Genomic DNA, 60,948 nt, shown 5'->3' on the forward strand with positions numbered 1-60,948 from the left:
CTCTGTCCCCTGGTCATATCCTCATTTACAAACTCACCCTTTGTTCTTTATACAACAATATACTGTACATTTCCCAACTACGGGGATTATTTTGAGTTGTTTCTACAAGCCGTGCTAAGACGATGGTGGTGGACCAAGGCACGTAACATCCATATGAGTAAAACAAACTGAGCTATAGGTGTCAACCATATCCTGACATAAAATAAAATACCTACAAGAACACATCAGTTCTGATATAAAAATATATTGTCAGGGTTCGAGGAAGAAAACTTTACAAAAGACTTGAGATCAAAATCTGAGGAAAGTAGATCAATATTATAAATGGACAAAGTGTATGAAGTAATAGTATTATGATTATTATTATTTTTGAACGTGGTAAAACTCTAGTGGTCACCATGACAGTGTGCCTGCCATTTGTGATACTTCAAGTGACAAAGTTGTGAAAACCTTTTTTTCTCTAAGCACTGTTACAGTTCAAGTGTTTTCCTCAATGAATCAGTCTGGATTTAAATTTCTTCTCTCAAATAGTCAAGTGATACTCATACTTTATATATTTTATTAGTACGTACAACAATCAAGCAGTGCTGATGAGGGTTTTGTGGGAACCCAGCCATAATCTATTTTATCTATACAAAGCAATGAAAAGGGATAATTTTATGCAAAACAGAAGTAATATTATATATAGTTGAGTCTTAGATGGTGAGCTGGCCAAAGATTGATGAGTGATAGACAGACATCATTGTGAGCCACCATGTTGACACAGTCACAACTGACTGCAATTCCTCATACAATTCATAAAGTGGCATTAACAAATGACTGTTTTTGCCATTTCAAGAAATGTGGCTGAATGGTTATATCTGTATGATGAAGCTTTACTCACCAGTAACAATATAACATTGACAACAACACATTTGGGACAAATTAAAGAAAAACGTTTGCATTGAGAAAAAAAGTATTTGGTGAGACACAAATCACACAAGTCTAAACCAGTCACTAAACACACATTTCCTTTTCAAAGTCCAAACCATTGAACACAATCTCTCTCATGTCCACGTCTGTCAAATGGTATCCCTCAGAGCACCAGTGAGAGAGAATCGAGTTCAGCAAGGGAGGAGTTAAAGACATGAATGTGAAGTATAATGAAAAGCTTAAAATGAATCGAAAATATTATCAGCTTTATGGTAAAACAAAGAAAATCACAGTAATGTTGTGTTATTTGTAAAAATGTTAAATTTGGTAGACTGCAGAAACAGGCTTAAAAGGATGATGACCGTAACGGCTACCTGCAGTGCACTCGGAAAAAAAGAAGAATGCGCCCCCACTCTGAGCCTCCATCTTTCACATAGCGAAGGCTTCTCCTTTGGTCAGCTTGGAGAAAATGAAGAGAAAATCCTCCCTGCAGTTTGTGATAAAAGGCCTGACTCAAAATAACACCAGGAGAGTTTTTAGCTCACTATGCACTTCAGCAACAGTAGCCTTTCTTGCTCCTGGTTCACATCCCGCAGTGGAATGAATAGCAAATGACATTACATTCGATCATGTGACTTGGATTTGACATACGCATGACACTTCCACCCCTTCATGAGATTTTATTTCACTTTTCAAAGGATTTATCATTGGCGGTGAAGATTTGCGAAAACCACCTGCAGGAGTGTTTTACGATTTCCATGAAGTGCTCCAAAGAAGCTGGATTGCTCTGGAGCAACTCGGTATATAAACCACAAAGTCATATTAACACACTTTTGGTTTAGTTTGTCAAAATAATCATCACCAATGTTGAAATAACACTGTGTACTAATAAAACGAAAGAAATGCGGCTTTAATAGTATACTAAGGGGGACCCCCTACCTGGAAGCGGCTGGATCCACGACCCCCGCTGATTGCGTTTTGTCGAACCATGGCATTCCATTGACAACATCCCATAGACTGTTAATTTTCCGTTGGTGGTCTTGGATTTCGGCTGCCCTTTCTTGGAATAGTGCAACCGGAATAGGTGCGTCCTGCGCTGTTCACGCTGCGGTGGTAGTTTCACGATCTGATTGGACAACGTTAAGCGAGACTTCATCAGCAGAACATCCTTGTCGTCATGACAACTTGCCAATATCCCAACAGGGGTGTGTTTGTGGGAGGCTGGACTGGCGAACCATACTTGCTCTCTCGCCTCTAAACTAAATTACGAATTGTTTTGTATGACTATTTGTTCACCGCTTGCTTCCCCCCTCTCGTTCGTAGAATGCTACGCGAATCTTTTCAGTGTGCCTTTGCGGGGAATTTATGAACTATGATCCTAGTCAGCGACCAGCTGGCCCACCACAGTTTAATCGCTCAGTGTCTTACACCAAGGGATAAATATGCTTAAAACTATTCAGGATGGTAACAGAAGATTTAAAAAATGGAATAAATAAAGAAATTAACAAATAACCAAATAAATCAACAGATGAACAAACAAATACATAAAGGCTTTGTCCGAAAATTTGATACGTTTATATTTCACTTCCGTTAAAAGGCCTTTGTTAGAACTCATCATCAACTCACAACCACGGGAATATCTCAAAACAACTTAGGTACAATGCAACGCGATAAACTGATTCCATTCTTTTCCTCATTGGCCTACAGTTTACATCAAATACCGAAAAAGTAATCTGACAGACTGGAACGGAGGCAAAGTGCAAGGCTGGCAAAAGGCATTATCATGTTGTCAGCCATTCTAACTGTGGTGCGAACAATGAATGTTTGTTGGTTCAGACACCTGCTGTGCTACTATCCTGCTAGCACATGATTAGCCAAGCACAGACGGACAGTTCCCAGACTCTTTCCCAATTACCTCCTGCCGAGCGGTAGACTGTGACCTTGGCCGCTCCTGGAGCACTTCTCACAAGCGAGAATAGATTGGCCGCCTGAGACATAAGGCCCTAGACTCTCCACGTCTTTGATTGCTAATCCCTTAAACATTGTGCACCCCTCGGCTCCCTACCTGGCCTTCAAGCCGGAGGCGGCTTGGTAGTCACCATTGAAAGTAGGTGATGAATGGAGTTTAGCTGCTGGAAGCCAGCCTCACTGTGTAGGCAGTAAGTTCAGTCGGGCCTCAAAGCTGTTTACAACAGTCCGATGGGGTTAGCATCACTTTTGGCGGATTTTAAAAGAAATACGTCATTTTAATTCATGTGCAGTTTAGTGCAATTTAGTTCATGTTCATGTGTGTTCAGTTACAATTGGTTGGCCACAATAAAGGCACCGCACACTAAAAATGTCAACAAAATATATATGATTCTGCCTGAAAATGTATATATTAATAGAGAATGATATGACAAAACTGTGTATTGTATCTTACTTAATATGGCAAACAGAAGGTGTGGTAAAACAATGGCCATGAGTGGTGATTCGGCCCATGTAGATATTTACCGCATGACATGGAATTCTGAAACGCTTCCAGATACATTCATGTTGTGGTTGCAAGACAAAATGAAAGGAGAAAAAAAACAGTGTGGTGATTGCCATTTATTTTGGGGGGAAAAACAATACAAACCTTTGGGCATGTCAGCAGCAGACGAAGTGTACTGGTGCCCATTTTTAAGAACAAGGAAGATGTGCGAGTTGTAGGACCAACAGAGGAATAATGTTGATGATCCATACAATGAAAGTATGGGAAATAGTCATTGAAGTTAGACCAAGATCAGAAATGAACATTTGTGAGCAGCAGTATGGCTTCATGCCAAAAAGGATGACGACAGATGCAGTGTTTGCTTTAAGAATGCTGACAGAGAAGGTCAGAAGGATTTGCATTGTGTCTTTGTAGATCTGGAGAAAGTGTATGACAGGGTACCCAGAGAAGAGCCGTAGTATTGCATAACGAAGTCTGGAGTGACAGAAAAGTATGTCAGAGCGGTGCAAGACATGTCTCATGACTGTAAGACAGCTGTGAAGTGTGCAATCGGTGGGACGGAGGAATTCAAGGTGGTGGTGGGACTCCACCAGGGGTCAGCTCTGAGCCCCTTCTTATTCGCTATGGTGATGGACAAGCTGACAGATGATGTTAGCCAAGAATCTCCTTGGACGATTATATTTGCGGATAACATTCTGATCTGTAGCGAGAGCAGAGAACTGGTGGGAGAGAATCTCGAGAGGTGAAGGTATGCCCTGGAAAGGAGAGGAATGAAGATCAGTCACAGCAAAAAAAATACAGGTGTGATGTGTGATAGAAGGGTTTCAGCTAGGAAGAAAGGAAAGGTGTATGAAACGGTGGTGAGACCAGCCATAATGTTTGGACTGGAGACAGGATAAGACAGGAAGCAGAGCTGGACGTAGATGTTGAGGTTTTCTTTGGGAGTGACCAGGTTGGATAGGATCAGGAATTAATATATCAGAGGGACAACTCATATTCAGAGAGGCCAGCCTGAGATGGATGGGTCATGTCCAGAGGAGAGAGAGGGACTGTAGCGGAAGAAGGATGCTTAGCCTTGAACTGCCAGGCAGGAGACCGAAAGGAAGACCTAAGAGGAGGTTTATGGATGTTGTCAAAGAGGACAAGAAACATAGCTGGTGTGAGAGAAGAGGATGCACAAAACCGGGTTAGATGGAGGACACTGATTCGCTGTGGCGCCCTCTGAAGTGAAAAGCTGAAAGGAAAAGAAGAAGAGAGCATGTCAGCAGCATGTTAAGAAGAGGCAGCTGGATGCCAAACCCGAAAGTGGACCGGAGCGGAATTCAATGCCTCTTGTCAGCGGAGCTTGATGTGATTATTTCCCCCTGCTACGGCAGTGATAGTGAAGTTCACGCTCCAACAGCACTGCGGGATGCTCCTTTCACCGTCCCAATTCTCGGAACACCGCTCTGGAAGCAACATTAGGGTGGAAGTTATCTACCAGTTTTACCAGAGAAGTCTGGTTGTATGTATGAGCACGTGTGTGAGTGTTGCACTCCCTCAGCATCCATTCTGCTGATGCTATAGAAACAAATGAGAGGGTCGATTTTCAAGACAAAAGCAGATTAGACTTCGGCCATCCACATAGCCGTAAAGAAATTGCAGACGACCAGGCTAATTCTTTTTTTTTCCATTGCCGTATTGTATATCACAGTGAAAGTTGCTGTTTGTTGTTGCAGTTGTGCATGTGTGCAAATATTTGTCTTTGCCTCTCAGTGAGTAGAAAGGATTGTTTGATCTGCTTAAGAAATTTCCCCTCCCCCATACATCCAGTGAGGAGGTCTTTGCTCAAGGCTCATATCGACAGACTCACTGCTGACTATTGATTGGACAATATAAGAATAACAATGCCCTTTTCGCTGAGATGGTGAGATGTTTTGATTCATCTCTTTTTCTTATCTGTTAAAGTGAACAATTTTACAAGGAGAAAACAAAAAACACAAAAGGGAACTCTTAAAATGATTGCATCACATTGGATAATTATACATGTAGAACGAAATAGTTTTCTACATTAAAAAAAAATATTTGTCCAACACCGGCATGCCTATGCAATTATCAGTAAAGTCAAATGCATATCAAATCTAATGCGGTTTTTACCTTGACCACCCAAGGACAATATTAGGAGAGCAGAGAAGATTTCCTTTTGGGAAATGAGGTTAGATTTCCCCAAATCGTACCACGTAACCTCTCAAATGACCCCTATTCACTAATTCGCCCCCACCCCAACCCCCCCCTCCCCGGCAAACGGGGTAAAATAAGACTTCAAAGAATCTCCAAAATAGTCCTGACATAAACTCATTTCCTCATGTTACATGGAGGAGTCCGCCAAGCTCACTGGACTGCTCCAACAGTGACGGCTTTCAATCTAGAATTCTCTGTCCTATCTTTTGCTGTTTATAGCGGTGAGGTGATGCCAGTTTGAGCCCTAATTTACATTCTGACAAAGATACAAGAAACCCAAAAATGGGTGTATTTACAAGGACCTATCCGTGGCACATACCGTGCTTAATTGAAACAAGAATATCAGATCCAATTTAAGAGGATGCTATTAGCAGTAAGAAACCACAAATGAGTTAGTGTGCACATTCAGTTGTTTTGGTGCACAGACAAAAAAGGTGCATAATATCCCTCAATATCGCCTTGCTTACGAGGCCCACTAAAATAAAATATATATCAAAACCAAATGTTTCCCTTCATTGGCACGCAGATGTGCAAGAAGATTTAGTTTAGAGTGCATGGCGATTTGAGATTGATAATTCCCAGCAAAACGCAAGCAGGTGGGATTTTATTTGTACTTTGAGAGGTGGTTTCACTTCAGCTGTTAACAGTCTGCATTTTTGATTTGCAAGAATTCACTGAGCTGGTTAGATCACTGCTCTAACCAGTACAAATAAATTCAAGAAGATCGCACACAGGATTACACATTCTAGACCACAGCAGACGACCAGCACCACAGTAAAATGGATTAGGATGCTTTACGTCTAATTTTTCAAAAACAGATCTCCATATCATTTGTGCATGTCATAAATCCCTGGAGGTCATGGAGCATGTTTTACTCCAATGTTGGGACTTCGGTATTTTTTAAAGTTAAAATCAAGACAACTTGGTTGCTAAGTGTTTGTACACGGGAATTTATTTTCCAGATTTATTTGATAAAAAATGGCCCTATCCAATGACCACAAGCATGTTGAATAATCTTCAAAATGTAGCTTTATTACCTTTCTGACAAAAGCCTTTCAGAATCAGAATCAGAAAGCCTTTAATCGTCCCACATTTTGGGGATATATAAATAGGGCCGATACGACCAGTCAGACTTTAGTGCGCTGACGAAGCCTCTTGGATAGGAGGCGAAACGTCCGAATCCTTCACATTTGTACAGATGACGGCTGAAGAAACCTTCTCATCGATGGACCACTCCTGTACGACTGAGAGCTTACACAGACGAATCTCAATTATTATATTTTTCTTGTTATCATGCAAATATGAAAATCCCGTGAGGAAAAGATGTGGAGTGAGAACTGGCATTCCTGTGAATATCCCAAATAAAGCCCATTGCTGAAGGAGAACTGGTTTAAATTCATGGACATTCCCAATCTTGGCTCTCTTGATGCATCTTGAAAGACTTTCTGATAGAAAACAGCATGCAGCAGGAAATTGAATGCAGCTGCATCACTCTTTGTTTTGGTGGATTTTCAACACAGTGCTTTTTCCTCCCACACAATTTAAACGGAGTCAAGGTCAAAGCATCGACTGGATGTCCACAAAGTCTCATGTACAGCTTCTCTGGGGTTTTATGGCATCATCTTCTCTGACTTGAGGAATGCCTTGCTCAGTCATTGCTGGGAAAGAATGATTTCCACTGTGGAAGTGGACAGTAGTTCCTGGAAGTATATCAGTGGTTTCTTTTTTATTTATTTTTTTTTTTTGCGGAAGTGCGAGTGCAGGGTCACTTTTGGGTTTTTTTTTTTTTTTTTTTTTTTTTTTTTTTAATTCAAATGGCATGCAAACATACAAAGCAACAGAACCAAACAAACAGACAAACACACTGCAAACAAAACACAACAGAAGTAAACAAAACCATTGGTTTTGAATAGCTTGTGGAGCTTCTAAAAGTACATCTGAGGTGTGTCTCAGCAAATCTTTCTGCATACTTGATATTTTCCAAATAGTTGGCAACATACATTAGGTGACATAATCGCGTATGAGACAGTACCTGATCGCACAGGAAATAGAAGTTCCTGACAGATAATCATTTTACAAGAAGAAAGAAGAGGTGAGAAGAACAAAATAGAAGAGAGAGAGAGCGGGGGAAGGGGGGTGCCAGGGGTTTTAACATTCCATCGAGTCTGCACAACATAGTGAAATTGACAAAAAAAAGAGAGGGGGGGGGGAACCCAGATGATTTCGGCAAGCATATCATCCTATGCCATATTTCATCAACAAATCATGTGTTTTGATAGCATTTGGGTCGGCAGATGGTTGAATTGTTTTCTGATATAGTTTCATTTCATTTTGAAATATTACAAATAGGGGTTTCCTCCCACAAAATTTAGATTTATGAATATGATGTTTGGCAAGAAAAACTAATAAATTAATAATAAAATATTTATCGTTGGTCTTGTTGTAATATCCAAACAGCATGTCTTTGTAATGAAATATGAACAGAGAAGTGACTTTACATTGAACGTATTTGACAAAGTGTTTCCAGAAGCGAGTAGTTTCGGGACAAGCCCAGAAGAGGTGAGTTGCAGTTTCAGGCTCAGCTTCACAAAATGTACATGATATATCCTGTAAGGACCGTATCTTATGTTTAACAGGATAGCAACGGTGCAAAAGTTTGTATGTTATTTCTCTTTGTTTGTTTGTGATGAAAAATTTATATGGGAGGGTCCAAACCTTTTCCCATGGGATATTTGGGACATACGTTCTCCAGTGATGAACAACGTAGGGAACCGTCACAAAAGATTTTTGAAACAAATGTCGAATTGCACGGTTCCGATTTCGAGCAATTGATGAGAAACAGAGTTTCCCCAGGGCAGTTTCTGTCACTGGAATTGGCGGTGGTCTGTCGGGAGTAGCGGAGTGACCCTTGAACAGGCTTATGCCACTTGGGATGGCATCCATAACGATGGCAAAGTCCTTAGGGGTCACAGGGATTTGATGCGTATTGAGAAACTCAGCATAGTTCATTAAAACATTGTTTGTGTTAAAAAGTTGCTTTACATAAATGATACCCCAGTCAATCCATCTCGACAAAAACAGTGATTTGTTTTTGTACAAAATATGACAGTTATTCCAGATCATACATGAATGCGGAGAGAAAGAATGGTTATACATTAGGCACCAGGCTAATAAAACTTGTTTATGAAATTTTGATAGGTTAACAGGCAATTTTTCAACCTTATAATTACATTTCAGCAAGAAAGACAGACCACCAAGTCGGGAAAACATGGATTTTGGAATGAAATTCCAGATTGCATCAGGGCTACACAGATAATTACGCAGCCAGTTAATCTTAAACGTATAGTTTAGAGAAGTAAAGTCCAAAATATATAATAATATCAGTGGTTTCTTGGTGTGACACTTTGAGCCAGTTTACAGGGATGCATCTCATTCTTCCCATCCTTTGATTCCCTCCCCTTTTGTCTTCAACCGTTTCAAACAAAGTGCACAATGGAATAGTGACACGGGTTTTGTCAATGATTTTACATTAAGTGTTGTTAGTATCAGCTGCAGCTGTTGTGAAAGATACAGTAAATAAAAATACACTATCTTGCATTGCATTGTCATTTATTACATCCTAATATGTTTTACTTGTCTTCGATTACAAAACATTTATATAATCTTTGATATTATAAGATTAAATTAGATAGAATAACATGCATTATCTCCATCCTGGGAACATTTTCAATTATGCCACAAATAGACACACACAAACACACGCACACACTCAATAACGCACACACGCACGCACGCACATACATACATATTCATACACACAATGTAATTATAATTGTGCTGAGTTGTAATGGATTGAAGTAAAAACCGTGTATCTATAAACTATGGCCCCATTGCTCGTTTATTGCGTAACATGTGTGATAGTAGGGAAAATGTTGATACAGTAAAGTCTCGTTATATCGATATCGGATATATCGATAGTCCCGGTTATATCGATACTATTTCTATGCACGCACGGAGAAAATTACATGCAAACAGGGTCGGATATATCGATAGTCCCGGTTATATCGATATTTTTTCGGACTCCCTTGAATATCGATATAACGAGACTTTACTGTAATTGTTTTCCAGTAAGTAATTGCAGATGGAAATTTCCCCATTGTGGGACGAATAAAGGTTTTCTGATTCTGATGTCTTACTATGATAAAAAACAAAACATGTCTGCTTCCAGTGAGGATGACGGAAAGCTGTAAATACTTACTTTTGTGAGGCTGAAATAAGACGACATGAATTTTCAGGGAAAATGGCTACAAGAGATTACTCACTTGTCAAAATAATCAATCGATGAGATGATTAATGAACTCTTGATTAAATGAGCCAAGGTGATACCTCTGTTGCTTCCCCTTTGCACTTATCAATAGGAAACATGTCAGTCTCCATTTAAAAAAGTTTGCTGACCCTTGATCTATAGAGTACAAGTCAAGATACACTGAATTTAATTTATTTTGGACGTCTGTGTAAGCTCTCACTCACACAGGAGTGGTCCATCGATGAAAAGGTTTCTTCAGCCGTCATCTGTACTTCTATGAAGGTGTCGCACGTTTCGCTTCTTCTCCAAGAGGCTTCGTCAGCGAACTAAAATTTGCTGGTAGCTGGCCCAATATATATCCCTACTGTCCTTAGGTGGTAGTTCCAGACATCTGCTATGATAGGTCTCTGCTCTAAGGTTGGGGGGAGCAGAGGACCATTTCCTGAGGCTACACTAATTGCCTTTATTGTCCTGACTGATTATGGTCTACGACTGGCCTGATTACCCCATTTGCTCTGGTATCACTCATCAGCATAACTAAGCCTGTGTGATCACGATCTCAGGAGTGTGTTGTAAGAACGATCCAAATTAAACCTCACACCACCATGGCGATTTAGTGAATGGTTTTACTGTTTTGTGAAAATAGCTTCTTTTACTCCCCTTTCAAACCATCTATTTTCATTCGCAAAGCTTTTAATGTCATTGTCCTCAAATAAGTGGTGTCTAGCTTTTAGGTGCATATATACTGCAGATTGAGGCCCACGAGTATTATCCCTGCGATATTGATAAAGTCTTTATTTGAGAATTTGTTTAGTCTCCCCAATTTATTACTCTATACAATATTCATTTTTACATTGTATTGAATAGGCTGCATTACTTTGTTTTTCATTTGGCAGCCTATATTTTGGATGCACTAATTTTTGTCTTAAAATGTTTATCGGTTTCAAATAAGTAGGAATTTTGTGTTGCCAAAGGACCCTTTGTAGTTTTTCAAAAACCCCTGCCATGTAAAGTACTGCTACTCCTCTCCATTTAGGATTTTTGGTTTTGTTTCCTATTCTTTTCTTTTGACATTTGTTAAAAGATCACTGAGGGTAACCACAGTTTGTGAGTGCTCTGCTCTCCTGACATGTTTGGACTCCTTTTCTCTACCTTCGACGCTTGTTGGTATTAGTTTAGCCCTATGCTGGAGGGTTCTGATAACTCCTAATTTGTGTAGCGGGTGGTTATATTAAGTTAACCAATAAGTTAATAAGTAAGTATTGGTTAGTGTGCGTGGCATTCCTCAAGAATTCTGTTTTTAGCGCTCTGTCCTCTTTTGTAGTTACTTTACAATCCAAATTTAAACAGCTTCTTCCCCCAAGCCATTAACTCTTTGAACTCTTTCAACAGTAGCCAAAATGGAACTGTATAGTGCCACTTAGCAGTTTTTTTGACAACGATACTAGTGCAGCGTGTTCTACCGGAAACAAATTCCTTGTGTGTTCTACATACTTGGCAATAAAGATGATTCTGATTCTGAAAAAGGGTAATTGGTTCTTGTTTTTTAATTATTTAATTATGATGAAGTGTCGTCCACATATCTGAACCAGTGCCTAGGTTTTGTGCCCGGGAAGGATGTGAGCTCCTGTTTCTCCATCTCTTCCATTTACAGATTACCCACTATGGGTGAAACTGGTCAGCCCATAGCACAACCATGAATTTGTTTTTCAATTTTTTTGGGGGGGCGGGAAAGAGAAAATCTTTCCAGACATGAGAAAGAGAAAATCTATTCAGACATTTGACTGTTGGTCCATCCTTTGCAACATTTTCCATCAGTCAGCAGAAGAACAGAAGCTGCCAATGCCATGCTGTTAGAAATCATATCTCTGTATGTCATATTGAACTGTAACTGTCGGATCCTGAAACTCTTCCTTCCTGTCTCAGCTTCGTCGGCAGAAGACGTACACCGAGCGGTTTTTTATGTGGTGAGTGGGCCGCAGGGACTCTCTGCAAGAAAACATTGACATGGGTGTCATCGTCTTATCTGTCTGCTCCAGCTGTCAGGTACAGATCCAACACGATGACAGCTCAATTTGTGACCGGGTGAGCCAGTGTTGCGCAACCTCCGGTTACTCACACGAAGGTCAGGGGAAGATTGATAACTATGTTGATGTGTTTACGTCTGTGATTTTTTTCATTGGTTTAATTAAGACATACAGAACTTTAATACACATCACAACGGATAAAATATTTTGTCAATCTGCAATAATTTTACCATGCAAATTCTTATTTTTCTGCCTAGTGTACACGTTGCAGTGAGGATCATTTTTGGATGTTTTTTTTGTGTTAATAATCAACAAGAAGCGTCCATTGTCGCAATCACAAATATGCTACAACACAATACATTTCTACACATTATTGCAGTATTGTGTTTGTAAGTTTGGCCTGAAAATAAGGAATTATTCAACAATGGTTCGGGCTTTTTAGCTTTCTCCATTCTTCAGTCTAGGCCAGGGATGGGAAAACTACGGCCTGCGGGCCACATACGCCCGTTTGGCTTTTTAATCCGGCCTGCCGAACTTGTCCAAATTATAGTAAAAACAGTGTCTGAAACTCGTGACAAAAAGGTAGCGGACAGACTCTGAAAAGTTGTCTGCCCCGTTTTTCACAACTTGAAGCACTATAAGACCAGCAATCGCAAAAAATACATTGTCACAAAGTATTAAGTTTTTTATATTAATTAAGGTTGTACCTACCACAAATGTTACCTTGCTTAATTTACGGTAAATGCCCAAGGCTGCAGATTGCACTGCAGTAGTCATTTGTCACAATGGGGCACAATGCAATGTTTGCATTGCTAGCTACAAGCCACTAAGCCCCTTTCATAAATCTCACGTACAATTTACAGTCACGGTTTGATATAAATTTACGTTTTTTAGTGTCACACATGTTGTTAGCTTCTTTTGAATCTTTCTTCTGGGCTGAGGTTCTGTGCATCTATTTTGGAAAATGATATGCAAATAACCTTATAACGCTTGCGAAAGTCCGGAAGAAAGATGCAGACTTCTGATTGGCTGCCGTGCCGAGTATGCAAATGTCAACTGCAGATAGCCTATGTCTGTGTGCTTGGCGATGGCACACGTGTACTGTTTGCGCGTGAAGGCGAGGGCGTCCGTGGCGAGTTTGTAGAGCGCGCAGTCAGGACAATCCATCCATGATTTAGCGGAGTTTAACACAAGTAGGTATGATTGAGCTTGAATATTTCGTTGTGGAATATGTTTTGAATGTTGAAAGTGATTCAATTTTTCAATATATGTTGATTTCTTAACTTTGCACTGTCGATTGAAACTTATTAAAAACAGACGCAATCTTGATAAATCACAGTGCGTATGTTATTTTAATCTATTTCCATTTCCTCCTCCCAATATCTGCGAAATAGTCTGTAAATGCCATATCTTCCATATTCCTTGAGACAAATTTATTAATTGATCAGGGATATGTTTCACATTTGAAAGACAGTTAATAAATTGGGTTGTAGTGTTCTTACTGTGCTATGAGGTTTGTACACACTACGTTTAAAGGACAACCAGCACCATTTTTTTTGTTTCCCACTGACATCAGAAAAACGTTTTATAGCATCTAAAATACCCAAAACACGCAGGCTGATATTTTTAGTCAAATGAAAAACACCAATAAAAATGACTTCAAAATGAATCCGGAAATGGCCAGTTTCAGAAGGTCCCACCCCCTTGTTTGTGACGTCACGCCAAGATGTCTTGCCTTGCTCGAGAATCAAAACAATGGCTTCATATTCAGAGAAGATGCTTTCTTGTTACTCATCCAGTTATGAATATGATTCAAATAGTTCTGAAGAGAAAAGCATACATGTTTGCAATTGATTCAAGGAGTCCTCCAATTTCAATTTGAGCCGTCAATGACAGCAATGGAGCACCCAGAAAATGCAGAAGATGGTGCCCAAGCGCCGTTGGAAATGGGCTGATTTGTCTGCTGGGAATTTTTGTCAACTAGTATCAAATAGTAGTCTTGGTGCAACACACAACGATTCACCATCACATTATGTGTTTTCCTTCTAATTTTGCCATCAACACGGATCAACACGAAGTTTTCAGACCAAACAAAGTACCGCAAAATGCATTGTGTCGCTTTCTCGGTCAGGGGCGGTCCAAACGTGACGTCACATGGGGATCGTCATCAACTCGAAAACAAGACTTTATGAATATTCAGCGCAAGTCTTAAAACGTAAACTATAGCGATATGCTGTGGAATCTTTGTAAAATACGCCCAGTCGAAGTCATTTGAAGTGATTTTATAAATTATGGACATAACTTGTTCGGAAGCGTCGGTTGTCCTTTAATTCTTTAGGTTTAGTATTTCCGGCCCAAACACTCCCTCCAAATGCTCCTGGCCCGGCCCCTCTGTCAAATTTTAGAACCTGTGAGTCAAAAAGTTTGCCCACCCCTGATCTAGGCCCTTGACCTTAGGGTCTCTGCTGTTGTATTTTTCAACAAATGGCTGGTCCTGACCATTTGCAGGCCAGTCTGGTATGGACACTTTTATTGTCAAGCTACAGATGCTGGCTTTTGAACTTAACATGATATGAGAAGAGTCCTTTGGTCATCTTGTCTTCAATGGGCACGTACAGTATATGATATAAAAAAACAATTTGAAAAACAAACTAGTTAGACTAAACCTCACTTTGCATGGATCCATTTCAGGTGAGTTTTAGCTCAGCAAACTAAATTGTATTTCTGCATGGGTGTTGTTGATAGATGTGTCTTTTTACTTTGTTTGGTTGATTTTTGACTTGCATTTCTCGAAATTGTGACACAATGGAACCATTTCACTATTTTTTACACATCTTTGACATAGCGCATAAGTCTTGGAGGAATCCAATCAGTCATTTCTGTTAGTGTAAATCATTGTATGTCACGAGCGAGTTGACAGCTGGGCGGGGCCTCTGCTCCCGACGTCCGCCAGCTGCTGTCGATTCCCTCATTACTGACTATTGGACATGTAAACCAGACGCTGGCACTCACCCAGCGTTGGAAGACAGTACACCTCGTGCCTTGAACGACGATTCGGTACAAAAGTTGCTTCGCCCAAGGTATTTATTAGCTACGACCGCGTCGGTTTGAACCCTGTGTCGTATGCTGTTTTGCACCCTCGTGTGCCTTTTTATTTTTCTACTTGCTAGTGAGGTTGGGCGGATTGCTCACCCACTAGCTTTGCTGTTTAGTCACTTTTGTTCAACACGTTTTTTCCGGGTCCGCGTTGTATCGGACCCGCGCTTTTTGTTAATAAATCATCTGCCAGCACCAACGCCTCTGTCATCTGCATAGCGATCCTCCCCAATTACTACGTTCCAACTCGTCAGCTGCCACTGTTTACGGCGGAACGTGACATTTTATGCTTAAAGATAGGTCCAAACAAAGCAGTTTTGGTGCCATCATTTTCATTTGCAATGGAAAAGTAAACAGTTTGAAATAAACCACTAGGTCTGAAACTAAAGGATGTGCTAAAAATAGTTGCTTATCATATTTTCCGGTGTATAAGGTGCACCCCCAGTGAATGGTGTATTTTTAAACTTTTTAAATATGTAAGGCGCACTGGACTATTAGCCGCATCTTCAATGTTTTCCAAATATAATATATAAATATGGAAAAGTTTTCCAAATATAAGGCACACCACATTATAAGACGAGACAGTGATTAGAGGCTGGGGTTACACACAACTACTTCTACAGAGGGAAATTGAGTCTGTTTACAGTAGTTGTGTGACCTGTTGTTATACCTGTTGTTATACCTGTCTACACTGAAAAATACGGTAGCTCGCGTTTAACGTCCTTAGTTAACATAACTCATCTAGTCTGATCATCAATAATGTGAAAGAACTGAGGCATATGTGGATTCTATGCAAGTATCGAGCTACACATCAAAATAGGCATGTCCAGAAAAGTCGGTTTTCATGAGTGACAATGGACACCAATCTATGTCCCAAAGATGTGTCAAACACAAACTACTACTCAACTGAACTCCATGTGTAATTTACAACAGATTATTTTTTTAGGTGTTCACTCTGACGAAGGCGGAAGTATACGCCGAAACATGTCAGGTAATTGAACACCTAAAAAAACACTGTGTGTAAGAAAATAATCTGTTGTAAATAAGATATCAAATAGATAGGATGAACAACTATGAACCATGTGGCTTTACTGCTGCCCCTGCCCCGCCTATTTAACATCTGTCTGCACCTACTAGAAAACCTAACTCCTTTGACCTCATGTCAGCCTGAGACAGAGGGTGCCATCACACCATGACTGTGTGCCATCATTTCATGTTTAGTTGTGGTGCTCATGACCCATTTCGACTTGAAATTGAAGTGAGTGTTTTTGTTTTGGCAAAGAGCTAGATGATGGAGGAAAAAAAATGGTCGATATATGAATAAATCAAAATATTAATCTGATATTATCTAATATTATCTGATTTAAACAAAAGTCTTTTGTTTAAACAAAATTGCAACAAATCAGTATGTGATACTGAATTTTTTTTATCATAACATTCACTTGTATATGCCAAAAGGTTCACACCCAATATTTTTGTTAATTTAAAGTGCATTTTAATAGTTTTATATATAAAATGCAGCTCGCTTTCCCAATCGGTGTGCCCTTTCTAGAGCAGGCCGAGACACTCCACGTCTGCATTTCCTCCTCGGCTGGCCGTGACATCGGTAAAGCCCTTAAGAGGCTGTTGCGGACTTTGTGGCAAGCGTGTTCTCCTCTCACGGGTAGCTGGTAGCGTAGTTTTCCAAACAATGTGGCCTGCGGGGAAAAAAAATGAATTTAAAACAGATTACTTTCTTACAGACAGTGTATTTTAGGTGTTCAATTACCTGACATGTTTCGGCCTATACTTCCGCCTTCGTCAGAGTGTCCAGGGACACACATGTCAGGTAATTGAACACCTAAAATACACTGTCTGTAAGAAAATATTTTTTAAATTATGAAATAATTATTTAAATTATTAATTATTATTATTATTTTTTTAAATTAGATATCAAGGAGACAGGATGAACTTTATACAACTAAAAAATGAATTTGACACCCTTGCTGTACAGACTGAGCAGTTTCACCTTTATTGACGTTGAGACTGAGACGGAGGAGTGTGAGTTGACGTGGTCGCAACACTGAAATGCTGATAGTGAAATCCCATTAGCTGCCCTCCCACGAATGCAATGCAAACACAAATAAAAGGAGCCAGAGCACGTGGGTGGTCTGTCATTTTCACTGTATTCAGTGGTAATACAAGTGTGTGCCTTTGCACATACACACATAGAACTGTAGAATCCCTTCACTGTGACACTGAGTGTCTGCAGTTCGAGTCTGATTTTGGTCAATTATTGCAGGATGATGTGATGCCAGTAAAGTCAAATTGCATCATGCCGAACATATTTCTCCTGGGCAACCACCTTTACCAGAAACGTGGTGAAAAGACTGAATGAAAAAGCGTAATGGCGTAAAAGCGTAATGGCAGAATCACAGGGAAAAAAATATTTTAAAAACAATAAAAGGGGAATGCCAACTGTATTATTTCAATGTGGCCATAAATTTGAAACGGCCGTCGGTTTGAGGAAGTGGCAGATGCAAATGCACAAATTAGAAAGCTCCCTGTTAGCATTCTCAACAGCGAGAAGCAGATGACAAAAACCACCCAGATGAGATTTGATTCCGAGAAGATGGGAGGAACCCGCTTTGTGGTGTATTTGCAGAACCTCAAAAGCCCCAGTACACTTGGAAAGATGTTGTCTAGGAAGGCATTGATCCTAAACTGGGCTTGTTTGTTGTCAAACATGGCAACTCTAACAACAATGAAACATTCCTGCTATTCCCAGCAATAAATATGTTCTGCACTTTCAGGATGAGACCCACATGGAATCAGATTAAAACCTGAAAACATAAGGAATATATATGATATCTACATGAGAAGAGTCCTTTGTTCCTATACACTGTCTAGGAAAATCAATATTCTGTATAGTATATATCAGAATCAGAATCAGAATCATCTTTATTGCCAAGTATGTAGAACACACAAGGAATTTGTTTCCGGTAGAACACGCTGCACTAGTATCGTCGTCAAAAAAAAAACCGCTAAGTGGCACTATACAGTTCCATTTTGGCTACTGTTGAAAGAGTTCAAAGAGTTCAAAGAGTTAATGGCTTGGGGGAAGAAGCTGTTTAAATGTCTGCTGGATTTGGTGCGCATGGATCGGTAGCGCCTGCCTGAGGGGAGTAGCTGGAAAAGGTGGTGGGCAGGGTGCGGAGGGTCCAGTAGGATTTTCCGCGCCCTAGTTTGGATTCTTGCAGTGTGCAAGTCCTCGAGAGTGGGTAGGGCGGTGCCAATGATTTTTTCCGACGACCTAACTGTCCGTTGAAGTCGGATTTTGTCCATTTTTGTGGCGGCCCCGAACCAAACGGTGATGGAAGAACACAGGATGGATTCGATGACAGCCGTGTAGAAATGTTGCAGCACCTCCTGTGGCAGGCCATGCTTCTTTAGCAGCCTCAGGAAGTACATTCTCTGTTGGGCCTTTTTCAGGATAGAGTTGGTGTTGACCTCCCACTTCATGTCCTGGGAGACTGTGATTCCCAGGAACTTGAAGGTCTCAACGGTTGACACCAAGCAGTTGGATAGTGTGAGGGGTAGCTGTGGTGATGGATGTTTCCTGAAGTCCACGATCATCTCAACTGTCTTGAGCGTGTTCAGCTCCAGGTTGTGACGGCTGCACCAGAGCTCCAGCTGCTTCACTTGTTGTCGGTACGCAGACTTGTCGCCGTCTTTGATGAGACCGATGACCGTGGTGTCGTCTGCGAACTTTATGAATTTGACAGCTGGGTGCGTTGAGGTGCAGTCGTTCGTGTAGAGAGAGAAGAGCAATGGAGAGAGGACGCATCCCTGCGGGGCTCCAGTGCTCGTGGTTCGTGTTGTGGATGATATATTTCCCAGTCTGACCTGTTGTGTCCGTCCTGTCAGGAAGCTGAGGGTCCACTGGCAGATCGTGGGGGACACACCAAGCTGGAGAAGTTTGGGGATGAGGAGTTCTGGGATGATGGTATTGAACGCAGAGCTGTAGTCCACAAACAGGATCCTTGCGTAGGTTCCTGTGTTGTCAAGGTGGTCGAGGATGTGGTGCAGTCCGATGTTGACTGCATCCTCCACAGACCTGTTTGCCCGGTAGGCAAACTGAAGAGGATCTAGCAGAGGTCCGGTGATGTTCTTTAGGTGTAGAATATTTATGATATATTGATGGCTTAAAAATTCTCAAATCCGCATCAATTTTTCGTGTTGAGAATTATAGTTGTGACTGGGGAGTGAAAAATCAAGCTACATATGAACATACAGTTTCCTTCAAAAGTCAGTCTTGGTTCGAGATTCATCTGGATGTAGCAAACTCTATCACAATAAAATATATAGCATCACAACTACGTCATAGTTGTGAATACAAAAAAAAATCATTCAACAGCCCTACTCCAAGACAACACACTCAGCGCCAATTTCATGTATTGAGTCATTGTTAGTTGCATATTGGAAGAGACCAATGGACCAACTGGCAACTCCTGACTGGACAAATATGTATGTTTGTTCAACTACTAGAATTGCATCCTCAAACAGAGCAAGCCCTTCTCAACAACACTTCAAATGGGTCAAAGATTAGATCCTCAGCACGCTTGCAATGAAATGATATAGACCTTCCTAGCATCATTTTATTGTGCATTTCAGATACTGTACAAGAATGGATGGATTTCCATATTCTACCACTTGGTGTCAAAGACAAAACAGCAATTTTATGGTGAGTTCTGCTTATCAGGGTGTGAAGAAGCAGCACTACAAACTATAAGGAAAGGAGTGTTGATTCAGAAAGATGTAAACAACGTACGGCATGCATATTTTCAGAAAGGAGAAGTGAAAAGCAAAATACCATGGTGCCCGCTGTCCTTCAAAGATTGATGCTAATCCAGTTCAACAGAAGTACCGAGTAATGAGGCTGTACAAGTGGCTCAAAGCATGTTGGCAATCCCCAATTCCTATGGTTAAATATAGGATTAACAACACAAACACGTCCACGGTGGTTGGAAGTCACATTGTTCGATGATACATGTACTTTAATCCCACCCATTCCTGAATTATCACAAGGAATGATACAAAGTTATTTTTCATGTAAACAATGGACAATGAAGTGAATACTTGCAGGTTTTCATCCGTCATTTAAATAATGTTTTTCACATTCCATCAACCCAACCATTTTCCGAAACGGTCCTCACAAAGGGGGATTCTCTCAAAGGTCAATGCCTGTCACAGCTGTCAATGGGGAGTAGGCGCAGTACACCCTTAACTGGTTACCCGCCAATCGGAGGGCACATACATTTTCTCTTCGGTTTTGGACATTTGAGAGCTTGAATACATCCCGACTGACTGTGTGTTAGAGAGATGGGGTGCAACCTGGATTGGCTGTCTGTTATTCACAGGTCACATAAGGAGACAGACAACCATTTACACTTTATACTCACATACACACCGACAGTCAAAAATGTTGAACTAAAGTCACACGACCCACCAAGAAATCCAGAGAAAGATAAACTAAACAAATGAATAATCATGTGTTATGTGTAGTTTTTAACCAGTTACAAATGTGCAAACCTATCAATATATTGGTTATGACAGTTTTTATGTTGCTGTCCATATTATTGGAAAAAAGCCTTGCTTTGCAGGGCTTATTTAGACTGAATGTGATTTCAACCAAAGCCATTTCAAAAGAACAATAGCACAAAAGAAAAGGCAGACAGCTCTTGTGGGAAAAAAAAGAAATTATACATTCATCACAATCAAAACAGGGTTCTTTCACCACAAGAGACGACAGAGTACAACTGTCAGCTTCTTACTAGCTTCTCGTCAAGGTTCATGTGGAAACAGCTTCTCCGGAGAAAACAGCTTCTCCGGAGAAAACAGCTTCTCCGGTACTGAACCAAATTGTTGCCATGTTTATCACCGAGAGAGCTCGATGTGCTTGTGGAAAGGAATGAGGACTTAGATGTAGGGAGGGGAATGCTCATGTTATCTATTAGGCTTTGCCTGCCCAGCACATTACAAGTCTCTCATCACTCATTTCATGGTGTGCTGGAACAGATTATAGATGTCTGCTACGAAATAATACAAAGTGACAGGAGCTGTGTCTGGGAGTTTCTATTTGAAGATGAGCAGCAAAGTGACCACCCTCCAAATCCCCATTTGTGTACACTCCAACGAATCCAACATTTATTGGTTTTGCCTGGTGTTCTGATTTTTTTTCTTCATTTTTCTTTTTTTTCATACAAGTTTTTGGCTGCCAAACAAGCAGTGTAATGCAGTCATTCATTTCATGTGAGGAAAATATGTGTTTCTATTCACAGTTGTTTCACATTTTAATGGGCACTACATCAACTATAAACCTGTATTTATATTTTGATCATTGCCACTTTGACAACCCCAGGCATACTTGTTAGACCCACTAATTTTTCTAGATATATAAAGAAAGAAAATTCAGGAGTCACATTTCTGGAAAAGTTTCGAAACAAGCAAAAATAGTTGCTAGATCACTGTGGCAGGCTATTTTGTCTGCTTGACAACAAGCCAGGGGTTATCGTGGTGGCTCACGATAAATTTATGTTCATAAAGTTTCCCCATAACTAAAAATGTGAAATGTCGAATTGAGCGTGGAATTGGGAAGTTCCGCTTAACATGGAGGTGTGGTGGTGCCACATGAGCAGCTTTATAAGCAATCAGAAATTAGCAGCAAATGGAAGGACATAGTATGGGGGTGGGGGGATCAGGCTTTCCTGCATTTCCCACAAGGCGTTGCTAGAAGACATTCTGACAACATTGCTAACAAATCCTCCTTTGCTATTGGTCATGCCAAGTGACAAGCAAGTTATTATTTGCCATTGCGTGTGGGTGCGGTCGCGGCCCGGGAGTCCAGTTGTTAGCATGCCAACTTCACAGTGCTGAGGTTGTGAGTTTGCATGTTTGCCCCGGGCCCGCGTGGGTTTTCTCCAGGTCCTCCGCCCCCCCCCCATTTCAAAAAACGCAATGACAGGGATTGAACATACGAAATTGTCCGTAGGTGTGAGTGTGTGCACAAATGGTTGTTCGGCTCTGTGTGCCAATTAAGGGTTTCTCCCGCCTCGTGCCCGAAGATGGCCGGGATAGGCTCCAGCACCCCTTGCACCCCTCGTGAGGATAAAGCGGTCCGGAAGATGAATGAATGAACGAACGTGCGGGAACGAAAACAAACATCGATTGAGCGAACAAAAATGACGATAGCGTTCATTCATTTTGCAATAGGCTGATACTCGCCTGGGAGCCTATCCTAGCTTTTTTTGGTCAGCAGGCGGGGTACACCTTGATTTGCTGGTTGTCAGCCAATTACAAGACACACAGAGGTGAACAACCCTTCGTGCTCACTCTCACACCTATAAACTATTGAGTGTTCCATTAACCCGTGTCATGTATGTGGATATGGGATGAAACTGGAGTACCCGGAGAAAACCCACATGGGCCCGGGAAGAACATGCAAACTCCACACAGGTTGAAGTCAAAATCAAACACTGCACCGATGCACTGTAGATAAGAAACATGTGGGCCTACCGTGACAATAAATGTACGTTTTTTGAATGAAAATGATAAATACAGTGAGACCTCAACTTACGAACTTAATTGGTTCCCAGACAGAGTGTGTAAGGCGAAAAGTGTGTATCTAAAAAAAAAATCCCATAGGAAACCATTAAAATGGGAATAATCCGTTCCCGGGTTTCCATGAAAAATACTTTTCAACTAAATAAGCCTTAAAACTACACACAACATACCTTATTCTATGAATAATAAATGTGCTATTGTATTGTAACGAAAGAAATACACTGCATTGTATCATAAAGTCACTTTATTTACATTTGTGATGGTCATTGATGGCTTGATGGAATGGCGTTGGAGGTCGAAGGTCAAAGGGAATTGTTTGGAAAGAGGCACATTACATGAGGACTGTAATTAAAGAAATAAACTGTGCTGTAAAATAAAGTTTTATTTACCTTTTTGATGGTCGTTGATGGCTTATGGAAGGAGAGTCACCTTCCATAAGGACTGTTGGTAACTTAACCGCTGGTGTGGCTTGTCTTCTTTTTTCTTTGGAGACTACTCATAATTTTTGCTGATTAAAAACTTCTTAATTGACACCTGTTGCTTTCTGACTTGTAAGGTCTTATGAAGCTGAGGCATCACATTATCGTTCATCATGTTGACGATTATCATAGCCACAGTCTTTTCTGGATGGAACTGTTCGGTAAATGCCTGCACATCATTCCACTTTGCCAACATTGCCTTTATGAGCGCACTTGATGCTGCAGCCATCTCCTCCTCAGATGTTCTCGAACCATCCGTTACTGGCTTTAAAATCCTCAATAAGCGCCGAACTTCCAGGTTGGCGCATGGCGATATCGGCGTGAATTAGCCGTGCTTTCTCGCATAAAATAGCTTTACTCACGTTGGCGCTGGATAGCTGCTTTTCGTTAATCCAAATTAACAGAAGTTTTTCAACTTCTTCGATTACCCGAGACCGTCGCTTTGAGAGCACGGAAACACCTTTTGCAACAGACGCACCTTTGATGGCTTTTCTGTTCCGGAGAATGGTAGCAATGGTTGACTTAGCATAGCCATGCTCGGCCACTAAATCACACAAACGCACACCTTGTTCGTGTTTTTCAATTATCTCCTTCTTCTCAGCGACAGTGATTTTATTTTGTGTTTTCTTGGGCTGAACACCAGCCTGTGGTGTTTTTTTCGGTCTCATCATAGTAGAATTATCAGCAAAAAGCTCCAAGGAGGCGATCGACGTGTGCATTCAATGAGAGGGGGTGTGGAAAGTAGCGCCGGCTGGAGCGCTGTTCGGTCGTGTGCTTCCGCCGAAGATCAGTCCGCCAGATCCGAAGGTCGTGTGCTTTATGGACCAGCCGTGGTGGGTGTGTATTATGAAAATAGTGCTTATTATAAGGTTTAATTTTCATAAATTTGACGTTCGTGAGATGAAAAGTTCGTAAGATAAGGTGTTCATAAGTTGAGGTTTCACTGTAAATGGTTTATATTTGTTAATTATTTTGACTTGGCTGTTCACGATGTGTTGTGATATTTATTAACCTGTCAAGTGATCATCAGTGCTCACTACTTTTCAAAGTGCACATTTTGAATGAAATGTAAACAGTATCTTCTTAGTTTTGTCATGCATTCAATGAAAGAAAATGCTTCTTTTGAATGAAACAATTTGTCAACCCGGATTCCAATTGACATATTTTTACTTGTTTTCAAGGCTAGTGAGTGCAACTGTTACCTCTGCGTTTGTCTGCTTGTCTTTCGTTGCTTGACCACAGGATATGATTTGTCTTCTCTCTGTCATTTTTATTTGCTTGTTGCAGTAAAGGTTATTATCTGAAGCAGTAAAATATTTAAGTAAAAGGAGGTTATTCCGGAATCTTTCCTTTTCATGGTCTCTTTCTTTTTTTAGTGTTCCTGAGGGGAATGCACAGTGGGTGTCATATTTGTGCTGCCATGTGCCCACTTTATACACGAACACCCATGCTGAGAAAGGCTGCAGCACAAACCGAAAGGCCATGCTGGAATGCCTATAATGGAAACTGTGACTGCTTTTTATTTAAATGGTGTCAGATGTGCATTTTGAAGCTGTTTGGTGAGAAACAGCTGTCTGCTGTACCTGTTGATGTGCGCAAAAAATGTGCCAGGCAGTGTACTAAACAAGAGATCATGCAAACACTTGGTTGCTCAACTAAATAATTGTATTGCAATGAATGCATTTTGGCATGCAACATATTTTCTGGGTCTGATTCACAATAAACGTAAACATTTTGAAACGTATGAAAAGTTCGGTGGTAAGGTAGTTAAACGTAACATGTTCCCCAAAAAAAAGGAAACAAGTGGGACAGCCTGAGTAGAATTCACTTTAATTCTGCTCATTTTAATTCATTCCCTACATTAAGGTGCATTGTTGACAATATATCTCTTGAGCTCAAAGTTTGCAGTCTGCTTTTAAATCAGCATCGAATGCCATACGTGCTGTAAACTTTCCTGATAAAGCGTAAATATTGTGTCAATTATTCATCAACTGCAATACTGAAAGGAAACGAGAGCACAAGACCCAGTCAGTATTTTTTTTAAATTTATTTTGCAATAGCATTTACAGTACTGTGGATAAAAGCATTAGCAATGTCCTTATTGTTATGCCAACCCCAAATGGTGAGACGTGTGTGGAAAATAGACATACTTCATCATAAATTTTCCAGTATGCTCAGACTCATTTCCCGACACTGGTACTTGCTTCTTTTCTCATGTTCGTTGGAATGGTTGTTTTTCAGCGGCATATCCAAGTCATTTACACATGAAGAGGTTCTATTGGTATGAAATCACACAAGACAAGTGTTAAGGACATACGGGCACACATACACTGACAAGCACACGCATGCAAAACGCCCTTGTCTGCACCTGCTGACAGTGTGGAGAAGCGATAAGGCTGCATCAAATATGCACTGTGGTATTGATTTCCAAGCCAACCAATCTCACCCAATCAAAAAAGGCACACTGTGAAGCAATAAAAATAAAGCCTCTTTGTTTTTGGAATTGCATACTGGCTTGACATTGGCACATAGACTACAAACACGGATGCCCAAATTAAAAAAAGGGACAGAGGAACTCAGTAAGATGAGGTCCTTTGGGGTTCAGGTGTCACTGCTGGAGAATTTCTATGACTCTGTGGTTGCTTCAGTCATCCGCCATGGAATTGTCTGCTGGTCATGCAACATCACCATTTTTGGGGTTCACCTCCACCATCTTGCCTTCGTGACAATTCAGTGGCATACAAATAATGAAGAAAGAAAGAAAGAAAGAAAGAGTCAACAATCCCAAGCCAATGAAAACCTCTTTGGTTGAGGTAATTACCAAAGCATAAATATTGCAGGCTTTGACATTGTATTTCTTTCTTGTGATCTGTGCTTTTAATGGTCTTAACAAATTACTGTACCTCAATCAGAGACAATTCAATACATTGCTAGGATAACATATTATTTATGTGAAAGCATATATACAGCTCACACTATTTCCCTATGAAAATGTACATTTCAGCCGGGTTAAGCATAATGAATCCATTTGGGAATTAGAATTTGTTTAATCCCACCGTTTTACTGGCACTAAGCAATTAAATTATTTTTCTTTGGTTGATGTGACAAAAAGATTGTTCAAACATTAACTACAAGCTAACTACTGTAAATGTATTGTGATCGTGGCAGGATATATTGAGAATCATTCAATTGCCAGCAGCGCATTACAAAATTGGGCCTGCCGGAGGGGCTGAAAGGACAACCGACACCTCCGGACAAGTTGCGTCCATAATTTGTAGAATCACTTCAAATTACTTCTACTGAGCGCATTTTACAATGATTTCATCGCATATAGCTGTATTTTACCTTCTAAGACTCGTGCTTAATATTCATGAAGTCTTGTTTTCGAGTTAATGACGATGACCGAAGTGACGTCACATTCGGAACGCCCCTGACCGAGAAAGCGACACGCAATGCATCATGGGTATTTTTTTTCATCTGAATACACCGTGTTGATTGAAATTAGAAGGAAAACTACAAAAATAACGAGGAGGCAAACGAGTAAGCTAATCAGAGTTCACGATTTGGCACTTGGATAGCGGAGGTTTGATGATTGTTTACTCATAGTCACACTGCATGCTAACTGTGAGCTCACCTGGTGAAAGAGAGCAATCACCATATTAGTGGAGCAAACCGATCGAACAAACATACACTTTCCACCGTGTCATTTTTTACTCTGTAGCGCTGTCTGAGCTTTCTCTCTCGTCCTCAACATCTGATGTTCGTGTTCCTTTTCGAATTGTGGCGGTCTCTTTTGTGCGTGTGCGTAAAACCCACCCCTCTGTCTTCTACCACGGATTTTAACCAATCACGGGGGATTTACGCCTCTGATAAGCAGCTTCATATACTGGACGAAACGCAGCTTGTGCGCCATCTTGTGCATTTTCTGGGCACGACATCGGAGTCCAGCTCTTCACCGGTTTCATCGCTTGCAGACGGCTCGAATTGATACGGAAGCACTACTTTAATCGATTGCAAACATGTATGCTTTCCTCTTCAGAACTATTTGAATCATATTCATAAATGGATGAGTAACAAGAAAGCATCTTCTCCGAATCTGAACTCTCTGAAGCCATTGTTTTCATTCTGAAGCAAGGCAGTTTGTGACCCAAAGTGACGTGACAAACAAGGGGGCGAGACTTTCTGAATCTCCCCAGTTTCGCAGCTCATTTGTGGCAGTTTTGGGACACTTTAAGTCATTTTTATTGGTGTTTTGCATTTGACTAAAATTATCAGCCTGCATGTATTTTAGATGGTATAAAACGTTTTTCTGATGTCAGGAAAAAAAAAATGTGTTGGTTGTCCTTTCAGGGAGCCAATCCACCACTTGATCCCAACACTATCATAGTGTGAAATAATGCACAAAAACAAAAGCTAGGTGTAGTAATACATGGAGGCTTGTTTTATGTGTTTCAGGCTAAATAACATATTGCTGAAGCGAAAAAAAAACCCTCTTTCGGGGTAAGTTAGATGAGGGATGACCGATAACTGTCAGGTTCAGAACCAAAACGGTGTACTTGAGGGATTGTATTTTAAACAAAGAAACAAAAATCCAGAGCTCAGATATGATGAAAGAAAAACCCCCAAAAATATTTAATTCAGAACGTAAAATACAAACTGAAATCACACATACACACACACACACACATTTTTATTTTGCTATGCTTATAATATCTTGTTTTCTATCCTTTCAGTCCCCCCACCCCATCCCCTTTCAAATTGCTGCTGTGGACTGCAAATTTCCCCATTGTGGGACGAATAAAGGTTTTCTGATTCTGATTGAATTGATGTTATTCATTTCTTATTTTGCCTATCATTATTTGTATGTTGAATTTTTACTTGGTGTCAAGTCACTGGACATCAAATAAAAAGACTCCACTCGATGAAAAAAAAAGTCAAATTGTGATTGTGTAAATAGTGTTAGTTAAAATTTTATCACATTTATTTTCAAAGAGAGTCCTGTGACAACAACAAAAGCAATGGATGCAATATGTTAACGTTTTCTGAAAGGTCCACAGGGCTTCAGTTTAAAGCCTGTCCTCTTATTTGCTAAAAGATGTCAATGTATAAGCTTAGTAATTGTTTGTCTATATGTTCCACCGGTATTAGTTAGTGATCAATCCAGGTTGAAACCTACCTCTTGATTCTCCCTCAGCTGGATATGTGTTTGCTAGTGAACAACTATATGGCAAATGTTTGAAGAGTCACCATTCATTGAGGGTGCGCCTTATACACCGAGAAATATGGCCTTATTTTTTTTTCTAAATCAACATACAAGTTGAGGGGTTAGTATTTTTTTGTTTGTGGATGGCTCGACTTCAACGATTGCCAAGGAATGAGAGATGGACTTAGTTTCAAGGCAGGTTTTCATTGCTTTTTTCTTCTCGTCTCGTGAACTCTGAACTCGTGACAACACATCCTGGTCTCCTCCAACCAATCACACAAACATGCCGAAAACCATCATAAACTGAATATAACTCCGACAACCCCAACAATTTCACAAAAGCTTCGAAACATTTTCAGTTTTTTAATTGTATATAATGTACATTTAGCTTGATATATATGCACATTTTGTGTATGGAGATCACATTTTAGGAATACCATCTACTGCTTTTATTGATCTCCTTTGTCTTCTTGCGCCTGTAGTGGTTTGTTCAACACGCCATGAAAGAGGCATCATTGGTCGGCACCCCCCGCCCCACACACATTCTTTAATTCACAGCTACAAAAGATAATAAAAGCCTGCGGCATAGCAGCCAGCCAAAAGAAGAATGCTGAATAAAGAGCTCGGCAAACACAAAATAAACAGATTTCAAAGAACTTTTATATCAAGACATCAAACGTCCCAGTTGATGAAACAACATGCAGCAGCTGACATTAATTGACACCCTGACAACTTCAAACTTAGGATAAGAAGAGATAGCTGGCGCAACTTGGATGGAAGACACGGAGGGGGAACAGAGATATGAAAGATGGATCAGCCTGAACTAACAATAATAATGCAGTGATAGAAGATCTTAATTTTGGCCGACAGCCAGCGCTTTTATCAAATGGTATGCCTTGAACTACACCTTGATTAATTATTGCATTAGATGGGCTGCTCTTTGGTTCATTGGATGCACCCACAGTTTTGTTTCTGATGACAGACAGAGAACTAAAATGCCGTATGTACTAAAATCAGACTTTATATAGTTTTGATTACACCAGTCAACAAATGTGTCAATGCCGTCACAGTCATTATGAATGGACTTTGAAAAAAAACACATCTGAATTAAACTGTTCATAGTTGAAAATGTTTCTTCAGCTGTCATCTGTACTTCTTTGAAGGTATCGGACGTTTCGCTTCTCATCCAATAGGCTTCGCCAGCAAACTAAAATTTGCTTGTAGTTTTGGCCCTATATATATATATATATCCCTACTGTCCAGAGGTGGCGGTGCCAGAACTCTGCTATGATAGGTCCCTGCACTTGGTTGGGGGGGAGCAGAGGACTATTCCCTGAGGCTACACTGGTTACCATCTATTGTCCTGACTGATTACCACTATTGTCCTGCCTGATTATGGGGACTATGAATGGCCTGATTGCCCCATTTGCGCTGGTATCACCTCATCAGCATAACTAAGCCTATGAGGCCTAAGAAGCCTGTTGTAAGAACGATATGCTGCTGATGTGATAGACAGGGACCTATCATAGCAGAGGTCTGGCAACGCCACCTCTGGACAGTAGGGATATATATATATATATATACATAGGGCCAAAACTACCAGCAAATTTTAGTTCGCTGACGAAACCTCTTGGATGAGAAGCAAAACGTCAAAGAAGTACAGCTGGCGGCTGAAGAAACCTTTTCATCGATGGACCACTGCTGTACGACTGAGAGCTTACACAGACGTACTGTTCATAGTGCACATCACCCAATAATTAAATACGGTCACGATATTGGATGAATTGGATGAATGGATCAGCAATATGAATGTGGTGAGTGTCTGAACTTCAACTATCGATTGCAAAGTTTATCTATGAACTATCAATATTTCCTCCCGTTCAAGTTACATGTATCGAAGATGATGTCATTATCATTCACCTCCAATTTGACTTGTTCGATAAAACAAGAAATGAAACAAGCTGAGATAAAAGTCTTCTCTTTTCTTTTTTTTCTTTTTTTTCAATGCTCGGGTGCCTCTCACAATGATATCTCATTGTAAACAGAACTAAATAGAACTGCATGGAGATGACATGATCAGTAATCTCTCTCAGAAGTCTGACCGAGATGATGAAGCATAAAACGTTATGTTAAAACGCATGCTGGCTGTGCCTTATCTGATTTATTATCCAAAATGATTCGGACCAATTGAAATGAAGATCAAACAAAATGAGAGATTGGTTTTTAATTGCCAGACATGCTCTCGACTTTTTACATGTACTCAAACTCAAAGAGAAATGTTATACAATACAATACATATTGATTTATATAGCGCTTTTAAAAGTGTTTAAAATGGACAACTATCACATACAGGAAATAAAGTACACACAGAGATAAAAGAAAGCACCAGGGAGGAAAGCCAAGATCAAGTCGAAATCATTATGAATTGAATGCCAAAGAGTAAAAGTGAGTTTTGAGGGTCTAATTTAAAACAGATTCTTATCTTACAGTGTATTGCCGGTGTTCAAATACCTGACATGTTTCGGTGTCTACTTCCGCCATCAGAGTGTCACGGATGTTGTTGTGACGCGCCATTTTCAGCTGGTGTTGCTATGGGGGCGTGACCTACCTGTCAGATCTGACAGGCAAGTCACACCCCCCGCTGCCCGTTAGTCCCTCCAGGATACTGCTCCAGGTAGTACACCGACAATACACTGTCTGTAAGATAATAATCTGTGTTAAATTAGATATCAAGTAGACAGGATGAACTTAATACAACTATGAGTTTTGAGGGTTTTAAAGATGGACAGCGAGGGAGATTGCTGAATGTTCAGTGGCAGGTAATTCCAGAGAGTGGGACCAGCAAGGCTCAATCTTCTCTGAGCCTCCGTTTAGTTTTTACCACATCTAATAATGGCTGGTCAGCAGACCTGAGGTGTCGGGAATGTGTGTAGGGGTGGATGAGATCGGGGAAGTATGGATGAGCGAGGTCATTTCAAGATTTGAAAACAAATAATAAGATCTTCTAAAATGCATAGGGAGCCGGTGGAGAGATGGCAGTGTAGGAGTTACTGTATCTGCTCCATCTTTTACGAGTACCAGCATTGAGTACCAGCGAGCAGCAGCATTCTGGACCAGCTGGAGATGCTTCATGGAGGCTTGGCTGACTCCAAAATAAAGTGCATTACAGTAATCAAGCTGAGATGTGACAAAGGCATGAATTACTGCTTCAGGGTGCTCATGAGAAAGGAGAGGTTTTATTTTAGCCAGTTGAAACAAGTGGTTTTTGAAAAATAAAACTTCAATTTCCAAACAGCGGTACAATGCACTCTTCAAGCATACCACAGACTTAATCTATGTGAATTCTGTTCCCGTACTTGGGTCCAAAATTAGCTTGGATACTCTCTAGATCAGGGGTGGGCAAACTTTTTGACTCGCGGGCCGCATTGGGTTCTAAAATTTGACAGAGGGGCCGGGCCAGGAGCATTTGAAGGGAGTGTTTGGGCCGGAAATACTAAACCTAAAGAATTAAAGGACAACCGACGCCTCCGGACAAGTTATGTCCATAATTTATAAAATCACTTCAAATGACTTTGACTGAGCGTATTTTACAAAGATTCCACAGCATATAGCTATAGTTTACGTTTTAAGACTTGCACTGAATATTCACGAAGTCTTGTTTTCGAGTTGATGACGATCCCCATCTGACGTCACGTTTGGACCGCCCCTGACCGAGAAAGCGACATACAATGCATTTTGGGTACTTTGTTTGGTCTGAAAACTTCGTGTTGATCCATGTTGATGGGGAAATTAGAAGGAAAACACATAAATAACGGCATGGTGAATCGTTTTGTGTTGCACCAAGACAACTATTTGATATTCGCTGACACAAATTCCCAGCTGACAAATCAGCCCATTTCCAACGGAGCTTGGGCGCCATCTTCTGCATTTTCTGGGTGCTACATTGCTGTCATTGGCGGCTCGAATTGATATGGGAGGACTCCTTGAATCAATTGCAAACATTTATGCTTTCCTCTTCAGAACTATTTGAATCATATTCATAACTGGATGAGTAACAAGAAAACTTCTCCGAATCTGAAGCCATTGTTTTGATTCTCGAGCAAGGCAAGCCGTCTTGGCGTGACGTCACGAACAAGGGGGTGGGACCTTCTGAAACTGACCATTTCCGGATTCATTTTGAAGTCATTTTTATTGGTGTTTTTCATTTAACTAAAAATATCAGCCTGCCTGTTTTGGGTATTTTAAATGCTCTAAAACGTTTTTCTGATGTCAGTGGGAAACACAAACAAATGGTGCCGGTTGTCCTTTAAATGTAGTGTGTACAAACCTCATAGCACAGTAAGAACCCAATTTATTAACTGTCTTTCAAATGTGAAAAATATCCCTGATCAGTAAATCATAAATTTGTCTCAAGGAATATGCCGTTTACATACTATTTCGCAGATACTTGGAGGAGGAAATCGAAATAGATTAAAATAACATATGCACTGTGATTCATCAAGATTGCGTCTGTTTTTAATAGGTTTTCATTGAGGGGGCAAAGTTAAAGAAATCAACATTTATTGAAAAATGGAATCACTTTCAACATTCAAAACATATTATTCCACAAAGAAATATTCAAGCTCAATAATATCCGCCTGTCGACCTCTCGATCCCTTTCACCCTCACTCGTGAACAAGACACCCAGATACTTAAACTCCTCCACTTGAGGCAAAATCTCCTCCCCGACCCGGAGAGGGCACTCCACCCTTTTCCGACTGAGAACCATTGTCCTACTTGTGTTAAATTCCGCCAAATCATAGATGGTTTGTCCTGCTGGAAACGATTCCGACTTACTGCCGGCAATGCGAACCAGACTCTGACATCGGTCATATAGGGACCGAACGGCCCGTATCAGCCGCTCCTGTACCCCATACTCCCGAAGTACCCTCCACAGAACTCCACGAGGGACACGGTCAAACGCTTTCTCCAAGTCTACAAAACACATGTAGAGTGGTTGGGCGAATTCCCATGCGCCCTCGAGGACCCTGCTAAGGGTGTAGAGCTGGTCCACTGTTCCGCGGCTGGGACGAAAACCACACTGTTCCTCCTCAATCTGAGGCTCGACTTTCCGACGGACCCGCCCCTCTAGGACCCCTGAATAGACCTTTCCAGGGAGGCTGAGGAGTGTGATCCCTCTGTAGTTGGAACACACCCTCCGGTCCCCCTTCTTAAAAAGGGGGACCACCACCCCGGTCTGCCAATCCAGAGGCACTCTCCCCGATGACCACGCAATGTTGCAGAGGCGTGTCAGCCAGGACAGCCCCACAACATCCACCGCCCGCTCAACAAACTCACTGACGCCCTCGCCTTCACGTGCAAACAATACACTTGTACCGTCGCCGAGCACACAGACATCGGCTACCTGCAGTTGAAATTTGCATACTCGGCACGGCAGCCAATGAGAAGCCTGCTGCTTTCTTCCGGACTTTCGCAAGCGTTACAAAAAAGAACATACAGATGCTGATTGTATTTTTTTGGGGGGAGGAGGGTGGTTTATTCATATAAAGTTTATTCATATAACTGTCATCACTTCACATTATATATTGAAAATTAAATCCTGAGAATACTTGTTCTCTTGTTCCTGAAGTTTATTTGACTTGAATAAAGATAAATATTGTGGCACGGTGGGGAGTGGTTAGCGCGACGACCTCAGTGCATCTCCACTCTGGCCTCCCTGTGTGAAGTTTGTATGCCTCCATGGGCCTGTGTGGGTTTTCTCCGGGTCCTTCGGTTTCCTCCCACATTCGGAAAACATGTATCGGAGGTTAATTGGAGGCAACTGGTTCAGTGTCTCCCACATCTACTGCCTGAAGACAGCTGAGATAGGCTTCAGCACACCTGCGACCTGTGTGAGGAAAAGCTGATTAGAAAATGCAGTGATATATTTTCATCTTTTTTTGCCCCTTAAAATATGGCTGTTTCAAGAACAAAAAAACATTTTTGTTTCAAGAACAAAAACATATTTTTTGTGTCTTTTATTCCTGTGTTGAGAGCTTTAAATACAGACTACAACATTGTAAAAGTATTGCCCCTTCGCAGAGAGCTACACAAATACTGTGACTGCCACCGCTTCCAGGGCATCATTAAACAATCATTTACTGTACATTCAACATCACACGTATGGCCTATCTTGAGACTTTATCAAACCTCATAGCTTTGAAAGTATAATATTATTCTTATCTTATTATCTCATCTCATTTTCCGTACCGCTTATTCCTCATTAGGGTCGCGGGGGTTGCTGGAGCCTATCTCAGCTGTCTTCGGGCACACCCTGAATTGGTTGCCAGCCAATCTCAGGGCACACAGAGACAAACAACAGTTCGGTCGCACACTCACACCTAGGGACAATTTGGAGTGGTCAATCTGCCTGCCATGCATGTTTTTGGAGTGTGGGAGGAAACTGGAGGACCCGGAGAAAAGCCACGCGAGTCCGGGGAGAAAACTGAAAACTCCACACAGCCTGGACGCGAACCGGCGACCTCTATACAGTGAAGCCGGTGTGCTAACCACTCGGCTACCGGGCCGCCCCTTATCTTATTATATTTATTCATTCACCTCTATGGTGTACTCCAAAACGCTGTTTTCAATATTATTTTCAAAAAGTTTGACTTTTGCAACCCTTTTTGCAATGTCTATTATTTATATATAAACAACCGTTTTCAGCTGCTTTTAGTTTAAACAATGTCATGTAAACTGCCCCTGCCCCTGTGTTGACGAGCCTTCAAGTTTGTCTGAAAATCTTACCCGTAGACTCTTAAGTGTCTTCTCACAGAGAGGACTGTGGGGTGGGGTTGATCATGGGATTCGGCCCCTGCACATCAAAGTCTCCTTATGCAGGATGTTAATATTTGCTCAGGTGCATCTTGTGCGTTTCCCTATAGCAGCAAAGGCTGTTGTCACATACAAATATGTCCGAGGCCAAAGGATGTCGGGCCATGCTGTGTGCGTACGTGCGTGTGTGCGTGCGTGTTTGTGTGTGTATGTGTGTGGGTGTTTGTGTATGTGTCTTGGGGGCCTGGGGAGAGAGAGAGTTCATAAAAACAAACTGTTTAAGGGAAGGAGAATGACAGCATTTAATGTCACCAAACACATTCACAGACAGGCTTCATCCATTTTTTAATTCTGCGCCTTACATTTGAACCTTTTCGCATTATTCTTCCCTCTTTTATAATAATAATAATAATAATAATAATAATAATAATAATAATAATAATAATAATAATAATAATAATAATACATTTACTTTCTAAGCACCTTTCAAAACTTTTTTATGTGTTTGTCTGACTTGGAGCTAAACATTGGTCGGTGGGTGGGAATGACAAGCACAGCATAGCGAGGGACAAGAGGAACCCTACCCACAGCAAATCGCCCCCTGACTCCTGGCATTTCTATCCCATGACCCTCATATTGCCTTTGAACTTATGCCGAGGTCCCTCCCAAGAAGCAGACTGTTTATTCAAAACAACACAACAGCAACAGCGTGTAGACAACTTTCATCCCAAACTTTATAGTCGAATGCCAGCATCCCTTCGCTGTGTAGATTGCATCTTGGTATCTCTGGCTAACAGGGTCTCGATAAAGTCCTGGTCTCAGAACCCAGCACAATACATTTCATATTCTCTCGTTCCTTTTAGATGTTGACTTGCCTCACTGCGACTCACTTGTTTATGCGCAGCTCTGCAAATGAGACTTTACACTCGGCAGTCTGTGTTGTCAGCCAAGATAGACGGAGTCTGGAAATTCCAGCATAACATCAAAGAGAGTGGCAGGCAGTCAGCCACGCGTCTCTGGAACAATTGAGTGCGAGCCAGTTTGAAACGACCTCACTGGAATCAGATTGATAAATGAGTCGGCATTTTAAAAATGGGACATGGTCTCAATTACAGTGCATCAGGAGTTTTGGATCCTTTGCAAAAGAAGTCCGATTTCTGGTTAAAAACTCAATTGTTGTAGTTGATCAACAAAAACAAAGCAATGAATTTTCCTGATTTTGCCTGTTTTTTTACATGATCACAAAAGGTTTGCAATGAACTGAACGTGGTGTGCCCGAATTCCAGAGTATTCTCTTTTATCAAGCAAGTTGAGAATATGGTGTGGAAGGTAGTCTTTACGATTAGATTGGATTGGATTTGCCTTTATTAGTCTCACAGTGGAGAAATTTACATTTCACAGCAGCAAAGTGATGAAAGGAATAAAAGTAGAAAAACAAAATACATGAGCTGCTGGAAAGGCAGCCACTCTCGCGGCACCGTCTTGAAGTCAAAAGAGCAAAAAAAACTAAGTAACAAATAATATGACAGCACAAAGACAATATGACAAACAAAGACACAGAGTCATTCATTCTTCAGGACTTGCTGTACCCTCTTTGTGATGACATGAAGCAGTTCTAGATGAAAGAGGAGAGCATCAAAGTGTCTTTCCACCAGTGGATCAGGGACATCCTGGTGGAACGTGCACGTCGACTACAAGCTAAATGTTGAAAGCAAACACGCAGCTGTAGCATCCATTGACGAAAAGAGATTGTCTCACATCTCCTGTCCCACATAAATCTGCATCAATTCCAGGCCGCAACAGTTCCACATCCGCATCGGCGCTCTGCGCTGACGCTGCTTCCTTCTTATCGCGGGCTCCTCAAGCCATGCATCCATACAGCCGCAGACTGTCCAACAGCACCGACCTTACCGCTGAACAAAGCCGGGCTGTGAAGATGCTGCCCATTACAGGCGCAAAAAAAGCACAGAGCTGTCCAGCGATGGCAGTCAAATGGCACCGACATTCCTCCCATTCAAAAATTGTACTGGCGTTCCGGGTCATGGAGTAAGAAGCACGTCTGCAGAGCTCCTCGATCAACTTGAGTAACGCCGTACTCTATTAATGTTTTGACAAGCTGCAAAGTGTATTTTAAGGCGTTAAAGAAATACCTAAAGCAATTAAAAAGACGGCTCAGTGGATTGAATCAAACCAAACCCAACCCAATCCGATGGAGCGGAACGAAGCCGCAGCTAATTTAACAACGATCCTGCAAGAATTAAGGGGGTTCCGGCGTGAAAACGCCAATGCGCTCACCGAAATCAAGGACGAAATTAAGACTGCCAACAACAGAATAGATGTCATCGAAACGAGGATCTCGGAGACGGAGGAAAGAATGCTGGAACTGGAAGAAGCGACGAACGAGCTGCTAAAGCTACAGGCTAAACTGGAAGATAAGATAACCGACCAAGAGGGACGATCAAGACGGGACAACATAAGAATTTATGGTGTCAAAGAGGGGGCACAGACCAACTTTACAACGATGGTAGAGTTTGTTGATCGCCTTTTGAGAGAAAAGCTTGAACTTTCTCCTCACACCGATCTCATGATTGAACGAGTACATCGGGTACTTGGCCGAAAACCTCCCGCTGACTCCCCACCGAGGTCAATAATCATAAAATTCGCCAGCAACAAAACTAAGGAGGAGATCCTGCGTAAAATTTGGCATAAAAAGTTTCTTTTGTTGAAAGAGAAGAGAGTTTTTGCCGACCACGACTATGCACCAGAGACCCTGAAGAAACGACGAGAATACGCAGAGGCAAGGAAGGTGCTGCGAGAGAAAGGAATACGATTCCAGACTCCTTCCCCAGCAAAGATGAGGGTATTCTACGCGGAGGAAACGTGTCTCTACAACTCAGCACATGAGGCCACAACCGATATGCGAAAGAGGGGTTTTCCAGTGTCTGTCTGCACACCTCCAACGAGCTGGATGGACGACTCTGGCATCGACCTACAAGAGAAGACTGGACAAAGGAAAAAAGTTGAAACCGGACAACAAATGGACTAGTTGAATTCGAAGGTAGTGGTTATCTCCCTTTTTTTGTTGTGAGTGTATGACGGTGTTTGGGCATGGGTCAATGCATGTGGGGGTGGGTGTATATGCAAAAAGGTATATGGATGTATATGTGTGAGTAAGAACATGCGTGCAGTCGAATATGAACGCATATGGGTGTAGAAAGTGAATGTATTTACCAGTATTGCATGAGTAGGGGGAAATGTACGTCGGAGAAGATAATGGATAGGTGTGCGGGTGTAGATATAGCTATGTATGTGTATACATCTATGTAAGGGTGTACATATGGGTATGTATGTATGCATTTAGGTATGTATGGGTGTATATGTGTGTATATTTATAGATGTATAGCTGTAGGTGTATATTTATGTATATACACGTGCATGATAAAGATATAGATGTGTGTGTCTATGTATGTATGCATGTATGTGTATGTGTGTATGTGTATAGATATGTGTGTGTATGTATATGTATGTGTATGTAGGTGTGTGTGTGTATGTATGTATATGTGTGCCTCGACTGGGATCACCACCTTATCGTGGTGAGGCACTTTGCGCGCCTCAATGACCCTGAGAGCTATGTCGGCCGGAGTCTTGCACTCCTGGCAGGGTCACCCAAGCCGAACAGGTCGAGGGGTAGAGGCCAGACAAAGAGTGATCCCAAACCCGCACCCGGGGGTAGGCGTAGGCGGAGTCCAACAAACCGGCCCCCTGCAACTCCTGCCAGAAAATGGTCGTCATGAGTATGCTCATGCCACCAGAAACTCATCTGGTAAGAGCGAAGATGGTGGAAGTGTGGACTGTGCACCCACACACTCACCTTAATCTCTACCTTTGCGCAAGGTTCTTGCCCCAATCCCCCCCCCTTCCCATGGAAACCCAAAGTCCTGTGGCGATGTGGAATGGCGGTGGGCACAGGCCAAAGATGTGGCTGGAAGTGCCTAGCCAAACCATGCACACAGGCGACAATGGAGTGATGGTCGTTGATAGTGCGGGATGGAGCAGCGCATCTCCTCGGCAGCTTCCATTGTGTCTGAGCACCCCTGTGATGGGGAAAGACCTAGAAAAAGTGGTCTAAAAATTGTCTGCTCTCCACACTCCGGACGGTAAACCGCAATCGTCGGAGCATCCCTCCTGCGGTCGAAACTTCAAAAAACGAATCACAAAAAAACTAAGCATTGCTTCGTGGAATGTCCGCACGCTGTTGGACCTGGCTCAAACCGCTGAGAGGCCCCATCGGAGGACAGCACTTGTAGCCATGGAGCTCGCAAGATACAACATCGACATTGCAGCCCTCAGCGAGACCAGACTACATGGAGAAGACTCCCTGACAGAGGTTGGTGCAGGGTATACCTTCTTCTGGAAAGGGGTCCCCGAAGGCAACCGCCGTATGCTGTGAAGTCCCAACTGCTGCAATGCATTCCGGAATCCCCTATTGGCATCCCCTATTGGCATCAATGAAAGGCTGATGACCTGACACATTCCCTTGGCAAAGGGACGCTTCGCTACGCTCATCAGTGCTTACGCACCAACTCTGGATGCCAACCACATTGTCAAGGACGAGTTCTACGGACCTCTCGACACCATCCTGCAGAAAACTCCGGCCACGGATAAGCTCCTCATCATGGGTGATTTCAATGCGAGGGTGGGCATGGAACATCTCGTATGGAATAAAGTTATTGGCCAGCATGGAGTGGGAAAGATGAACACCAATGGCCTTCGGCTACTCTCCCTCTTTGCAGAGCATCACCTGGTCATTACTAATACCATCTTCCAAATGAAAGACAGGTTCAAGACCACTTGGCAGCACCCCCGCTCCAAACATTGGCACCTCCTGGACTATGTGATTGTCCGTCAGAAGGACATACAGGATGTCCTTATCACCCGTGCCATGCGTGGAGCTGAGTGTTGGACTGACCACCATATGATCAGATCCAAACTCCTCATACGCATACATCCCCGTCGTCCAAGGACAGCTCCCAACGCAAAGCTCTTCTGCACTGCACTGACCAACCCCACCATCAAAGCCAACCTTCAACGTCTCCTTGCCGAAAAACTCGACAAGATCCCAGAGGAACCAGTCGACTGGCAAGCTCTGCGTCAGGCTATTTACATCACAGCCTCAGAAGTGCTTGGACAGTCAAGGAGAAGACACCAGGATTGGTTCGATTCAAACTCGGATGAAATACAGTCCATTCTAAAAGGAAAACATGAGGCCCACAAAGCTCTTCTGTCCTGTCCCATATCTCACACCCGGAAATCAATATTTACTGAAGCAAGGGCAGCAACCCAGCGGGCACTCCGTGTCATGGAGGACACCTGGTGGTTGCAGAAGGCACATGAGATCCAATATCTGGCAGACTGTAACAACACCCAGGGTTTCTACAATGCCATCCAAGAACTGTACGGCCCTAGAAAGTAAAAACTTTCTCCAGTGCAACCTGCTGATGGCTCTGTGCTCCTTAAGGACCGCCATGAGATCCTTGCTCGCTGGGCAAACCATTTCGAGACCCTTCTCAACACCACCAACCCCGTCAACTCAAAAAGTCTGGACAATCTTCCAGACCTGCCGCCAATCATGAGCCTCGACACCCCACCGTCCTTTTTAGAGACCAGGCAAGCCATCATGAGCCTTAAGGACAACAAAAGTGCTGGACCTGATGGCATCCCTGCAGTAGTTTACAAACACGGAGGTTATCTCCTCACGCGCCGTCTGCACCTCCTTATCTATAACATCTGGGAACACGGGAAGCTCCCACAGGACTGGAAGGATGCCAACATCATTGTAATCTACAAAAAGAAAGGGGACAAAACAGCGTGTGGGAATAGCCGAGGAATCTCTCTCCTCTCCACCGCAGGGAAAATCCTGTCCAAAATCATGCTCAGTAGGTTGGTCAAGCATCTCTCAGAGTCTGTGCTTCCAGAAACGCAGTGTGGTTTCCGGAAGACAAGATCCACCACAGACATGATTTTTGTATTAAGGCACCTTATGGAGAAGAGCAGAGAACATCACCTGGACCTCTACATAGCCTTCGTAGATCTCAACAAAGCATTTGACACCGTCAACCGTGAGTTGCTATGGAAGCACCTCTCCAAACTCCGGGTTCCACCCAAGTTTCTTTGCATCCTCCAGCAGCTGCATGACGGGATGCAAGCCAGAGTACTCTTCGGAGAGCTCCAGTCAGAGCTCTTTGGGGTGAACGCTGGGGTGAAGCAGGGCTGTGTCTTGGCTCCAGCACTCTTTAATATCCTCCTTTCTGCCATCACGTGCCTATTTCACAAAGGCATCCGACATGAAGATGGCATCCGCGTGGAATACCGCCTCAATGGAAACCTATTCAACATCAGACGGCTCCAGGCCCACACAAAGACAAATATCTGCCACATCTGCGAACTTCAGTATGCTGATGACTGTGCTGTACTAGCTCACAGCTCAGAATCTATGCAGCATGCTCTCAATACCATTTCTAACTTATACCAGTCTTTTGGTCTCCAGATCAACATAAAAAAAACAGAGCTCATGTTCCAACCTGTGTCGCGAACTCCCACACCACCCAGCCTTCACATCAATGGCATTTCACTAAATGTAGTGGATTGTTTTACCTACCTTGGCTCCACTTTGTCCACCAATTGCTCCCTTGACATTGAAATACACAATCGTATAAATAAAGCCTCATCATCGTTTGGATGATGAGGCATCGCAGCAGAGTGTTTATGATCCGTAACCTGAGAATTGGAACCAAGATTGCCGTATACAGCGCAGTATGTCTGTCCACTCTCATCTATGGGGCAGAAACATGGACCACATACCGCCGGCACTTAACTACCCTTGAGGCCTTCCACATCCGGAGCCTGCAGAAGATCCTTGGCCTGTCCTGGGAAGATCGAGTTCCTCACTCAGACATCTTTCAGCGCACAAATTCCATCTGCATGGAAGCAGCAGTTGCAAAAAAACACCTTCGGTGGATTGGACACACCATCCGCATGCCCGATCACCGCCTGCCCCGCCAAGTCCTCTATGGACAGCTGGAAGATGTGAAGCGCTCTGCAGGGGGGCAAAAGCGACGCCTCAAGGACTACACCAGGGACCTCCTCAAACGAGCCAACATCAACATCACGGAGCTCGAAGCTTTGGCCTCAGACCGACAAACCTGGCAGACCACTAGTGCCAGGATAGTCTCTAAAATACATCAAATCCACATAGACAGTCAATTAGAGAGACGCATTCAACGGCACCAGCGGGCGGCTGGTACCCCCCTGCCATCCGGCCTCCCATGTTCCATCTGCGGACGTGTCTGCGGCTCAAGGATTGGGCTCTATGCCCATGAAAAGTGGCACCAGCGACATCGTCGCTAAGCTCCCCCCCCCCCCCCCTCCCGCCCCAACATCCCCTCCCTGGGAGCAAGCGTCATCATCACCTATGATGGACAGCTAGAAGAAAGAAGAAGAAGAAGAAGAAGAAGAAGAAGAAGAAGAAGAAGAAGAAGAAGTATGTATATGTGTATGTGTATATATGTATGTATATGTATGTGTATGTATATATTTATATATATAAATATGGCTGTATGTATGGGTGTAAATGTAAGTGAGTATATAGATATGTTTATATGTGAGGGTTTGTATGATAATGTACATATATATATGAGTTTGAGAGGGTGCCTCGAAGTATATAACTGTGTAAGTATGTGTAGGCATGAGTATGAATGTAGGCGTATGTACGTTTGTGGCTATATGTTGAATGACACTAGGCTGTGACAATTTAAAACATATGTGAGTCAATGAGTATGTATGCCTGTTTTGTGCATACACTTATGTACACATGGATGTATTATGTGGATCGAGGATGCTTGGACTCTCGGACACAAATGTATTTGGAAGGGCGTCAACGAATGGAGGGCCCTCTACAAGGAAATGTTAGTGGAGGCTTTCCCTCTGAGCCAGCAGAAGATCCTGGCTCTACTGGGGTCATATATAAATCCCCACAGCAGATTCCTCATTTGGAGGTATCTACTGAATCTGTTAAGTTAGTTTTATTTAGATGTTGTTTTATTATTGTAGTTTTTCTTGCCAACACACTAAAGTTAGAGTGGTTCAGTAATAGGTGTTTCCTATTAGGTGATGGAGAGTTACAAAACCCCATTTAGGTTCGCTCCATACAACGTGAAAGGTATCCTAAGCCCAATCAAGAGAAGCAATATCCTGGGAAAAGAAAAAGTAGACATAATGTTTTTACAGAAAACCCACCTAAATCATTTGGAACATCTGAAACTCAAAAGACAGGGATTCAAACAGATCTTCTTTGCTTCTTATGCGAAGGGGCACAGGAGAGGAGTATCTACCATTATATCTACAAAAGTAATATTTGAGTTGCAGACAGAAATTAAAGACAAGGAAGGGAGGTATAATATGGTTGTGGGTAAAATGGAGGGCTCCGTGGTGACTCTTATTAATGTTTATGCACCACCTGGGGCAACATGGAGTTTTTACCGACATATCTTCGACCTGATGATTACTAAGGCCCAAGGATTGGTCATATGTGGTGGGGATTTTAACATGAGATTGAATTTTAAAATGGACGCATCAAAAACAACACAACAGCACAATAACCCGATGGCAGATAAAGTGGGAAAGACGATAAAGGAGATGGGTATATGTGATGTATGGAGAGAGCTTAACCAAACCACTAGAGACTATACTTTTTACTCGCCACCACATAACAGTTATTCAAGGATTGATTATTTTTTCATGTATAATAAAGACATCGGCCTTATGAGGACGTGCAAAATTGGAATAATGGACCTATCGGATCACAGCCCAGTCTATTTAGACATACAAATAAAATACAATAAAGGGCCTTATGCCTGGAGACTTAACTTAAGTGCATTAAAGGGGGAGATGAAAGAAGAAATAAAAGATGAAATCTCACTGTATCTATTAGAAAACGATAACGGAACGGTACCCCCAAACATGGTATGGGATGCAGGCAAAGCGGTCTTAAGAGGGAAAATAATCGCAAAATTGGCTCTACAAAAGAAAAACAGACAGGAAAAACTGGAGAAACTCGAAAAATCATTACAGCAACTAGAGTCAACACAAACAATGCCCAAATGACGGTGGCCGAAGAAATTATGACAGTTAACAAACAGATACAAGATATCCATGACATAGATATTCAGAAAAAACTCATTTTTTTTAAAGCATAATAACTATGAGGCTGGCAGTAAAGCAACGAAAAATCTGGCATATAAATTAAGGAAGCAACAAGCAGAGAGGGTAGTTCATAAAATCAAGGACCCATATACCGGACAAATGAAATTTGACTTCAAGGACATCCAAAGTTGCTTTGAAAGATATTATAAGGACCTCTATGCCCAAATGGTTCCGGATGATGAGGAAGCTCCCGAGGCTATGTTGGAATCACTCAACCTCCCAACAGTCTCGGGAGATCAAAATGACGTTCTCATGGCTGAGGTGACTATAGGTGAACTACAGAAGGCTATTTCCCATCTAAAGCTAAATAAATGCCGAGGCACAGACGGCTTCCCCGCTGAATGGTATAAGACCTATTGCGATATCTTATCTCCAATATTATTGAGAACATTTAATTGGGTCCTAGCAAATGGAACCATCCCCCCTTCTTGGAGAGAGGCGAACATAGCTTTGATACCAAAAGATGGTAAGGACAAAACCGAATGTGCAAATTACCGCCCTATTAGTATCTTGAACCAAGACTACAAACTTTTTACGTCAATTCTAGCAAGGCGTCTCGAATCAATACTTCCAGAAATCATACATTTAGACCAGACTGGTTTTATTAGACAAAAACAGACAATGGATAATATTCTGAGAACTCCACACATAATTGCACATATAAAGGCACACGATTTAGAAGCCGTTTTGTTTGGATTAGATGCAGAAAAAGCTTTCGACTCTGTCAACTGGACATACTTGTACAATGTACTACGGAGATTTAAATGCAATGATATCTTCATAAGAACTATACGGGCTTTATATGATAGGCCAATCGCAAAAGTTAGAATAAATGGAGGATCAACTGAATTTTTCAGGTTAGAAAGGGGATGTCGACAGGGCTATTATTTGCCATTTTTATAGAACCTCTAAGTCAATGGATAAGACAAAAAGAAGAGATCGAGGGTATAACCATTGGACAAGACACCCACAAAGTAGCCCTATTCACGGACTATATACTTGGGAAAACCATCTACCTCTCTCCAGGAACTGTTCTCGACCATCAGGGCATACGGAGATTTCGCGGGATACAAACTAAACATCCATAAAACTCAAATATTGTCATTTAATTTTTCTTAAAGCAAGATGAGAAGAGATGAAGTCAACCTGAAATGGGACTCTGAGAGTATCAGATATTTGGGCGTGAATATTCCAAAAGACTTAGATAAAATTGTGCTGGAAAATTACTACCCCCTCCTTGCCCAAATTAAAGCAGACTTGATCAGATGGAATCTGGTTCCATTCCTTGGAATATTGCAAAGAGTGGAAGCAATCAAAATGAATGTGTTGCCCAGACTACTTTATCTATTCCAAACTTTAGCAATTGACATACCCAAGGACATATTTCAAGTGTTGGACAAAGTAATATCACGATTCAATTGGAAGGGGACGAGACCTAGAATTCGATACAAGACTCTACAACTGATGAAAAGCAAGGGAGGCCTCTCCCTACCAAAGATAATGAATTATTACAAGGGAACCCAGATAAATATTTTGGTAAATATCTGTAACCCATCATATAGGACGAAATGGAAAGACAGATAGCAAGCAATTATTGGAGACTCCGGATTAACCAATTATCTTAACCCTTATCAACCCTTCGATCAAAACTTCAATCAAGGTGTGGCATGGAATATTAAAACAAGATAAAGACAATAGCCCATATTTACTTTTAAAATGGATCGGATTTGACTCTGATTTCATCCATACAGAACGGATGCAGGCATTCAAAAATGGGTTGGAAAAGGGATAAAGATTTACAGAGACCTCCTTGAGGAAGGACGGATACGACAATTCCTAGACGTGAGAAACAACTATGGACTGAGTAATCACGACTTCTATAGATATTTTCAACTAAGACACTACTTAAAGAGACACTTAAGGATGGGTCCAACAAAGTGGTTTCGGTGTAATTAAGATATTTCTATTACCGTATTTTCACGACCATAAGGCGCATATAAACGTCTCAGATTTTTTTCAAAATGTGCAGTGCGCCCTGTAGTGCAGTGCGCCGAATGTGCGGACGTATTAGCGTAGGAGCGTTTTGACTGTCGCCATCCGACACAGAGCAGTAACGCTAGCGGAGGAAATGAAAATTGAAATATTTTCGAGGAGGTCCGTCTTGGTGATGGCGTTTTATGAAACGGTGCCATTTTTCCATCCGGACCAGAACTACGGTTGCGCAGCAACAGCCGGCGGATTATTCAGAAAAGTTGGCGAACTTCCGGTCCTACTGCGAGAAGCACATCGCCGACAAGCGCATCCAGCCAGGCCACAAAGCCGAAAAGGGCTGGATGGACGAGGATATGATGGAGTGGCTGAGGCAGGTGTATGTAAGGAGACCGGGAGGTTTTTTCCACACATCACCGTCACTTCTGATTTGTGAGTCTATGCGAGCGCATCTCACAGACAATGTGAAGCAGAAAGTGAAGCGGATGAACGCTACGCTTGCTGTGATTCCGGGTGGGTGGACATCGGTGTGAACTGGCCGTTCAAAGTGAGGCTAGAGCGTCGTGGGAGCGATGGATGACCGAAGGAGACCACAGCTTCACGAAGAGTAGTAGGCAGCGCCGGGCGAGTTATGCCACAGTTTGCAAATGGATTGTGGATGCTTAGGCTAACGTGTCTGCTGGCACGGTGGTTCGAGCTTTCGGAAAAGCCGGCATTATTTCCGAGGAGCCGCACGGCACAGAAAGTAACTGACAGTGAGGAAAGCGAACCTGCCATGTTGGATTTAGCGCAACTGTTCGATTCTGTTACCGGTAATGTGCTTGTTTTTACCATGCCGACGCCTATTGATCGATGATTACAAAATGTTCTTACTTTGTCATTAATAAATAAAGCACTACCAAACTCAGTTTTGCTCCCGATCTGTTTTTTAAATACGCCTGTATGTTGTGTAAGGCGGACGCCCGTATGGCAGTAGAGGATATGACCCGGTATATAAAACTTGCGTCCTTTCATCCGGTGCGCCCAATGTGTGTGTTAAATACAGAAATGGCACACATAAATGAGATAGCGCCTTTTCACATGGTGCGCTCTTTGGTCGTGAAAATACGGTAACATATATGTCAAAACCCGTAAGAGGAATTATATCAAAAATATACAAAGATTTGCAGGAATTGGAAGGAGGAGAAACAACATATATAAAGCACAAGTGGTCGGCGGAGGGAGGCATTACAACACAAAAACAATGCCCAAATGACGGTGGCCGAAGAAATTACGACAGTTAAAAAACAGATACAAGATATCCATGACATAGATATTCAGAAAAAAACTCATTTTTTTTAAAGCATAATAACTATGAGGCTGGCAGTAAAGCAACGAAAAATCTGGCATATAAATTAAGGAAGCAACAAGCAGAGAGGGTAGTTCATAAAATCAAGGACCCATATACCGGACAAATGAAATTTGACTTCAAGGACATCCAAAGTTGCTTTGAAAGATATTATAAGGACCTCTATGCCCAAATGGTTCCGGATGATGAGGAAGCTCCCGAGGCTATGTTGGAATCACTCAACCTCCCAACAGTCTCGGGAGATCAAAATGACGTTCTCATGGCCGAGGTGACTATAGGTGAACTACAGAAGGCTATTTCCCATCTAAAGCTAAATAAATGCCGAGGCACAGACGGCTTCCCCGCTGAATGGTATAAGACCTATTGCGATATCTTATCTCCAATATTATTGAGAACATTTAATTGGGTCCTAGCAAATGGAACCATCCCCCCTTCTTGGAGAGAAGCGAACATAGCTTTGATACCAAAAGATGGGAAGGACAAAACCGAATGTGCAAATTACCGCCCTATTAGTATCTTGAACCAAGACTACAAACTTTTTACGTCAATTCTAGCAAGGCGTCTCGAATAAATACTTCCAGAAATCATACATTTAGACCAGACTGGTTTTATTAGACAAAAACAGACAATGGATAATATTCGGAGAACTCCACACATAATTGCACATATAAAGGCACACGATTTAGAAGCCGTTTTGCTGGGATTAGATGCAGAAAAAGCTTTCAACTCTGTCAACTGGACATACTTAAACAATGTACTACGGAGATTTAAATTCAATGATATCTTCATAAGAACTATACGGGCTTTATTTGATAGGCCAATCGCAAAAGTTAGAATAAATGGAGGATCAACTGAATTTAACTGAACTATGGACTGAGTAATCATGACTTCTATAGATATTTTCAACTAAGACACTACTTAAAGAGAAACTTACATAAAGGATGGGTCCAACAAAGTGGTTTCGGTTTAATTAAGATATTTCTATTAACATATATGTCAAACCCCGTAAGAGGAATTACAGTAAAGTCTCGTTATATCGATATCGGATATATCGATAGTCCCGGTTATATCGATACTATTTCTATGCACGCACGGAGAAAATTACATGCAAACAGGGTCGGATATATCGATAGTCCCGGTTATATCGATATTTTTTCGGACTCCCTTGAATATCGATATAACGAGACTTTACTGTATATCAAAAATATACAAAGATTTGCAGGAATTGGAAGGAGGAGAAACAACATATATAAAGCACAAGTGGTCGGCGGAGGGAGGCATTACAATACAACAGGAAGCATGGGAAAGAACAATAGCACTGCGAATAGCAGGTGAATGATGATTGGAGGGGCCGTCTCCCGGGAGTGGCGGAGGAGATGACAGGAGGGGCGGGGCGCGCCCAGGATGGCAACGAGATGTGACAAGCACAGCAATGGAATTGTAGATCTGCCCACTCTTGGAAAGAATTTGGGTGGAAGAACATCATCACATTTTTTAGAGTTTCGGCTCAAGGGCATGCGCAAGGATTAAGTACAGCTTTCTGGAGATCCTGTGGCAACAACAAAGTTTCACATTATCATGTTTTTGGGAATGCCCGGTCATCTCCAAATACTGGAAAGAAACAAGAATGACAGTTGGTAGGATTGTGGGAAAAGTGGTTCCTCCAACCTTCGAAGCCCTGTATCTGGGTCTGGAATCTGATTTAATTCTTAATTCTGCCCAGAAATACATATACAACATTGTGCTGTTAGCATGCAATCACGAGGAGATGGCTAACAAAAGAACCCCCAACAGTCAAAGACTGGATTAAGGTGGTGGGTGAAATTTATGAAATGGAAAAGATTACTTTCATTGTCCGAATTTGAGAGACTATGGGATACCTGGGAAATTTTTTTACAGCAACCTAAGATATTTAAGTTAACCTATGAACCCCAATCCACTCAAGATCAAAATTGTTAATGATTGCTATTATAATTACTATTATTCATTATTTTTATTTGTATTACTATTATTTGTTTCTGATTGTTTTTTTTTTTTTTTTTTTCTTCATTATTTGTTTTACTTTTCTTTCTTATACGGCATAGTGAACAGGACATTACATCAGCAGAATTGCAAGAAATGTAAAACGTCTTACTGAGATGGTCATGTGATCTATGTTTTGTTTTGATGTCTTGACCAGATGATGCTCAATGTGACCATGTTCTCCCTTTTCTAACTGTTCAAAAAAAAAAAAAACAATTAAAAAAAACAAAACAGTACTGGCATATTCATGCTGCCGAAAAGACATAACCGCTCAGCCAAGTCTCCTCCTTGATGAATGTCGTGGACGAAAATGCTGAAAAACAAACCGTATCCATTCCACACAACGCACAACAACACAAAATGACAAAAGAAAACACAAAACAAGACAACAAAAAAAGCACGGCTCGTGAGAGCACTTGCTGACGGCTGCCTACTCGGGCCCCGTCTCAAAAATCTACAATTACATTCGATTCAATCTGATTTCAATTTGATCTCACTGCAATTGATGTTAATTTGTTTTACCCTTTCTAATTTTATGTAGTTGGCATAATCGTGTGAGTCAGCTATTCATTTTTGTTTTGGTTTTTCACTACATACAAGTTTAGTGGGCATGCTGAAGCCTATCGCAGCTGTCTTCGGGCAGCAAGGCGGAGTACACACTGAACCCAATGTCAAGTTATGAATGAATTCTTCCACGATATTCATGACAAATAAAACTTAGAATTTGTGTAACAATGTATACACCGGGCGGCCCGGTAGTCGAGTGGTTAGCACACCGGCTTCACAGTGCGGAGATTGCCAGTTCGCGTGCCAGTTCGGCCTTCGTGTGTGGAGTTTGCATGTTCTCCCCGGGCCCGCGGGGGTTTTCTCCGGGTCCTCTGGTTTCCTCCCACACTCCAAAAACATACATGACAGGCAGATTGACCACTCCAAATTGTCCCAAGGTGTGAGTGTCAGAGTGACTGTAGAAATATCACTCCCAAAACCGATGCTATCTATAGGATCCCCATTTGCTTTTGCATTTGTGCTATGTTTTAAAAGGCTAAACTAATTTGACATAAATAATGTCGATCCATCTATCATTTTTTCCCGATCCGCTTGTCCTCACTATAGTAGATTGCTGGTGCCGATTCCAGTTGTCTCAGGGTATTAGGCAGGGAGACACCCTGAACAGGTTGTCAATCAATCACAGGGCACACAGAGCCGAACAAGGCATCCAATTCACACTGACACCTAAGAACAATTTAGAGTGTTTAGTCAACCTGCCATTCATGTTTTTGGAACGTGGGAGGAATCCAAAGTACCTGTACAAAATAGCATGCAAACTCCACACAGGGATGTCAGCGGTACCTCTGCACTATAAAGTTGGCCTGCAAAACAGGCGAACACAATAGAATGTGTGAATTTTTGTTGTTGTATTTTACATTTTACAAGTCACTCCAATAAACAGCTTAAAAGACACTTAGGGGCAGTAAGATTACATATTTGACATGTTTGGTATGCAACCAACATGGTGCACTCAGGGTACATTCACTACATTGGGAACTTATCATTCTCTGCAGCGTTCTACACACCATTTTCCTCAATCGTAATTGTTAACAGATCATTCGAATCATCTAAATCACAACTTCAATCTGATTAATCTTGCACACGACTATATGATAGACAATAGACAGAATAGAAGTTATCATATTTAAAACTTCTGTTGTTACACAATGGTTTGTTGTGCACTTTGATAAGAACAAGAACCAGCCTGTCAAACTGTCATCCTCGGGTCATAAATTGAGCCAGAGCGGAAGGGAGTTCTTCTCGTACGCTCTTGTACGAGAAGAGCAAATTCGTCAGGTTACAAATCTATCGCTTAATAGAAAGGCCACCCATTAAAATGGCTACATTCTGTTGGTTTATGGACGTCCAGGGGTGTGGTATTCAAATCAAAAAGACTGTTTTACTCATGTATCACTTAAATTTGCATATTCTCACAGTAAATAGCTTGGCAGAGGGCTGCAGAGTTTGGGCGTTGGTCTTGAATGGCTGCATCTCCTACTGTCAGTAAAAGACAATCTTCCTCTGTTTCAGCCTTTGTTCACAGTGTCTGAACAAACGTCTCTGACACTATATCATCAGTAGCACCTTCTTTTCAAACTTTGATTGGATCACATACAGTAAAGTCTCGTTATGTCGCTATTCTCGGGAGTCTCAAAAAATATCGATAGAACCGGACTATCGATATATCCGATCCTGGGGGGGGGGGGTGCGTAAATGGGGCATCTTTGTTATGGCATGTAATTTCATCATTGGGTTCATGGATTGCGTATCTAACATGTTTTTTTTTTGTACAGTAGTGAAGTGAAAAATAAAGTTGTGCATAAAATAAAAACGTCTTTACACTTTTTAATGACTATTTCCTTTCAAAAATGCAACCAACCAATGCTAAATCGTCAAGTTCTATTCACACGAAGCCACGAACGCCAGCATGTACAATCATATGAAAAACAGTGATTGTTGGAAGCAATAAAGATATCTGGATGCAACACAATTAAATACTGTACATGGATGAAAAACCAAAACTGCAACGTTTACATAACTTACGTGACAGTTCGAGAGAGTGCCTGAATAGAATGCCGGCGCGCAGCTGTGACGTAACAACAGCTTTTTGTCTGAGAACCGTGTTGCATCCTGAAGCCGCCAGTAGAGGGCCCCCAGGCTCCATAGGATACAGTATACAGTAAATCAGGGGTCGGGAACCTATGGCTCGCGAGCCATATATGGCTCTTTTGGTGATTGCATATGGCTCGCCGATAAAACTAAATACATATTGTCGTTTTTTTCGCCGTTCATTTCCCGTTGGGGCTGCAGTTGGCGGAAAGCTCAATTTTGATTGGATGACACTGAGCTAGAATGGCCGAAAGCGCCATTTTGATTGGATGATAGTGGCCGTCATGTTGAAACAGGTAAACGGCCCTTTAAATGAGCCCAACTCGTGCACTTCAGCGTGAATGCACCGGAGCATTAGAGGAGGGAAAATGTTCTGATTCTAATTTGCAATGAAACAATACCATCGATGAAACAGTCGAATGTCAGTGACATTTTAACAAGCCCGATGTTAACGTTAGCATTAACATACTTCTGCGAGAAGTAGATTGCAGATAGCAAGTGTGGAAGCTTATGAGCCGTGTGCAGGCTAGCTAGCAGTAACTTCGCCTCTGGACCGGCAAATTGAATTTCATTCCGATCGTTTGCCTGGATTTTTACCAATCACGAGGAACGGAAAACCATTCATGTTAACAGTGAGTACTATCACAAAGTTATTTTAAATAATACATTCTGATATTTTGTTGAAAAGTGGGCGCGCGTGTGCGCGCGCACGCGAGCGTTTGTGTGTGCGCGCGCGCGTGCGTGTGGCTCTCACAGAAAAACATTTCTAAATATTTTACTTTTATGGCTCTCTTAGTCAAAAAGGTGGCCGACCCCTGCAGTAAATCTTTAATCGATTGCAAACATGTATGCTTTACTCTTTCTCTTCTGTATTTGAATCATATCCATGAATGGATGTGTAACAAGAAAGCATATTCTCCGAATCTGAAGCCATTGTTTGGATTCTCCAGCAATGCAAGACGTCTTGGCGTGACGTGAAGTCATTTTTATTGGTGTTTTATTATACTGCGTGTTTTGGGTATTGTAGATGCTATAAAACCTTTTTCTGATGTCAGTCAAGAAACACAAAAATTGATGTTGGTTGCCCTTTAATGCATAGTATGGAATGTACAGTCATTTTCAAAATCATCACGCTTCAGCAGACAAAACAACAAACATTGTTGCAAAAAACGCTTGCATTCATATAACAGTACATGTACATAACACTGCAATTAGTATGTATATATGCTATTTAAAAAAGTCATCAATCTTCTTCTGCTTCCCATTTTTACACAACACTTACACAACACTTCCATCTTGTTTAACGGAAAAAACGGATGCATTTTCTACGGATTCAAAGAAAGATCGCATGTCCGCAGCACCTTGCAAAGCTTTTGTCGATGTTGCAAAAGGTGTGCATTCAGTCGGTTCTTCTTCATCGCCATCATCATCATCATCACAGGAATCTCCTGTGGCATACTTGGCTTTGACCTCTGCTGCGATATCCGCATCTGATGAGCTTGGGAATATCGCAATGTCTTTGTCGACTGCAACATACGATGCAATGTCTGCGACTTTTAGCTTTTCAGCCAACACTGCAAGAGGAATGTTGTCATCATCCTCTTCATTAGCTGCAGATGTTTCCTCACTGCTTCCGTCACTGCACCCTAGATGTTCAAATTTGCAGTGACGGAAGCAGTTCTTGATGGTGTTTTCGGACACCGTGCTCCACGCTTTGGGAATTGCTCTAATGGCATCCAAAACAGTCCATTGCAGCTCTTTCCCCTTTTCCATCGCTTTCATGATCTCCTGTAAAAAAATTGTTCTGTAGTGGACTTTTAGATTTTGGATGATACCCTGGTCCATGGGCTCCGTATGGCTTGTGGTGTTCGGTGGCAAAAACACCACCCTGATGCATCGAAGGTCATAGCTGTCTCGATTGGGATGGGCTGGACAGTTGTCGATGACCAAGCATATTTTTCTGTTCTCACGCCTGAGCTTTTTATCCCAGCTTTGCAACCATTCATTAAAAATGTCTGACGTCATCCAAGCGTTTTTGTTTGCTTTGTAGGTGACCGGCAAACTATTCACGCCACTGAAGCACCTTGGTTTTTTTGATTTCCCAATAACAATAAATTGTAATTTATCGGTACCCGTCATGTTAGCGCACGGCATGATTGTAATACGTCTGTGTAAGCTCTCAGTCGTACAGGAGTGGTCCATCGATGAGAAGGTTTCTTCAGCCGTCATCTGTACAAAAGTGAAGGTTTCGGACGTTTCGCCTCCTATCCAAGAGGCTTCGTCAGCGAACTAAAGTCTGACTGGTCGTATCGGCCCCATTTATATATCCCTAATGTCCAGACCTGGTGGCGCCGGACAAAGCTATGATAGGTCCGACCCATTGTTTGTAGCATTGACTCCTCTACATACAATGTAGCCAAATATTTAAAAACTATTTTAGCTCCGTTGGTTGGTAACACAGAATACCACGTAGAGAACACCACAGGGTTTGTAGAGAGGATCAAAGACCTCATATTGGAACCTGAGGAAACTTTGGCATCATACGATGTGACTTCTCTCTTTACATCTGTCCCAACCCCAGCAGCAGTCTCAGTGGTGAGGACGAGGCTGCTGGCGGATGTTTCTCTGCATGAAAGAACCAAACTGAAACCGGATAACATCTGCCAATTATTAGGAATCTGCCTTAATACTACGTATTTTCAATTTCGGGAAAAAATTTATAAACAAATCCATGGTTGTGCTATGGGCTCACCAGTTTCACCCATAGTGGCTAATCTGTACATGGAAGAGATGGAGAAACAGGCCCTCACATCCTTCCCAGGGACAAAACCTAGACACTGGTTTAGATATGTGGACGATACTTTTGTCATAATTAAGAAACAAGAAATTCAATCCTTCACAGATCATCTCAACTCTGTAGACTTCAACATTAAATTTACTCGTGAGGACATTCAAGAGAACCAACTAGCCTTCTTGGATTGTAAAGTAATTATAAAAGAGGACAGAGCGCTAAAAACAGTCTTTAGGAAGGCTACGCACACTGACCAATTCTTACTTTTCGACTCTAACCACCCTTTACAACATAAACTAGGAGTTATCAGAACCCTCCAGCATAGGGCTAAACTAATACCAACTAGCACTGAAGGTAGAGAAAAGGAGTCAAAACATATCAGGAGAGCACTCACTAACTGTGGGTACCCTCAGTGGTCATTCAACAAATGTCAGAAAGAAAGAATAGCGAACGAAACCAATAATTCTCAAGATTCTAAAAGGAGAGGAGTAGCAGTACCGTACATTGCAGGAGTTTCTGAAAAATTACAAAGAGTCCTTTGGCAACATAAAATTCCTACTTATTTCAAACCGATAAACACGTTAAGGCAAAAATTAGTGCATCCAAAAGATAGGCTACCAAATGAAAAACAAAGTAATGTAGTTTATTCCATACATTGTAAGAATGAAAATTGTAAAGAGCAGTACATTGGGGAGACTCAACAAATTCTCAAAAAAAGACTTTATCAACATCGCAGGGATAATACTAGTGGGCCTCAATCGGCAGTACATTTGCACCTAAAAGCTACTAACCACTCATTTGACGACAATGAGGTTAAAATCTTAGCGAAAGAACATAGATGGTTTGAAAGGGGGGTAAAAGAGGCGATTCTTATAAAACAACAAAATCCTTCATTAAACCGGTCTGGTGGTGTGAGGTTCAATTTGGATCGTTCATACAATAGCCTGCTCAGGCAAAACAGGTTAGGCAACTTTCGCAATGCTGATGAGGGTCGTTATGCTGATGAGGTGATACCGGGGGGAGTGGGGGTAATAGGCCAATCGTTAGTCAGGAATGTAGGAACAATCAGTGGGGCCACAGGGGGGGTCCCGCGCCCCCCCCCCCCCAACCTGAGAGTAGGGACCTATCATAGCTGTGTCCGGCGCCACCAGGTCTGGACATTAGGGATATATAAATGGGGCCGATACGACCAGTCAGACTTTAGTTCGCTGACGAAGCCTCTTGGATAGGAGGCGAAACGTCCGAAACCTTCACTTTTGTACAGATGACGGCTGAAGAAACCTTCTCATCGATGGCATGATTGTAAGTCTTTCTTTTGAACGTTTACCCCCGCAGCAATCCTCATCCTTGTAGACGTAGGATTTCTCTGGCTGCAGCTTGTAAAACAAACCAGTTTCGTCAGCGTTGTATATGTTGTCCTGGTGGTAATCCCTCAGCAGCTCTTGCAGTCTGCCATTTTGCCAGTCGTCAACTTGGTTCTGATCCACTTTCTTGGCCTCTCCAGTAATCTTGCGTAGCTTCAGATCCTTCCAAAGTCAAAAAACAAAGTCATCTTTATTGTCAAATACAGTACTGTATGCTAATATGCATGACATACAGCACAGATGACATTATGTAATGTCCTCTCGGACCCAGCATGCAAGGCACTTATAATGACTTCAACATACAGTAATACAGTACAGTAAACATGAAACATGAAAACGCAAATTTGCCAGGAGAGGGGAGCCACATGTTCACGCGCCGCCATCTTGGGAAAAACAAACATGTACGACAATACAAAGACACAGAGTCATTCATTCTTCAGGACTTGCTGTACCATATCGTTCCTTGTAGCGATTTAACCAGCCTTTGGAGCATTTAAAGTCGTCATGGCCCAATTCTTTTGCAAGCGCTTTATCCTTGGTCTGCAGCATCGCTCCTGATACCGGGATGTTCTGGTTCCTCGCTTGCCTCATCCAGGTATCCACCGCATCCTCAACACCAGGGTGCGCCGCCTTTCTCATCCTCTTTGAGCCAGGTCCGAAGTTCAGCGCTTCGTATGCCGTCTTTATTTTATCCTTACTCTTCAACCATGTTGATAAAGTATTTTGCGGCACGTCGAATTCCTTTGCAATAGAGGATTTGCTCCCTGTTGGATTCTCCTCAACTGTCATGATTGCCCTGTGCTTCGTTCCGAGATCACAATTCTTTCGTTGCGCCATTGTTGAAGACACACGAGCTGCCGTCTGATACACACGAGCTGCCGTCTGAAAATGGCGTCTGCTCGCGAGAGCTGGTCACGTAACCAAGACACGTGACCAAGTCGACCAATGGCGCGACCGATGGCGTGTCACGTGACAAAGTCACACGGCCAAGTCGACCAATAGCGTGACCAAAAGCGGCTAACGTGACCAAGTCGACTAATGGCGCGACCGATGGCGGCTCACGTAACCAAGACACGTGACTAAGTCGACCAATGGCGCGACCGATGTATCGATATAAACAACAAAATGGCTGACGGGGGATGAAAAGGAGCACCGTAATAACCGGATTATCGTAATAACCGGGTATCGTACTAAATAGTACTAATTATACATAAAAAGACTAGAAATGTGCAAGGGAAATGAAAATAGTATCGTAATAAGCGGTACTATCGATATAACCGATATCGATATAACGAGACTTTACTGTACTTTAAATGTTTTTTTTTTTTTTGCTGTTTCTTTCTTTGGGGGGGGTGACCATTAGCAGTGGATTTTTTAAGGCATCATCATCAATTATGTTGCCTGGAAGAAAGTTTACCAAACATCTCACCAATAACACCTGCAGAAAATCAATTAATGCTAAAAAAGTGCAATTGTGCTGGTCTATCTAAATCCAGTCCAAGGACGTGTGAAGAAGGAAATGTCATTCTCTGATACCATTATTTTACGCTTCCAGTCAATGATGACATTTCAAAGAAAATCGGTATTGAGCTCTATTGAGTAACAGCTCTTATCAGTCATCCACTGATTTTGCTTTCTCTGTTTTCCCATTACTTGTCGAACAATTATATTTTCACAGGGAAGATTGAGACAAGTAATCATAAAAAAAAATATTAGTTACATACTAATTAATCACGAGGACACTTCGTCAATCAATCATAACTCTTTGAAAGAGAAGCTGAATCTGTTTTATGGTCACCTTGTCTGTGAGACAAGGTCAACCCTTGTTACCATGTTCTGGCGCGCAATTTATTTTACTGATACAACTGCCCCAACACGCATACACATTCAATTTACACTTGAACAATGCAGTTGTTTAATAGTCGTTCTGGCAACTGCCAAACTTAATCAGATTGCCGGATGGAGAAGTCTGAGACTCAATTCAAAAATCAATTAGAAGTAAAAGTGTGTATATTGCTCTCTGCTTGCATTTTCACATGTAATTTGGCTTCAGGCCAAATGTAACCAGTGTGTTGTTATTGCCAAAATAGTGAAGAGATAAAAGAAAAGAAAATCTTTCATTCTTAAGGAAGAATTCAATTCAAAACTGTTGTGTATTTAGAACAGAGTAAAAAAATGTGCACCCGAATAGGGAGCCGCCGACAATTGCTCTCACAAGCCTTGCTTTTTTTGTTGTTTTGTCTTGTCTTTGTCACGGTTTGCAAGGTGGTGATGGCAGTTGTGTTTCCCAAAAAGCAGGCAGGAGGGAGCAGCAGGTTGTATTTGAGAAATTGTATTAAAATAAAGTCAACAGGAACAAAATCTAAAACGTTAAAATCATCTGAACAGAAAAATACAAAGTATCAAAGGAAAAACCAAGAGTAAAAGTCTGCCAAGATGAAACAAACACATGCACAGCATACAATGCATACACAATTGTATACAAAGCATACAATGACCCGACACCGAATGGTCGTGCCGGGAGTCCTTTTCACTGTCACTGATCGGGACGACCAGCACCTGTGCAGGTGCAGGCGGGGCCGACAGCGCCACCCGTTGCTCGCCAACCAGATCATGACAGTAATTCATATACTTGAAGGAATGGACCTCCCTGTGGTCGCATTACGGCCTGAAAGACAGGCGACAGGTTCTTAACCTCTTTAATGTTACTTGATTTTGAACTCATTCACTGCCAGACGTGCAAAAACGTGCCAGGGCTTTTGTCATTGTCACTCAAATTCCAGGACCCACAGAATATTGAGTTTTAGGACTACATAAACATCCAATGCAGAGTAAGAAACCTTACACTCTCTTCTTTCATCAGAAAAAAAAAAGAGTTAATTTCTAAATTATATTGGTTTGGAGTTATATGAGCTTGAAATGAGGGTGGCTGTCCAAAATACAATGCAATACATACATGTTGGTTTATAAAGTGCTTTAACAACAGCTGAAGCTGGAACAAAGCTCTAACATGGGGGAAAAAAGAGAAATGCTGTGCCCTGGTGGAAGGAACAAAACATTGCCAGAGGTATGGCCAGCGCTTTGTCGGTACAAGAAAAAAAAAACGAACTACTTCGGCAATGTCACTCTACGTCATAATTTTTGTGAATTTGTGAATGGCAGTGAATGAGTTAATCAGTGTGTGTGTGTGTGTGTGTGTGTGTGTGTGTGTGTGTGTGTGTGTGTGTGTGTGTGTGTGTGTGTGTGTGTGTGGGTGTGTGTGTGTGTGTGTGTGTGTGTGTGTGTGTGTGTGTGTGTCTGTGTGCGTGTGTGTGTGTGTGCCTGTGTGCGGGCATACGGTCCACTGAATAAGTACCTGGGTTACTGGAAAACCTGGACATAATTTTTCCGGCTGTTTGCACCCTGCTCGCACTTGCAGTTATAGCTTCTTGTGCCTGGTATGGCTGCTTAATCCTTGTGTGACACATTCTTTCCGTTCTTGACACATTATATGCAAACACTGAGAAACGCTTTGCCACCTGTCCCCAGGAACTGTCACATAACCTTCTTTATCCCTCTTTGTGCTTAAGTCGGCCTTCAACGCATATTCCACTGAGCGGTGAACAATTGTTTCCTTCTGTCTTTGTTATTTATTGTTTATTGATGTATTTACGATAGGGGCTCCATTTACAGAAATGTGAGTACAGCGGTGGTTGTTTAAAGGGCTCTATAAATACAGTTCAGTCAAGTTGAGTTGAGATGGTAAGTGAACACAAAAGCCGTATAGATTATACATAAAAACAAAGGTGGGCATCGTTTGTCCATCACTATGTTGCCATCAGTATTCCAGGCCAACCCACATGGAGCCATTTTGCTCTTTGTTGGCGACAGACAGACAGCTTCAAGAAACAAATTTGATGTCAGAAACAGACGCAGAGCAAAAATAAAACAAAAACATGAATACATTGAAACAAATACATGAATGAACAGACACGCGTACACAGCAATATGGGACACGTGTGTTTCAGTGCGTCTGAAAGGTAACAATTTCTGGTGCAGCAAATATGGCTAATGTAAGTGTGGTGTTTACATACATACACACATATACAGATACAAACACGCACACATACACACACACACACACACACACACATGCACACGCATGCACGCACACACACGCACACACACACACACACGCACACACACGCACACAGACATATATATACTGTATATAGTGAGAGAGATAGAGAGAGCGAGTGAGAGAGCATACGCCCCGAGATTGGGTGGCAAACAATTCTACCCTAAGAGAGATGGGATAGCACGCCCTGCGACCCAATTGTGAAGAAAAGATGGTCCATAAACGTGCCATGCATGTTTTTGGACGGCGGGAGGAAAAAAAAAAACACGA

General features: G+C 41.9%; 1 protein-coding gene and 2 long non-coding RNA genes across 4 annotated transcripts in view; 1 reads left to right on the forward strand and 2 right to left on the reverse strand.

Annotated features, from left to right (window-relative positions):
- LOC148892230 (uncharacterized) overlaps positions 1-2,063 on the reverse strand; it is a 40,665-nt gene extending 38,602 nt beyond the window's left edge. The window contains exon 1 of one of the 2 annotated variants that reach the window (XR_016116302.1): positions 1,849-2,063. This is a non-coding gene — a long non-coding RNA (uncharacterized LOC148892230). The remainder of the gene's footprint in view (positions 1-1,848) is intronic. The other variant, XR_016116301.1, reaches the window with a different exon arrangement.
- Positions 2,064-16,605: 14,542 nt separating this feature from the next.
- On the reverse strand, positions 16,606-33,128 carry LOC148892232 (uncharacterized). The gene is made up of 3 exons (XR_016116336.1): positions 33,092-33,128; positions 30,827-31,012; positions 16,606-16,728 (listed from the first exon to the last, which is right to left on the reverse strand). It is a non-coding gene; the product is annotated as an uncharacterized LOC148892232 (long non-coding RNA).
- A 4,209-nt stretch (positions 33,129-37,337) lies between these two features.
- LOC148892233 (LINE-1 retrotransposable element ORF1 protein) lies at positions 37,338-38,174 on the forward strand. The gene has a single exon (XM_089006448.1). The coding sequence runs from the start codon at positions 37,338-37,340 to the stop codon at positions 38,172-38,174; it is 837 nt and encodes a 278-aa protein (XP_088862574.1).
- The last annotated feature ends 22,774 nt before the right edge of the window (positions 38,175-60,948 follow it).

Source organism: Hippocampus bargibanti, linkage group LG10 (genome assembly GCF_051943395.1).
Source record: "Hippocampus bargibanti isolate YZ-2025 linkage group LG10, ASM5194339v1, whole genome shotgun sequence".
In the NCBI taxonomy this organism is placed as follows: domain Eukaryota; kingdom Metazoa; phylum Chordata; class Actinopteri; order Syngnathiformes; family Syngnathidae; genus Hippocampus; species Hippocampus bargibanti.

Bases quoted from the DNA above. Each gene is read 5' to 3' on its own strand.
- LOC148892233 (XM_089006448.1), top strand. From the start codon at position 37,338: ATGGAGCGGAACGAAGCCGCAGCTAATTTAACAACGATCCTGCAAGAA.